The sequence below is a fragment of the Dendropsophus ebraccatus genome, chromosome 5, assembly GCF_027789765.1.
Source record: "Dendropsophus ebraccatus isolate aDenEbr1 chromosome 5, aDenEbr1.pat, whole genome shotgun sequence".
NCBI classification, from domain to species: domain Eukaryota; kingdom Metazoa; phylum Chordata; class Amphibia; order Anura; family Hylidae; genus Dendropsophus; species Dendropsophus ebraccatus.
Window position 1 is genome coordinate 162,536,655 of NC_091458.1, and position 72,089 is coordinate 162,608,743.

Here is a 72,089-nt window from a genome sequence, read left to right on the forward strand (position 1 = left end):
ATGGCGGCGCCTGTGCAGATAGGGGCTGGCTGAGGTGAGGCGCGCTATGGGGGTGCCCACAACTGTCCCATGTGCTGTGTTGGGGTGACACTGGTGCCGCTGCGGCAGTAGGCGTCAGAGGCTGGCAGGAAGCCGACTTACTGTGCCGGATCCGGGTGCAGGGGTTGCCCGTGGGTGCCACCGGGCTGCTGGTCTGATCAGGCGCCGGGATACCAGGCCGTGTCCCTGCGGCCAAGAAGCCGTCCAAACTGCTCTGTCTGGAGGTTGAGCGGAGGCTTCAGGTGACGGGCGGCGGCGGCTTCCTCCTCCTATACATATGGCCGGGTGAGCAGGCCAAATGGTGTGGGTTAAGGCGGCGGTGAGGTGCTTCGCAGCGGGAGCCCAGCAAGGATGCGTCCTCACTCCGCCATCGCTAGGCCACACCCCACTGTCATGATGGAAACCTTTATATATGTTACAGGAGGAAGAAGGGAAAGGGAGGACATGATGGAAACCTTTATATATGTTACAGGAGGAAGAAGGGAAAGGAGGGACATGATGGAAACCTTTATATATGTTACAGGAGGAAGAAGGGAAAGGAGGACATGATGGAAACCTTTATATATGTTACAGGAGGAAGAAGGGAAAGGAGGGACATGATGGAAACCTTTATATATGTTACAGGTGGAGGAAGAAGGGGAAGGGGGGACATGATGGAAACCTTTATATATGTTACAGGAGGAAGAAGGGAAAGGGGAGACATGATGGAAGCCTTTATATATGTTACAGGTGGAAGAAGGGAAAGGGAGGACATGATGGAAACCTTTATATATGTTACAGGAGGAAGAAGGGAAAGGGGGGACATGATGGAAACCTTTATATATGTTACAGGAGGAAGAAGGGAAAGGGGAGACATGATGGAAGCCTTTATATATGTTACAGGTGGAAGAAGGGAAAGGGAGGACATGATGGAAACCTTTATATATGTTACAAGAGGAAGAAGGGAAAGGGGGGACATGATGGAAACCTTTATATATGTTACAGGAGGAAGAAGGGAAAGGGAGGACATGATGGAAACCTTTATATATGTTACAGGTGGAAGAAGGGAAAGGGAGGGCATGATGGAAACCTGTATATATGTTACAGGAGGAAGAAGGGAAAGGAGGGACATGATGGAAACCTTTATATATGTTACAGGAGGAAGAAGTGAAAGGAGGACATGATGGAAAACTTTATATATGTTACAGGTGGAAGAAGGGAAAGGGAGGACATGATGGAAACCTTTATATATGTTACAGGAGGAAGAAGGGAAAGGAGGGACATGATGGAAACCTTTATATATGTTACAGGTGGAAGAAGGGAAAGGGGGGACATGATGGAAACCTTTATATATGTTACAGGAGGAAGAAGGGAAGGGGGACATGATGGAAACCTTTATATATGTTACAGGAGAAAGAAGGGAAAGGGGGGACATGATGGAAACCTTTATATATGTTACAGGAGGAAGAAGGGAAAGGGAGGACACGATGGAAACCTTTATATATGTTACAGGAGGAAGAAGGGAAAGGGAGGGCATGATGGAAACCTTTATATATGTTACAGGAGGAAGAAGGGAAAGGGAGACATGATGGAAACCTTTATATATGTTACAGGTGGAAGAAGGGAAAGGAGAGGCATGATGGAAACCTTTATATATGTTTCAGGAGGAAGAAGGGAAAGGGGAGACATGATGGAACCTTTATATATGTTACAGGTGGAAGAAGGGAAAGGAGGACATGATGGAAACCTTTATATATGTTTCTTCTTCACTCTGTTAAGCCCCCTATGTGTGAAGCAGCACTGTGTCCTATGACTGATGCACACCCACCAATACTGTGTCCTATGACTGATGTACACCCAGCAGCTCTGTGTCCTATGACTGATGTACACCCAGCAGTACTGTCCTATGACTGATGTACACCCACCAATACTGTGTCCTATGACTGATGTACACCCAGCAGTACTGTCCTATGACTGATGTACACCCATCAGTACTGTCCTATGACTGATGTACACCCAGCAGTACTGTGTCCTATGGCTGATGTACACCCAGCAGTACTGTGTCCTATGACTGATGTACACCCAGCAGTACTGTCCTATGACTGATGTACACCCAGCAGTACTGTGTCCTATGACTGATGTACACCCAGCAGCACTGTGTCCTATGACTGATGTACACCCAGCAGCACTGTGTCCTATGACTGATGTACACCCAGCAGTACTGTCCTATGACTGATGTACACCCAGCAGTACTGTCGTATGACTGATGTACACCCAGCAGTACTGTGTCCTATGACTGATGTACACCCATCAGTACTGTGTCCTATGGCTGATGTACACCCAGCAGTACTGTGTCCTATGACTGATGTACACCCAGCAGTACTGTGTCCTATGACTGATGTACACGCAGCAGTACTGTGTCCTATGACTGATGTACACCCAGCAGCACTGTGTCCTATGACTGATGTACACGCAGCAGCACTGTGTCCTATGACTGATGTACACCCAGCAGTACTGTCCTATGACTGATGTACACCCAGCAGTACTGTCGTATGACTGATGTACACCCAGCAGTACTGTGTCCTATGACTGATGTACACCCAGCAGTACTGTCCTATGACTGATGTACACCCAGCAGTACTGTTGTATGACTGATGTACACCCAGCAGTACTGTGTCCTATGGCTGATGTACACCCAGCAGCACTGTGTCCTATGACTGATGTACACCCAGCAGTACTGTGTCCTATGACTGATGTACACCCAGTAGTACTGTGTCCTATGACTGATGTACACCCAGCAGCTCTGTGTCCTATGACTGATGTACACCCAGCAGCACTGTGTCCTATGACTGATGTACACCCATCAGTATTGTGTCCTATGACTGATGTACACCCAGCAGCTCTGTGTCCTATGACTGATGTACACCCATCAGTATTGTGTCCTGACTGATGTACACCCAGCAGCACTGTGTCCTGTGACTGATGTACACCCAGCAGCTCTGTGTCCTATGACTGATGTACGCCCAGCAGCACTGTGTCCTATGACTGATGTACACGCAGCAGCACTGTGTCCTATGACTGATGTACACGCAGCAGCACTGTCCTATGACTGATGTACACCCAGCAGCATTGTGTCCTATGACTGATGTACACCCAGCAGCTCTGTGTCCTATGACTGATGTACACCCAGCAGTACTGTCCTATGACTGATGTACACCCAGCAGCACTGTCCTATGACTGATGTACACCCAGCAGCTCTGTGTCCTATGAGTGATGTACACCCAGCAGCTCTGTGTCCTATGAGTGATGTACACCCAGTAGTACTGTGTCCTATGACTGATGTACACCCAGCAGTACTGTCCTATGACTGATGTACACCCAGCAGTACTGTGTCCTATGACTGATGTACACCCATCAGTATTGTGTCCTGACTGATGTACACCCAGCAGCACTGTGTCCTGTGACTGATGTACACCCAGCAGCTCTGTGTCCTATGACTGATGTACGCCCAGCAGCACTGTGTCCTATGACTGATGTACACGCAGCAGCACTGTGTCCTATGACTGATGTACACGCAGCAGCACTGTCCTATGACTGATGTACACCCAGCAGCATTGTGTCCTATGACTGATGTACACCCAGCAGCTCTGTGTCCTATGACTGATGTACACCCAGCAGTACTGTCCTATGACTGATGTACACCCAGCAGCACTGTTCTATGACTGATGTACACCCAGCAGCTCTGTGTCCTATGAGTGATGTACACCCAGCAGCTCTGTGTCCTATGAGTGATGTACACCCAGTAGTACTGTGTCCTATGACTGATGTACACCCAGCAGTACTGTCCTATGACTGATGTACACCCAGCAGTACTGTGTCCTATGACTGATGTACACCCAGCAGTACTGTGTCCTATGACTGATGTACACCCAGCAGTACTGTGTCCTATGACTGAGGTACACCCAGCAGCTCTCTGTCCTATGACTGATGTACACCCAGCAGCTCTGTGTCCTATGACTGATGTACACCCAGTAGTACTGTGTCTTATGACTGATGTACACCCAGCAGCACTGTCCTATGACTGATGTACACCCAGCAGTACTGTTGTATGATAGATGTACACCCAGCAGCACTGTGTCCTATGACTGATGTACACCCAGTAGTACTGTTGTATGACTGATGTACACCCAGCAGCTCTGTGTTCTATGACTGATGTACACCCAGCAGTACTGTTGTATGACTGATGTACACCCAGCAGCACTGTGTCCTATGACTGATGTACACCCAGCAGTACTGTTGTATGACTGATGTACACCCAGCAGCTCTGTGTCCTATGACTGATGTACACCCAGTAGTACTGTGTCCTATGACTGATGTACACCCAGTAGTACTGTTTCCTATGACTGATGTACACCCAGTAGCACTGTGTCTCATGACTGATGTACACCCAGTAGTACTGTGTCCTATGACTGATGTACACCCAGCAGCACTGTGTCCTATGACTGATGTACACCCAGCAACACTGTGTCCTATGACTCATGTACACCCAGCAGCTGTGTCCTATGACTGATGTACACCCAGTAGTACTGTGTCCTATGACTGATGTACACCCAGCAGTACTGTCCTATGACTGATGTACACCCAGCAGTACTGTCCTATGACTGATGTACACCCAGTAGTACTGTGTCCTATGACTGATGTACACCCAGCAGTACTGTGTCCTGTGACTGATGTACACCCAGCAGTACTGTGTCCTATGACTGATGTACACCCAGTAGTACTGTGTCCTATGACTGAGGTACACCCAGCAGCATTGTGTCCTATGACTGATGTACACCCAGCAGCTCTGTGTCCTATGACTGATGTACACCCAGCAGTACTGTCCTATGACTGATGTACACCCAGCAGCACTGTTCTATGACTGATGTACACCCAGCAGCTCTGTGTCCTATGAGTGATGTACACCCAGCAGCTCTGTGTCCTATGAGTGATGTACACCCAGTAGTAATGTGTCCTATGACTGATGTACACCCAGCAGTACTGTCCTATGACTGATGTACACCCAGCAGTACTGTGTCCTATGACTGATGTACACCCAGCAGTACTGTGTCCTATGACTGATGTACACCCAGCAGTACTGTGTCCTATGACTGAGGTATACCCAGCAGCTCTCTGTCCTATGACTGATGTACACCCAGCAGCTCTGTGTCCTTTGACTGATGTACACCCAGTAGTACTGTGTCCTATGACTGATGTACACCCAGTAGTACTGTTTCCTATGACTGATGTACACCCAGTAGCACTGTGTCTCATGACTGATGTACACCCAGTAGTACTGTGTCCTATGACTGATGTACACCCAGCAGCACTGTGTCCTATGACTGATGTACACCCAGCAACACTGTGTCCTATGACTCATGTACACCCAGCAGCTGTGTCCTATGACTGATGTACACCCAGTAGTACTGTGTCCTATGACTGATGTACACCCAGCAGTACTGTCCTATGACTGATGTACACCCAGTAGTACTGTGTCCTATGACTGATGTACACCCAGCAGTACTGTGTCCTGTGACTGATGTACACCCAGCAGTACTGTGTCCTATGACTGATGTACACCCAGTAGTACTGTGTCCTATGACTGAGGTACACCCAGCAGCATTGTGTCCTATGACTGATGTACACCCAGCAGCTCTGTGTCCTATGACTGATGTACACCCAGCAGTACTGTCCTATGACTGATGTACACCCAGCAGCACTGTTCTATGACTGATGTACACCCAGCAGCTCTGTGTCCTATGAGTGATGTACACCCAGCAGCTCTGTGTCCTATGAGTGATGTACACCCAGTAGTACTGTGTCCTATGACTGATGTACACCCAGCAGTACTGTCCTATGACTGATGTACACCCAGCAGTACTGTGTCCTATGACTGATGTACACCCAGCAGTACTGTGTCCTATGACTGATGTACACCCAGCAGTACTGTGTCCTATGACTGAGGTATACCCAGCAGCTCTCTGTCCTATGACTGATGTACACCCAGCAGCTCTGTGTCCTATGACTGATGTACACCCAGTAGTACTGTGTCTTATGACTGATGTACACCCAGCAGCACTGTCCTATGACTGATGTACACCCAGCAGTACTGTTGTATGATAGATGTACACCCAGCAGCACTGTGTCCTATGACTGATGTACACCCAGTAGTACTGTTGTATGACTGATGTACACCCAGCAGCTCTGTGTTCTATGACTGATGTACACCCAGCAGTACTGTTGTATGACTGATGTACACCCAGCAGCACTGTGTCCTATGACTGATGTACACCCAGCAGTACTGTTGTATGACTGATGTACACCCAGCAGCTCTGTGTCCTATGACTGATGTACACCCAGTAGTACTGTGTCCTATGACTGATGTACACCCAGTAGTACTGTTTCCTATGACTGATGTACACCCAGTAGCACTCTGTCTCATGACTGATGTACACCCAGTAGTACTGTGTCCTATGACTGATGTACACCCAGTAGTACTGTTTCCTATGCCTGATGTACACCCAGCAGCACTGTGTCCTATGACTGATGTACACCCAGCAGCACTGTGTCCTATGACTCATGTACACCCAGCAGCTGTGTCCTATGACTGATGTACACCCAGTAGTACTGTGTCCTATGACTGATGTACACCCAGCAGTACTGTCCTATGACTGATGTACACCCAGCAGTACTGTCCTATGACTGATGTACACCCAGTAGTACTGTGTCCTATGACTGATGTACACCCAGCAGTACTGTGTCCTGTGACTGATGTACACCCAGCAGTACTGTCCTATGACTGATGTACACCCAGCAGTACTGTCCTATGACTGATGTACACCCAGCAGTACTGTGTCCTGTGACTGATGTACACCCAGTAGTACTGTGTCCTATGACTGATGTACACCCAGCAGCTCTGTGTCCTATGACTGATGTACACCCAGCAGCTCTGTGTCCTATGACTGATGTACACCCAGCAGCTATGTGTCCTATGACTGATGTACACCCAGCAGTACTGTCCTATGACTGATGTACACCCACCAATACTGTGTCCTATGACTGATGTACACCCAGCAGTACTGTCCTATGACTGATGTACACCCAGCAGTACTGTCCTATGACTGATGTACACCCAGCAGTATTGTGTCCTATGACTGATGTACACCCAGCAGCACTGTGTCCTGTGACTGATGTACACCCAGTAGTACTGTGTCCTATGACTGATGTACACCCAGCAGCTCTGTGTCCTATGACTGATGTACACCCAGCAGCTCTGTGTCCTATGACTGATGTACACCCAGCAGCTCTGTGTCCTATGACTGATGTACACCCAGCAGTACTGTCCTATGACTGATGTACACCAGCAGTACTGTGTCCTGTGACTGATGTACACCCAGCAGTACTATGTCCTATGACTGATGTACACCCAGTAGTACTGTGTCCTATGACTGATGTACACCCAGCAGCTCTGTGTTCTATGACTGATGTACACCCAGCAGTACTGTGTCCTGTGACTGATGTACACCCAGCAGCTCTGTGTCCTATGACTGATGTACACCCAGCAGTACTGTCCTATGACTGATGTACACCCAGCAGTACTGTGTCCTGTGACTGATGTACACCCAGCAGTACTATGTCCTATGACTGATGTACACCCAGTAGTACTGTGTCCTATGACTGATGTACACCCAGCAGCTCTGTGTCCTATGACTGATGTACACCCAGCAGCTCTGTGTCCTATGACTGATGTACACCCAGCAGTACTGTCCTATGACTGATGTACACCCACCAATACTGTGTCCTATGACTGATGTACACCCAGCAGTACTGTCCTATGACTGATGTACACCCAGCAGTATTGTCCTATGACTGATGTACACCCAGCAGTATTGTGTGCTATGACTGATGTACACCCAGCAGCACTGTCTCCTGTGACTGATGTACACCCAGCAGTACTGTGTCCTATGACTGATGTACACCCAGTAGTACTGTGTCCTATGACTGATGTACACCCAGCAGCTCTGTGTCCTATGACTGATGTACGCCCAGCAGCACTGTGTCCTGTGACTGATGTACACCCAGCAGTACTATGTCCTATGACTGATGTACACCCAGCAGCTCTGTGTCCTATGACTGATGTACACCCAGCAGCTCTGTCCTATGACTGATGTACACCCAGCAGTACTGTCCTATGACTGATGTACACCCAGCAGTACTGTTGTATGATAGATGTACACCCAGCAGCACTGTGTCCTATGACTGATGTACACCCAGTAGTACTGTTGTATGACTGATGTACACCCAGCAGCTCTGTGTTCTATGACTGATGTACACCCAGCAGTACTGTTGTATGACTGATGTACACCCAGCAGCACTGTGTCCTATGACTGATGTACACCCAGCAGTACTGTTGTATGACTGATGTACACCCAGCAGCTCTGTGTCCTATGACTGATGTACACCCAGTAGTACTGTGTCCTATGACTGATGTACACCCAGTAGTACTGTTTCCTATGACTGATGTACACCCAGTAGCACTGTGTCTCATGACTGATGTACACCCAGTAGTACTGTGTCCTATGACTGATGTACACCCAGCAGCACTGTGTCCTATGACTGATGTACACCCAGCAACACTGTGTCCTATGACTCATGTACACCCAGCAGCTGTGTCCTATGACTGATGTACACCCAGTAGTACTGTGTCCTATGACTGATGTACACCCAGCAGTACTGTCCTATGACTGATGTACACCCAGCAGTACTGTCCTATGACTGATGTACACCCAGTAGTACTGTGTCCTATGACTGATGTACACCCAGCAGTACTGTGTCCTGTGACTGATGTACACCCAGCAGCATTGTGTCCTATGACTGATGTACACCCAGCAGCTCTGTGTCCTATGACTGATGTACACCCAGCAGTACTGTCCTATGACTGATGTACACCCAGCAGCACTGTTCTATGACTGATGTACACCCAGCAGCTCTGTGTCCTATGAGTGATGTACACCCAGCAGCTCTGTGTCCTATGAGTGATGTACACCCAGTAGTACTGTGTCCTATGACTGATGTACACCCAGCAGTACTATCCTATGACTGATGTACACCCAGCAGTACTGTGTCCTATGACTGATGTACACCCAGCAGTACTGTGTCCTATGACTGATGTACACCCAGCAGTACTGTGTCCTATGACTGAGGTATACCCAGCAGCTCATCTGTCCTATGACTGATGTACACCCAGCAGCTCTGTGTCCTATGACTGATGTACACCCAGTAGTACTGTGTCTTATGACTGATGTACACCCAGCAGCACTGTCCTATGACTGATGTACACCCAGCAGTACTGTTGTATGATAGATGTACACCCAGCAGCACTGTGTCCTATGACTGATGTACACCCAGTAGTACTGTTGTATGACTGATGTACACCCAGCAGCTCTGTGTTCTATGACTGATGTACACCCAGCAGTACTGTTGTATGACTGATGTACACCCAGCAGCACTGTGTCCTATGACTGATGTACACCCAGCAGTACTGTTGTATGACTGATGTACACCCAGCAGCTCTGTGTCCTATGACTGATGTACACCCAGTAGTACTGTGTCCTATGACTGATGTACACCCAGTAGTACTGTTTCCTATGACTGATGTACACCCAGTAGCACTCTGTCTCATGACTGATGTACACCCAGTAGTACTGTGTCCTATGACTGATGTACACCCAGTAGTACTGTTTCCTATGCCTGATGTACACCCAGCAGCACTGTGTCCTATGACTGATGTACACCCAGCAGCACTGTGTCCTATGACTCATGTACACCCAGCAGCTGTGTCCTATGACTGATGTACACCCAGTAGTACTGTGTCCTATGACTGATGTACACCCAGCAGTACTGTCCTATGACTGATGTACACCCAGCAGTACTGTCCTATGACTGATGTACACCCAGTAGTACTGTGTCCTATGACTGATGTACACCCAGCAGTACTGTGTCCTGTGACTGATGTACACCCAGCAGTACTGTCCTATGACTGATGTACACCCAGCAGTACTGTCCTATGACTGATGTACACCCAGCAGTACTGTGTCCTGTGACTGATGTACACCCAGTAGTACTGTGTCCTATGACTGATGTACACCCAGCAGCTCTGTGTCCTATGACTGATGTACACCCAGCAGCTCTGTGTCCTATGACTGATGTACACCCAGCAGCTCTGTGTCCTATGACTGATGTACACCCAGCAGTACTGTCCTATGACTGATGTACACCCACCAATACTGTGTCCTATGACTGATGTACACCCAGCAGTACTGTCCTATGACTGATGTACACCCAGCAGTACTGTCCTATGACTGATGTACACCCAGCAGTATTGTGTCCTATGACTGATGTACACCCAGCAGCACTGTGTCCTGTGACTGATGTACACCCAGTAGTACTGTGTCCTATGACTGATGTACACCCAGCAGCTCTGTGTCCTATGACTGATGTACACCCAGCAGCTCTGTGTCCTATGACTGATGTACACCCAGCAGCTCTGTGTCCTATGACTGATGTACACCCAGCAGTACTGTCCTATGACTGATGTACACCCAGCAGTACTGTGTCCTGTGACTGATGTACACCCAGCAGTACTATGTCCTATGACTGATGTACACCCAGTAGTACTGTGTCCTATGACTGATGTACACCCAGCAGCTCTGTGTTCTATGACTGATGTACACCCAGCAGTACTGTGTCCTGTGACTGATGTACACCCAGCAGCTCTGTGTCCTATGACTGATGTACACCCAGCAGTACTGTCCTATGACTGATGTACACCCAGCAGTACTGTGTCCTGTGACTGATGTACACCCAGCAGTACTATGTCCTATGACTGATGTACACCCAGTAGTACTGTGTCCTATGACTGATGTACACCCAGCAGCTCTGTGTCCTATGACTGATGTACACCCAGCAGCTCTGTGTCCTATGACTGATGTACACCCAGCAGTACTGTCCTATGACTGATGTACACCCACCAATACTGTGTCCTATGACTGATGTACACCCAGCCAGTACTGTCCTATGACTGATGTACACCCAGCAGTATTGTCCTATGACTGATGTACACCCAGCAGTATTGTGTGCTATGACTGATGTACACCCAGCAGCACTGTCTCCTGTGACTGATGTACACCCAGCAGTACTGTGTCCTATGACTGATGTACACCCAGTAGTACTGTGTCCTATGACTGATGTACACCCAGCAGCTCTGTGTCCTATGACTGATGTACGCCCAGCAGCACTGTGTCCTGTGACTGATGTACACCCAGCAGTACTATGTCCTATGACTGATGTACACCCAGCAGCTCTGTGTCCTATGACTGATGTACACCCAGCAGCTCTGTGTCCTATGACTGATGTAAACCCAGCAGTACTGTCCTATGACTGATGTACACCCAGCAGTACTGTGTCCTGTGACTGATGTACACCCAGCAGTACTATGTCCTATTACTGATGTACACCCAGCAGCTCTGTGTCCTATGACTGATGTACACCCAACAGCTCTGTGTCCTATGACTGATGTACACCCAGCAGCTCTGTGTCCTATGACTGATGTACACCCAGAAGCTCTGTGTCCTATGACTGATGTACACCCAGTTGTACTGTGTCCTATGACTGATGTACACCCAGTTGTACTGTGTCCTATGACTGATGTACACCCAGTTGTACTGTGTCCTATGACTGATGTACACCCAGTAGTACTGTTTCCTGTGACTGATGTACACCCAGTAGCACTGTGTCCCATGACTGATGCGGCTTGGTCCATCTTTTTTAGCTTTGTCAGTACTCCCGCTCCGGCACCTTCATTTTCTGGGTAAAGAACCTACAAAACATGTCTTTTTACGACAACATTCCCTGTTTGTAATAAAATGTGCGCGGTTTGGGCCGTTACTTATTATTGTGACATAACTAGTCAGACAGTCGGGGGGGGGGGGGGCATGAAGAACGCAACGTATCATTCCACTATAGTGAGCGTCAAGCCCAATTACTATAGAATAAAAGAATAAGAATGTGTGTTTGTTTCATAGGTCGGAGTCAGTGAAGAAGATGAGCGCCGCGTCCTTCTGGGTGGGGGCTGTCGCTCTGACCATCTGCTTCAATGTGTGTCTGTCACAAACTAGTAAGTGTCTCATCCATCTGTTTCCGTCTACGTTATAGTGTCCTTTGGAACAACGGATAACAATTCCCAACAGTCACATAGGGGATGGTGGGTGTCAATGATGGGGGTGGTGGGGTGGATGGTCGTTGGGGTAGGTGGTGGGGTAATAGAGGGGAGGATGTCAGTGGGGGTCTGCATTTTAGTGGGGGGGATGGGTGAGGGGGGTCTGCAGGGTGGGGAGGGGGATAATGAATGGGAGGATGTCAGTTGGGGGGGAGGGTGTCGGTGGGGGGGAGGGCGGGTCTGCAGGATGGGGGGCAGGGAATAGATGGGAGGGTGTCAGTGGAGGTCATTGGGGGGGCACGGAATAGATGGGAGGTGTCAGTGGGGGGTCAGCATAGTGGGGGAATAGATGGAAGGGTGTCGGTGGGGGGGAGGGGGGCTGCAGGACAGGGGGCGGGAATAGATAGGATGGTGTCAGCATGGCGGACGCGGGAATAGATGGGAGGGTGTTGGTGAGGGGTCGGTGGGGTGTCGGTGATGGGTCGGCATGGTGGGGGTGGGGCAGGGAATAGATGGGAGGGTGTCAGTGGGGGTCGGCAGGGTGGGGATAAATGGGAGGGTGTCGGTGGGGGGAGAGGGTCTGCAGAGCGGGGGGGCGGGAATAGATAGGATGGTGTCAGCATGGCGGGGGGCGGGAATAGATGGGAGGGTGTTGGTGAGGGGTCTGCGGGGTGTTGGTGAGGGATCGGCGGGGTGGGGGGGCAGGGAATAGATGGGAGGGTGTCAGTGGGGGTCGGCGGGGGGGTGAGGGGTCGGCAGGGCGGGGATAAATGGGAGGGTGTCAGTGGGTGTCGGCGGGGGGGGGGGGTGAGGGGTCGGTGGGGCTGGGGGCGGGAGTAGATGGTAGGGTGTCAGTTGGGGGTTGGCGGGGTGGGGGTATTCCCCAGAGGTTCAGAAACTTTAGCTGGCAGTGTAGGAGTGAGCGCCTCCGCCTGTGTTACTTGGGACTTGTACCCGATGTTACTGAAGACGATGAATAATGTTATTTTAGCCTTAATTACTAGTTGTGTTTTGTATCTCTTGATTGCTGGTTTTGCAGATCGCCCCCCATTATGTTGCCGCTCAGGCTTTGTGTACCCCCCCCCAGCCCTTCCAGCCCCCCCCACCTCTTCCCGCACCAATATCCAGCCCTTCCCGCACTCCTCCCCAGCCCTTTCCGCCCCCCCCAGCTCTTATCCCCCCCCCAGCCCTTCCAGCCCCCCCTCAGCTCTTCCCGCACCCCTCCCCAGCCCTTCCCGCACCCCTCCCTAACCCTTTCCCCCCCCCCCCCCCTTAGCTCTTCCCGCACCCCCCCGGCTCTTACCCACCCCCCCAGCCCTTCCCGCACCCCTCCCCAGCCCTTACAGCCCCCCCTCAGCTCTTCCCGCACCCCTCCCCAGCCCTTTCTGCCCCCCCCAGCTCTTCCCGCACCCCCCCTAGCTCTTACCACCCCCCAGCCCTTCCCGCACCCCTCCCCAGCCCTTACAGCCCCCCCTCAGCTCTTCCCGCACCCCTCCCCAGCCCTTTCCGCCCCCCCCAGCTCTTCCCGCACCCCCTAGCCCTTCCCGCACCCCCCAGCCCCAGCCCTTCCAGCCCCCCCCCTTAGCTCTTCCCGCACCCCTCCCCAGCCCTTCCCACACCCCTCCCCAGGCCTTTCCCGCCCCCCCCCCAGCTCTTCCCGCACCCCCCCTAGCTCTTACCACCCCCCAGCCCTTCCCGCACCCCTCCCCAGCCCTTACAGCCCCCCCTCAGCTCTTCCCGCACCCCTCCCCAGCCCTTTCCGCCCCCCCAGCTCTTCCCGCACCTCCCCAGCCCTTCTTGCACCCCTCCCCAGTCCTTCCCCCACCCCCCCAGCTTTTCCCGCACCCCTCACCTCTTGTTGCTCCCCTGAGTAGTCACCACTGAGGTCCAGAATTCTCACGACATCTATGAACAGGTTTAAAGCTTTGCAGCTTTTGAATCCATCATTTACGGTTCCGCTTAGACTCGTATTATTTATTATGGATTATTGATTATTTATTATTATGGATTATGGATTTTTTGCAGATATCATTTTAGTAACTGTTTTCCATTTGCTTTGTCTTTCAGACTTTACGTCATGTGAGTATCCCGCACGCTTCTACCTGTAGACTAATGGTCACAATCACACATTCTCCCTCCCTATCCAGGACAGTCGCTCTTTATTAGAAAGAGGTGATGGGTCTCTGCACACCGCAACACACTCTGCACACCGCTGCACTCTCTGCACACAGCAGCACTCTCTGCACACAGCAGCACACCGCAGCACTCTCTGCACACCGCAGCACTCTCTGCACACCGCAGCACTCTCTGCACACCGCAGCACTCTCTGCACACCGCAACACTCTCTGCACACCGCAACACTCTCTGCACACCGCTGCACTCTCTGCACACCGCTGCACTCTCTGCACACCGCAGCACTCTCTGCACACCGCAGCACTCTCTGCACACAGCAGCACTCTCTGCACACAGCAGCACACTCTGCACACAGCAGCACTCTCTGCACACAGCAGCACTCTCTGCACACAGCAGCACTCTCTGCACACAGCAGCACTCTCTGCACACAGCAGCACACCGCAGCACTCTCTGCACACCGCAGAACTCTCTGCACACAGCAGCACACCGCAGCACTCTCTGCACACCGCAGCACTCTCTGCACACCGCAGCACTCTCTGCACACCGCAGCACTCTCTGCACACAGCAGCACACCGCAGCACTCTCTGCACACCGCAGCACTCTCTGCACACCGCAGCACTCTCTGCACACCGCAGCACTCTCTGCACACCGCAGCACTCTCTGCACACCGCAGCACTCTCTGCACACCGCAGCACTCTCCGCAGCACTCTCTGCACACCGCAGCACTCTCTGCACACCGCAGCACTCTCTGCACACCGCAGCACTCTCTGCACACCGCAGCACTCTCTGCACACCGCAGCACTCTCCGCAGCACTCTCTGCACACCGCAGCACTCTCCGCAGCACTCTCTGCACACCACAGCACTCTTTGCACACAGCAGCACTCTCTGCACACCGCAGCACTCTCTGCACACCGCAGCACTCTCTGCACACCGCAGCACTCTCCGCAGCACTCTCTGCACACCGCAGCACTCTCTGCACACCGCAGCACTCTCTGCACACCGCAGCACTCTCTGCACACCGCAGCACTCTCTGCACACCGCAGCACTCTCTACAGATGGGTCACCTCTCCTTCTGAACCAGTGTTGACTTGGCTTAAAGGGGTACTCCACTCACACAAAACTTTTGATATGGTGCTGCCCATAGTGCGGGACGGACGGACACACACACACACACACACACACAATAGACCGTCCAATGGAAATCTTTATTTTTATCATAAAACACCACAAAAACATGTAAAAACACTTAAAAATGACCAGGAAGAGCAGGGCCGGCCTGGGAGTGATAATAGCCCTAAAGTACCCCGGCCACTTACCGTATGACTACTCAGGGTGGCCGTTTACCAGATCATCATGGTGGACATAACGGTCGCTCACAATGGATCCGGCCTCTACCAATCCAACAAGCCCCTCTAAGGCCACGCCCCCTGCCAGTCTAGAAGGAGAGTGTTGTAATAACAAAACCCCAGGACTATGTCCGACCCAACCCCATGGATTGGGAACTACAACTCCAATCATGCCCTGGCAGCTAGAGACCTTCAGGGACTCCTGGGTGTTGTAGTTCTCCCAACAAAATACATAACGCTGGGGTAATCATTTTACATTAATAAAACAATATATATTTTGTAGGTAGAACTACGACTCCCAGAAGTTTCATAGGGCCAGAGTTGCCCTGACCCAGTCCTGCCCTGACGAAGGGTCAATGCAAAATCTGGTGACCCCCACAATCATTAGGGTGACCCCATAGTACCAGGAAGCAGCAAGTAGCTGATGCAAGGAACCTATTAATCCTATATACACATAAACAGCACAAACATGTGCCGCGTGCTGTGAAGTAATACCATAAGGTATAACATGCCAGCAAGGGGCGTGGCTAGGATTCATGGGGCCCCTCCCCTATGTACATCACAAAACACTGCGCACCACGCACATATATATATATATATATATATATATATATATATATATATATATAGATATATATATACAGTGTATATATCTCTTGTGGCCAGAGGCAGAATCCTGGCTGCAGCTACAACTGGCAGAGCGGGGAGCCAATGGCTGCTAACTCTGTCACTCCACTGTATTGGGCCCATTATACAGGTGCAGGAGCAGACTACCTTCTGCTTAACCCCTTATGTACTGCAGTATGTAAGTGACCCAAAGCTCAGAAGACAAGGAGATATCTGCTTTACTGCTGCTGCACTGATAACCCCTGACCTCTACACGGAGCTCTGCACATTTTTCTTTCCTACTTGACTGGAGAACAGAGGTCAGAGGTTATCAGAGCAGTAAAGTAGAGATCTGTCTTCTGCTTTTAACCCCAATAACTACAGCCAATAACTACAGCCAATAACTATATCCAATAACTACAGCCAGTGGCGCCGCAATGATGAGGCGACCTGAGCCACCAGCTGTTATCATGGGGGCGGCATTCAGTGGCGTAGCTATCACGGTCGCAGCGGTCGCCGCGACCGGGCCGCTACTGTACTGCCACTGTACTGCTCCCATCCCGCTCCTTCTTGTGACCGCAAGCAATGTTTTGCCTGCGATCACAAGAGGCGGCTGGGATGGGGCCGGCTGACTTGCGGGGCTGGGAGCATCTTGAGGGCAAAAAAAAAACAGGTCCCGCGAAGCTCCGCCCCTCCGCTGGAAGCCCCGCCCCCAGCCGCGGTAAGCCCGCCAGCGCGCGTGACAAGAAGACTAGAGGAACCATTCAGGTGAGTAAAGATTTTTTTGTTTTAAAGGGCATGATGGGGGTTGTAGTGGTATGGTGGTGGAACAAGAGGATGATGGGGGGTGTAGTGGTATGATGGTGGAACAAGAGGATGATGGGGGTTGTAGTGGTATGATGGTGGAACAAGAGGATGATGGGGGGTATAGTGGTATGATGGTGGAACAAGAGGATGATGGTGGTGTAGTGGTATGATGATGGTGGAACAAGAGGATGATGGGGGTGTAGTGGTATGATGATGATGATGGAACAAGAGGATGATGGGGGGTGTAGTGGTATGGTGGTGGAACAAGAGGATGATGGGGGGGTATAGTGGTATGATGGTGGAACAAGAGGATGATGGGGGGTGTAGTGGTATGATGATGGGGGGTGTAGTGGTATGGTGGTGGAACAAGAGGATGATGGGGGGTATAGTGGTATGATGGTGGAACAAGAGGATGATGGGGGGGGTAGTGGTATGATGATGGGGTGTAGTGGTATGGTGGTGGAACAAGAGGATGATGGGGGTGTAATGGTATGATGATGGGGGTGTAGTGGTATGATGGTGGAACAAGAGGATGATGGGGGTGTAGTGGTATGATAAAGGAACAAGAGGATGATAGGGGGTGTAGTGGTATGATGATGGAACAAGAGGATGATGGGGTGTAGTATGGTATGATGATGGAACAAGAGGATGATGGGGGGTTGGAGTGGTATGATGATGATTGAACAAGAGGATGATGTGGGGTGTAGTGGTATGGTGGTGGAACAAGAGGATGATGATGGAACAAGAGGATGATGGGGGGTGTAGTGGTATGGTGGTGGAACAAGAGGATGATGGGGGTGTAGTGGTATGATGGTGGAACAAGAGGATGATGGTGGTGTAGTGGTATGATGGGGGTGTAGTGGTATGGTGGTGGAACAAGAGGACGATGGGGGTGTAGTGGTATGATGATGGGGGTGTAGTGGTATGATGGGGGTGTAGTGGTATGGTGGTGGAACAAGAGGATGATGGGGTGTAGTGGTATGATGATGGGGGTGTAGTGGTATGATGGGGGTGTAGTGGTATGGTGGTGGAACAAGAGGATGATGGAGGGTGTAGTGGTATGATAAAGGAACAAGAGGATGATGGGGGGTGTAGTGGTATGGTGGTGGAACAAGAGGATGATGGGGGTGTAGTGGTATGATGGTGGAACAAGAGGATGATGGGGGTGTAGTGGTATGATGATGATGGAACAAGAGGATGATGGGGGTGTAGTGGTATGGTGGTGGAACAAGAGGATGATGGGGGTGTAATGGTATGATGATGATGGAACAAGAGGATGATGGGGGTGTAGTGGTATGATGGTGGAACAAGAGGATGATGGGGGTGTAGTGGTATGATGGTGGAACAAGAGGATGATGGGGTGTAGTGGTATGATGGTGGAACAAGAGGATGATGGGGGTGTAGTGGTATGATGGTGGAACAAGAGGATGATGGGGGTGTAGTGGTATGATGGTGGAACAAGAGGATGATGGAGGGTGTAGTGGTATGATGATGATAGAACAAGAGGATGATGGGGGGTGTAGTGGTATGGTGGTGGAACAAGAGGATGATGGGGGTGTAGTGGTATGGTGGTGGAACAAGAGGATGATGGGGGTTGTAGTGGTATGGTGGTGGAACAAGAGGATGATGGGGGTTGTAATGGTATGATGGTGAACAAGAGGATGATGGGGGTGTAGTGGTTATGAGGATGGAACAAGAGGATGATGGGGGTGTAGTGGTATGATAAAGAACAAGAGGATGATGGGGGGTGTAGTGGTATGATGATGATGGGGGGTGTAGTGGTATGATGATGGAACAAGAGGATGATGGGGGTGTAGTGGTATGATGATGGGACACAGAGGATGATGGGGGGTGTAGTGTATGATGATGATGATGGAACAAGAGGATGATGGGGGGTGTAGTGGTATGGTGGTGGAACAAGAGGATGATGGGGGGTATAGTGGTTATGGTGGTGGAACAAGAGGATGATGGGGGGTATAGTGGTATGGTGGTGGAACAAGAGGATGATGGGGGGTATAGTGGTATGGTGGTGGAACAAGAGGATGATGGGGGGTATAGTGGTATGGTGGTAGAACAAGAGGATGATGGGGGGTATAGTGGTATGGTGGTGGAACAAGAGGATGATGGGGGGTGTAGTGGTATGGTGGTGGAACAAGAGGATGATGGGGGTGTAGTGGTATGGTGGTGGAACAAGAGGATGATGGGGGGTGTAGTGGTATGATGATGATGATTGAACAAGAGGATGATGGGGGGTGTAGTGGTATGGTGGTGGAACAAGAGGATGATGGGGGGTATAGTGGTATGGTGGTGGAACAAGAGGATGATGGGGGGTATAGTGGTATGGTGGTGGAACAAGAGGATGATGGGGGTGTAGTGGTATGATGATGGAACAAGAGGATTATGGGGGTGTAGTGGTATGATGATGATGATGGAACAAGAGGATGATGGGGGTGTAGTGGTATGATGATGGAACAAGAGGATGATGGGGGTGTAGTGGTATGATGATGGAACAAGAGGATGATGGGGGGTGTAGTGGTATGATGATGGAACAAGAGGATGATGGGGGTGTAGTGGTATGATGATGGAACAAGAGGATGATGGGGGGTGTAGTGGTATGATGATGATGGAACAAGAGGATGATGTGGGGTATAGTGGTATGGTGGTGGAACAAGAGGATGATGGGGGGTGTAGTGGTATGGTGGTGGAACAAGAGGATGATGGGGGGTGTAGTGGTATGATGATGGAACAAGAGGATGATGGGGGTGTAGTGGTATGATGGTGGAACAAGAGGATGATGGGGGTGTAGTGGTATGATGATGATGATGGAACAAGAGGATGATGGGGGGTGTAGTGGTATGATGATGATGAAGGAACAAGAGGATGATGGGGGTGTAGTGGTATGATGATGGAACAAGAGATTGATGGGGGGTGTAGTGGTATGATGATGGAACAAGAGGATGATGGGGGGTGTAGTGGTATGATGGAACAAGAGGATGATGGGGGGTGTAGTGGTATGATGATGGAACAAGAGATTGATGGGGGTGTAGTGGTATGATGAAGGAACAAGAGGATGATGGAGGGTGTAGTGGTATGATGGTGGAACAAGAGGATGATGGGGGTGTAGTGGTATGATGATGATTAAGGAACAAGAGGATGATGAAGGGTGTAGTGGTATGATGATTAAGTAACAAGAGGATGATGAAGGGTGTAGTGGTATGATGATGAAAGGGCAGGAGGATGAAGGGGGTGGTAGTATTATGATGGAGGTGTTTGTAGTATGATTATGAAAGGGCAGGAGGATGAAAGGGGTAGTAGTATGGTGATAAAGGGGCAGGAGGAGGGGACAACATGGGGGGCATCTGTAAGGGGGATAAAATGGGGGGCCATCTATATGGGGGATAACATGGGGGGCATCTATAAGAGGGACAACACAGGGGGCCATCTATAAGGGGGAAACATTGGGGGCCATCTATAAGGTGGACTACATGGGGGTGTATACAATAGGGCATGCACAGAGGGGGGCATGTACTTTAAGGGGGGTCACATAGTGTCCGGGCTACCTACTAAATGAGGGTTGTAAAGGGGACAGTACAGATGTGCAGTTTTTAGAGAGATGATGGTGTCAGTGTGAGGAGCCTAATATGTCTGTCTGGCAGATTCTGTGGATTCGTGGCCCAGAGAAGTTCTCAAAATCGCCCACAACAGATGGAGAAGATGAAAAGGGAAGAACTCCGATCAGAGAAGACGTCCCCTGTGAATCACTTGATATAACTGCACTGTAATGTATATGGTGTATAGATCCTGTGTACAGTGCGTCCACCTCTATATGACTGTATGAAGTGATATTGGTCTATGTACAGAGGATTATATTCAGTAGCAGCGGTGGTGTTAGTCACTATGAGGTGGTATTAGTCAGTATGTGGTGGTATTAGTCAGTAGCAGCGGTGATGTTAGTCAGTATGTGGTGGTGTTAGTCACTATGTGGTGGTATTATTTGTTACTTGTTATCTGGTACTGTGTTTTATTGGATTTAGTATACTGGATTTGGTCAGTAACAATATGGTGGTGATGGTTGTGGTGTGGCGGTAATATTTCCCCTTGTGTACTGGTAATATTGGCAATATTGGTCTCAGTAAACAGGATTTGTTTAGTAACAGTATGGCGGTGATAATATTTCCTGTATACTGGTATTATTGGTAATATCAGTCTTGAGATATATATATATACCAATAGCATCGAGAAAGGGGGGGCCCAAGTTGACCTCTTGCACCAGGGCCCAAGAGACATTAGCTACGCCCCTAGGGGCGGCATTCAGTGGCAGATTATAATATGGGCGGTTCGGGCGGCCGCCCACATTATAGTCCGCCACTGATTGTACCATGTACCAGAGACCCCCGCGCCCGGACAGCATCTGTAATTAGATGCTGGGAGCGGGGGAGACTGTATTCATAAGCGCCGCGGTGTAATGAATCAGCCGTGCGGTGCTGTTACTACAGCGCGGCGCTTATGAATACAGTCTCCCCCGCTCCCAGCATCTAATTACAGATGCTGCCCGGGCGCGGGGGTCTCCGGTACCGGCATTCCACGGAACGTGGGAATGCAGCCTTTAGTCCCCCGGCTGATGTGCGGCTCCCCGGGGTGTCCCGTCCTGTCTCCGGCAGCGCGCGCATCAGAGAGCTCCCTGTGCACTGGAAGTCACAGCCACAGGCGCACGGGGAGCTCTCTGATGCGCTCGCTGCCGGGGACAGGACGGGACACCCCGGGCAGCCGCACATCAGCCGGGACCAGACCAGAGAGGCTCGACGGGGGAAAACGGATGGCAGGTGAGTTGTGTGCTGTTTTTTGTTTTTGTTTTATCTGCTGTGCAGGGGGGGGACCATCTATAAGGGAGAGGGAAGAGGGGGACCATCTATAAGGGGGGGGGGGGGGGGAGAGGGGGACGATCTATAAGGGAGGGGGAGAGGGGGACCATCTATAAGGGGGGGGGGAGGGGGGACCATCTATAAGGGGGGGGAGGGGGACCATCTATAAGGGGGGGGGGGGGGGAGAGGGGGACCATCTATAAGGGAGGGGGAGAGGGGGGGCCGTCTATAAGGGGGGGAGAGGGGGACCATCTATAAGGGAGGGGGGGGAGAGGGGGACCATCTATAAGGGAGGGGGAAGAGGGGGACCATCTATAAGGGAGGGGGAGAGGGGGACCATCTATAAGGGAGGGGGGGGGGAGAGGGGGACCATCTATAAGGGAGGGGGGGGGAGAGGGGGACCATCTATAAGGGAGGGGGGGGAGAGGGGGACCATCTATAAGGGAGGGGGGGGGGAAGAGGGGGACCATCTATAAGGGAGGGGAAAGAGGGGGACCATCTATAAGGGAGGGGAAAGAGGGGGGGGGGCCGTCTATAAGGGAGGGGGAGAGGGGGACCATCTATAAGGGAGAGGGGAAAGAGGGGGGACCATCTATAAGGGAGGGGGGGAGAGGGGGACCATCTATAAGGGAGGGGAAAGAGGGGGGACCATCTATAAGGGAGGGGGGAGAGAGGGACCATCTATAAGGGAGAGGGGACCATCTATAAGGGGAGGGAGAGGGGGACCATCTATAAGGGAGGGGGGAGAGGGGGACCATCTATAAGGGAGGGGGAGAGGGGGACCATCTATAAGGGAGGGGGGAGAGGGGGACCATCTATAAGGGAGGGGAAAGAGGGGGACCATCTATAAGGGAGGGGGGGGGAAGAGGGGGACCATCTATAAGGGAGGGGAAAGAGGGGGACCATCTATAAGGGAGGGGAAAGAGGGGGACCATCTATAAGGGAGAGGGGACCATCTATAAGGGGGGGGGGGAGAGGGGGACCATCTATAAGGGAGAGGGGACCATCTATAAGGGGGGGGGGAGAGGGGGACCATCTATAAGGGAGGGGGGAGAGGGGGACCATCTATAAGGGAGGGGAAAGAGGGGGACCATCTATAAGGGAGGGGAAAGAGAGGGACCATCTATAAGGGAGGGGGAGAGGGGGACCATCTATAAGGGAGGGGAAAGAGGGGGGCCATCTATAAGGGAGGGGAAAGAGGGACCATCTATAAGGGAGGGGGAGAGGGGACCATCTATAAGGGAGGGGGAGAGGGGGACCATCTATAAGGGAGGGGAAAGAGGGGGACCATCTATAAGGGAGGGGAAAGAGGGGGACCATCTATAAGGGAGGGGGAGAGGGGGACCATCTATAAGGGAGGGGGAGAGGGGGACCATCTATAAGGGGGGGGGGAGAGGGGGACCATCTATAAGGGAGGGGGGGGGAAGAGGGGGACCATCTATAAGGGAGGGGAAAGAGGGGGACCATCTATAAGGGAGGGGGGGAGGAAGAGGGGGACCATCTATAAGGGAGGGGAAAGAGGGGGACCATCTATAAGGGAGGGGGGAGAGGGGGGACCATCTATAAGGGAGGGGGGGAGAGGGACCATCTATAAGGGAGGGGGGAGAGGGGGACCATCTATAAGGGGGGGGGAGAGGGGGACCATCTATAAGGGAGGGGAAAGAGGGGGACCATCTATAAGGGAGGGGAAAGAGGGGGACCATCTATAAGGGAGGGGAAAGAGGGGGACCATCTATAAGGGAGGGGGAGAGGGGGGCCATCTATAAGGGAGAGGGGGAAGAGGGGGACCATCTATAAGGAGGGGGGGAAAGAGGGGGACCATCTATAAGGGAGGGAGGGAGAGGGGGACCATCTATAAGGGAGTGGGGGGGGAGAGGGGGACCATATATAAGGGAGAGGGGGAAGAGGGGGACCATCTATAAGGGAGGGGGGAGAGGGGGACCATCTATAAGGGGGGGGAGAGGGGGACCATCTATAAGGGAGGGAGGGAGAGGGGGACCATCTATAAGGGAGGGGGGGAGAGGGGGACCATCTATAAGGGAGGGGGGGGGAGAGGGGGACCATCTATAAGGGAGGGGGGAGAGGGGGACCATCTATAAGGGGGGGGGGAGAGGGGGACCATCTATAAGGGAGAGGGGACCATCTATAAGGGGGGGGGAGAGGGGGACCATCTATAAGGGAGAGGGGACCATCTATAGGGGGGGGAAGAGGGGGACCATCTCCTAAAAGATCAGCACCCTCCTCTCCTGACATCCTCTGTGCAGCAAGGGACCAAACATTATGTTTATTGGGGACAGCAGTTGGGGGGGGGGGGGCAGTAGTGGATTATAATGTTGGCGGATTGACCGGGGGGGGGGGGGGGGGGGGGGGTCGTCATCCTATAGTTCGCCTCGGGCAGCAGAGAGGCTAGAATCACCCCTGACTACAGCCAATAACTACAGCCAATGACTATATCCAATAACTACAGCCAATGACTATATCCATGTTTTCCACATAGCCTTAGGGCTTTATCCACCTTCAGCAGCCACCGCTAATCAAATGCCGAACGCTCGGGTTCGGATGGACTCCAGCATGCTCATCTCTACATGTGACACAATAATACAGCCATATCCTGCCATGCGCAGAGTCTGGTCACATGATGAGCATGATAGATGGTGTGGTAATCAGTCACATGTGCATCACGTGACACAAATATTAACCCAATCATGTAATATAACAGAAAAGAAGGAGAACGTCCCTGCATATATACTATAACACATATATATATATATATATATATATATATATATATATACATATATATATTTGTGGGGAATAGCTCTGGTCGATCCTAGGTAGCGGTGCAGTAAGCAGGGACACAGACAGGGTAACGTCCAATTTAAGTGTTTTTATTTCACACTTAGCGTCAAAACACAAAGCAAACCTTATCAAAGGCTTAAACACAAATAAACCCTGCTCGGCTGAGCACTTACTAGTACATAACCAATCCCTGACTATACGTGGGACCAGCACTCCAGCCCACGGGCACAAATAACAGAGTATGGTGCGGCCCATGCAATCCCTTCAGTATTCCAGCAGACAGTTCTCCAGGTCTGGCCACACTCAGCACTGCAGTGAGCTGCGTTTTAAGGCCCTGATGACCCCCAGCTGTGGGCTATGGAAGCCCAGGACCGAAGCCCGGGTGGAGTGAGCGTCCCACTGCCAACCTCACTCACTCCAGAAAAAGCAGGTCCCAGTACGTATTTTTACAACCTGTCTATAGGCCCTATTCCACGGAAGGATTATCGTCCGTATTCGGCTGATATCGGCCGCTACGGACCATAATTGTCCCGTGGAATAGAGTGCAACGATCAGCCGACATCGTTCATGTCGGCTGATCGTTGCAGTCGCTTGTTTTTCAACATGTTGAAAAACAAGCGACTGATATAGCAGCGATCTGCTGTCGTCGCTCCGTTGAATGGGAGCATCGGCAGCAGACGCTGCTGTATCCTATGGGCTGCCCGGACGATCAGCGATCACCCGGGCAGCCCACCCGCAGCTCCCCGACACCCCTCCCGCACTCACCCGCTCGCTGCAGCCGTGTGGAGTAGCGGCGGCAGCGAGCGGGGAACAAGGAGCAAATGAGCGCTGAGAGCGCTCGTTTGCTGCTCTTAACGACCCGTGTAATAGGCCCTTATGTTAGCTATGGCCAACACAGGCAACCAGGCTATCAATCCTGCTTTACCTGGTCTGGGTTAACCCCTTGGTTACCAGAGACACACCCAGGGCTTATCAGACACAGTTTAACCACTTCAGTGGCAGATATCTGTGCTCCCAAACCATGCCCCTCTTACAACCAGTAGTGGATTATAATAGGGGCATTTCGGGCGGCAGCCTGGGGCCCAGAGCTCCTGGGGGGCCCATGACCACCCAAAAAGACTTATACTTTTAGTGGTGTACTGTCTCCTGGCTACACTTCTGCCATGATTGGCAAAAAAATCACTCTTTTTTATGGCAATTTTGCACAAATCAGGACATCATGAGATTATCTGTCCTGTACTATGAACGCCAGGCTAGTGCTGCCATAGTTACAGTGGGGGGGGGGGCAGGCTTGGTGAACAGCCCGAGGCCTATGGTAAAGTTTAATCTGCCCCTGCTTACAACATATATATATACTCCGCACAGACTGATCACATCACATTATATATATATATATATATATATATATATATATATATACTCCCCACAGTCTCCTGACCTCTATATAACAGTGTCTGCAGTCTGGAAGCACAGACAGATATGTGACAGGTATCATGTGTCTCCTAACCTCTATATAACAGTGTCAGCAGTCTGGAAGCACAGACAGATATATGACAGGTCCCATGTGTCTCCTGACCTCTATATAACAGTGTCAGCAGTCTGGAAGCACAGACAGATATATGACAGGTCCCAGTGGCCTGACCTCTATATAACATTGTCAGCAGTCTGGAAGCACAGACAGATATATGACGGGTCCCATGTGTCTCCTGACCTCTATATAACAGTGTCAGCAGTCTGGAAGCACAGACAGATATATGACAGGTCCCATGTGTCTCCTGACCTCTATATAACAGTGTCAGCAGTCTGGAAGCACAGACAGATATATGACAGGTCCCAGTGGCCTGACCTCTATATAACATTGTCAGCAGTCTGGAAGCACAGACAGATATATGACGGGTCCCATGTGTCTCCTGACCTCTATATAACAGTGTCAGCAGTCTGGAAGCACAGACAGATATATGACAGGTCCCATGTGTCTCCTGACCTCTATATAACAGTGTCAGCAGTCTGGAAGCACAGACAGATATGTGACAGGTATCATGTGTCTCCTGACCTCTATATAACAGTGTCTGCAGTCTGGAAGCACAGACAGATATATGACAGGTATCATGTGTCTCCTGACCTCTATATGACAGTGTCTGCAGTCTGGAAGCACAGACAGATATATGATAGGTCCCATGTCTCCTGACCTCTATATAACATTGTCAGCAGTCTGGAAGCACAGACAGATATATGAGGGGTCCCATGTGTCTCCTGACCTCTATATAACAGTGTCAGCAGTCTGGAAGCACAGACAGATATATGAGGGGTCCCATGTGTCTCCTGACCTCTATATAACAGTGTCAGCAGTCTGGAAGCACAGACAGATATATGACAGGTCCCATGTGTCTCCTGACCTCTATATAACAGTGTCTGCAGTCTGGAAGCACAGACAGATATGTGACAGGTATCATGTGTCTCCTGACCTCTATATAACAGTGTCTGCAGTCTGGAAGCACAGACAGATATATGACAGGTATCATGTGTCTCCTGACCTCTATATGACAGTGTCTGCAGTCTGGAAGCACAGACAGATATATGATAGGTCCCATGTCTCCTGACCTCTATATAACATTGTCAGCAGTCTGGAAGCACAGACAGATATATGAGGGGTCCCATGTGTCTCCTGACCTCTATATAACAGTGTCAGCAGTCTGGAAGCACAGACAGATATATGAGGGGTCCCATGTGTCTCCTGACCTCTATATAACAGTGTCAGCAGTCTGGAAGCACAGACAGATATATGACAGGTCCCATGTGTCTCCTGACCTCTATATAACAGTGTCAGCAGTCTGGAAGCACAGACAGATATATGACAGGTCCCATGTGTCTCCTGACCTCTATATAACAGTGTCAGCAGTCTGGAAGCACAGACAGATATATGACAGGTCCCATGTGTCTCCTGACCTCTATATAACAGTGTCTGCAGTCTGGAAGCACAGACAGATATATGACAGGTATCATGTGTCTCCTGACCTCTATATAACAGTGTCTGCAGTCTGGAAGCACAGACAGATATGTGACAGGTATCATGTGTCTCCTGACCTCTATATAACAGTGTCTGCAGTCTGGAAGCACAGACAGATATATGATAGGTCCCATGTCTCCTGACCTCTATATAACAGTGTCAGCAGTCTGGAAGTACAGACTATATAAATATGATCTGTTGTTATAAAGTATAAAGTCGGCTCTTAGTATAGACTGACCTCTATGTGTTATTAGTGTATTATACCCTCCTACATAACCGTTACAATGTACAGTGTTCTATACAGCCCTTATATTATATACCGCCCCCATATTATATACATCCCCCATGCTCTATACCGCCCCACATTACATACGGCCCCCAAATTATATACAGCACCCATATTATATACGGCCCCCATATTATATACGGCCCCCATATTATATACATCCCATATTATATACAGCCCCCATGCTCTATACCGCCCCCACATTACATACGGCCCCCAAATTATATACAGCACCCATATTATATACGGCCCCTATATTATATACAGCCCCCATATTATATACAGCCCCTATATTACATACCGCCCCCACATTACATACGGCCCCCAAATTATATACAGCACCCATATTATATACGGCCCCCATATTATATACATCCCCCATATTATATACAGCCCCTATATTATATACAGCCCCTATATTATATACAGCCCCCATATTATATACGGCCCCCATATTATATACGGCCCCCATATTATATACAGCCCCTATATTACATACGGCCCCCATATTATATACGGCCCCCATATTATATACAGCCCCCATATTATATACGGCCCCTATATTATATACAGCCCCTATATTATATACAGCCCCCATATTATATACAGCCCCTATATTATATACAGCCCCTATATTATATACAGCCCCTATATTATATACAGCCCCCATATTATATACAGCCCCTATATTATATACAGCCCCTATATTATATACAGCCCCTATATTATATACGGCCCCCATATTATATACATCCCCCATATTATATACAGCCCCTATATTATATACAGCCCCTATATTATATACGGCCCCTATATTATATACGGCCCCCATATTATATACGGCCCCCATATTATATACGGCCCCCATATTATATACAGCCCCCATATTATATACGGCCCCCATATTATATACGGCCCCCATATTATATACAGCCCCCATATTATATACGGCCCCCATATTATATACATCCCCCATATTATATACGGCCCCCCATATTATATACATCCCCCATGCTCTATACCGCCCCCACATTACATACGGCCCCCAAATTATATACAGCCCCCATATTATATACGGCCCCTATATTATATACAGCCCCTATATTATATACAGCCCCTATATTATATACAGCCCCCATATTATATACAGCCCCCATATTATATACAGCCCCTATATTATATACAGCCCCTATATTATATACATCCCCCATATTATATACAGCCCCTATATTATATACATCCCCCATATTATATACGGCCCCCATATTATATACAGCCCCCATATTATATACAGCCCCCATATTATATACGGCCCCCATATTATATACGGCCCCCATATTATATACATCCCCCATATTATATACATCCCCCATATTATATACATCCCCCATATTATATACGGCCCCCATATTATATACGGCCCCCATATTATATACATCCCCCATATTATATACATCCCCGATATTATATACGGCCCCCATATTATATACATCCCCCATATTATATACATCCCCGATATTATATACGGCCCCCATATTATATACATCCCCCATATTATATACGGCCCCCATATTATATACATCCCCCATATTATATACATCCCCCATATTATATACATCCCCGATATTATATACGGCCCCCATATTATATACAGCCCCTATATTATATACAGCCCCTATATTATATACAGCCCCTATATTATAAACGGCCCCCATATTATATACAGCCCCTATATTATATACAGCCCCTATATTATATACAGCCCCTATATTATATACGGCCCCCATATTATATACATCCCCCATATTATATACGGCCCCCATATTATATACAGTCCCTATATTATATACAGCCCCTATATTATATACAGCCCCCATATTATATACGGCCCCCATATTATATACGGCCCCCATATTATATACAGCCCCCATATTATATACGGCCCCCATATTATATACAGTCCCTATATTATATACGGCCCCTATATTATATACAGCCCCTATATTATATACGGCCCCCATATTATATACAGCCCCCATATTATATACGGCCCCCATATTATATACAGCCCCCATATTATATATGGCCCCCATATTATATACATCCCCCATATTATATACAGCCCCTATATTATATACGGCCCCCATATTATATACAGCCCCTATATTATATACAGCCTCTATATTATATACGGCCCCCATATTATATACGGCCCCCATATTATATACGGCCCCCATATTATATACGGCCCCCATATTATATACATCCCCCATATTATATACAGCCCCCATATTATATACATCCCCCATATTATATACAGCCCCCATATTATATACAGCCCCCATATTATATACAGCCCCCATATTATATACATCCCCCATATTATATACAGCCCCCATATTATATACGGCCCCCATATTATATACAGCCCCCATATTATATACATCCCCCATATTATATACAGACCCCATATTATATACGGCCCCCATATTATATACGGCCCCCATATTATATACGGCCCCCATATTATATACGGCCCCCCATATTATATACATCCCCCATATTATATACGGCCCCCATATTATATACGGCCCCCATATTATATACGGCCCCCATATTATATACATCCCCCATATTATATACGGCCCCCATATTATATACGGCCCCCCATATTATATACGGCCCCCATATTATATACGGCCCCCATATTATATACGGCCTCCATATTATATACAGCCCCATATTATATACAGCCCCCATATTATATACGGCCCCCATATTATATACGGCCCCCATATTATATACAGCCCCCATATTATATACGGCCCCCATATTATATACGAGCCCCATATTATATACGGCCCCCATATTATATACGGCCCCCATATTATATACGGCCCAAGCCCCCATATTATATACGGCCTCCATATTATATATGGCCCCCATGCTCTATATAGCACCCATATTATATACAGCCCCCATATTATATACGGCCCCCATATTATATACGGCCCCCATATTATATACAGCCCCTATATTATATACGGCCCCCATATTATATACAGCCCCTATATTATATACGGCCTCCATAATATATACAGCCCCTATATTATATACGGCCCCCATATTATATACGGCCCCCATATTATATACGGCCCCCATATTATATACGGCCCCCATATTATATACAGCCCCCATATTATATACGGCCCCCATATTATATACAGCCCCTATATTATATACGGCCCCCATATTATATACAGCCCCCATATTATATACGGCCCCCATATTATATACGGCCCCCATATTATATACAGCCCCCATATTATATACAGCCTCCATAATATATACGGCCCCCATATTATATACAACACCCATATTATATACGGCCCCCATATTATATACGGCCCCCATAATATATACGGCCCCCATATTATATACAGCCCCCATATTATATACGGCCCTCATATTATATACAACACCCATATTATATACGGCCCCCAAATTATATACGGCCCCCATATTATATACAGCCCCCATATTATATACGGCCCCCATATTATATACGGCCCCCATATTATATACATCCCCCATAATATATACGGCCCCCATATTATATACAGCCCCCATAATATATACGGCCCCCATATTATATACAACACCCATATTATATACATCCCCCATATTATATACATCCCCCATATTATATACAGCCCCTATATTACATACGGCCCCCATATTATATACGGCCCCCATATCATATACATCCTCCATATTATATACGGCCCCCATATTATATACAGCCCCCATATTATATACAGCCCCCATATTATATACGGCCCCCATATTATATACGGCCCCCAAATTATATACGGCCCCCATATTATATACAGCCCCCATATTATATACGGCCCCCATATTATATACATCCCCCATAATATATACGGCCCCCATATTATATACAGCCCCCATATTATATACGGCCCCCATATTATATACGGCCCCCATATTATATACAGCCCCCATATTATATACAGCCCCCATAATATATACAGCCCCCATATTATATACAGCCCCCATATTATATACGGCCCCCATATCATATACAACACCCATATTATATACAGCCCCCATATTATATACGGCCCCCATATTATATACAACACCCATATTACATACGGCCCCCATATTATATACAGCACCCATATTATATACGGCCCCCATATTATATACAGCCCCCATATTATATACAGCCCCCATATTATATACATCCCCCATATTACATACGGCCCCCATATTATATACAGCCCCCATATTATATACATCCCCCATATTACATACGGCCCCCATATTATATACGGCCCCCATATTATATACGGCCCCCATATTATATACATCCCCCATATTACATACGGCCCCCATATTATATACGGCCCCCATATTATATACGGCCCCCATATTATATACGGCCCCCATATTATATACGACCCCCATATTATATACGGCCCCCATATTATATACATCCCCCATATTACATACGGCCCCCATATTATATACGGCCCCCATATTATATACGGCCCCCATATTATATACGGCCTCCATATTATATACGGCCCCCATATTATATACATCCCCCATATTACATACGGCCCCCATATTACATACATCCCCCATATTATATACATCCCCCATGCTCTATACAGCACCCATATTACATATGGCCCCCATATTATATACGGCCCCCATATTATATACGGCCCCCATATTATATACGGCCCCCCATATTATATACGGCCTCCATATTATATACGGCCCCCATATTACATACATCCCCCATATTATATACATCCCCCATGCTCTATACAGCACCCATATTAAATACGGCCCCCATATTATATACGGCCCCCATATTATATACGGCCCCCATATTATATACAGCCCCCATATTACATACGGCCCCCATATTATATACGGCCCCCATATTATATACGGCCCCCATATTATATACGGCCCCCATATTATATACAGCCCCCATATTATATACGGCCCCCATATTATATACAGCCCCCATATTACATACGGCCCCCATATTACATACAGCCCCCATATTATATACATCCCCCATATTATATACGGCCCCCATATTATATACGGCCCCCATATTATATACATCCCCCATATTACATACGGCCCCCATATTATATACGGCCCCCATATTACATACGGCCCCCATATTATATACAGCCCCCATATTATATACATCCCCCATATTATATACAGCCCCCATATTACATACGGCCCCCATATTATATACAGCCCCCATATTATATACATCCCCCATATTATATACGGCCCCCATATTATATACGGCCCCCATATTATATACGGCCCCCATATTATATACGGCCCCCATATTATATACATCCCCCATATTATATACGGCCCCCATATTATATACGGCCCCCATATTATATACGGCCCCCATATTATATACATCCCCCATATTATATACGGCCCCCATATTATATACAGCACCCATATTATATACAGCCCCCATATTACATACGGCCCCCATATTATATACAGCCCCTATATTATATACAGCCCCCATATTATATACGGCCCCCATATTATATACATCCCCCATATTACATACGGCCCCCATATTATATACGGCCCCCATATTACATACGGCCCCCATATTATATACGGCCCCCATATTATATACGGCCCCCATATTATATACGGCCCCTAGGCTCTTTCGTCTCATTTACCTTGTGATCCTTTTGTTCTCAGATGCAAAGTCTTGCAGCGACTGTAACTCCACGGCTTCGGCAGATTGCTTCCCGAAACAGAACTACGTCATGTGCGCCTGTAAGAGCGGCTATGTGGGAAATGGTCTGAACTGCACCAAGCTGGTGTTCTGCGACGTTTCGTGTTGTCCTCCGGGATACTCCTGGGACACTAGCACTAAAAAGTGTGTGGATATTAACGAATGCCAATCTGCCTCCCTGTACTCGTGTCTCAGCCAATCCCAGTGTATAAACATGAACGGCATCTATATCTGCAACCCACCGGCCAACCCAATATGTCCTACCGAGGCCTGCGCAGCCGGCTTGGATTGTGTAAGAAGCGGTAGTGGAGTCGATGTCACTTGCATCGATCCTTGTGTAGATTACAAAGAGATTGATGGATCACAGAGACTTTACACCATCAACTCTGCCGGACGATTCCTCACCGATAGATACCTGTTTGGCTGGTACCGCTACGCCAATGGCCTAAGGCTAAGAGAAGGCTACGTTGGTGCTCTGAAGTGCGGCTCCTTCCAGCCCTATTCTTTGAGCAGCCATCCAACTGTGGAGCAAGGCGTGAAATCCGTCTCTCTTCTAGCTAACACGCTGACGACAAACGGGACCGGACCATTTATCCTAGTCAAAGCCTGTCCTGCCGGGTTCTATGTGTACAAGTTCTCTGGGCTGCTGCCATTTGATGTCTATTGCACAGGTGAGTCCATAGTGTTACATCAGGCTCTAACCTTCTATGTAGCATCAGGGGGCAGCTTAGCGGGTCTCTCAGGCCCTCACTGTCTATGTAGCATCAGGGGGCAGCTTAGCGGGTCTCTCAGGCCCTCACTGTCTATGTAGCATCAGGGGGCAGCTTAGCGGGTCTCTCAAGCCCTCACTGTCTATGTAGCATCAGGGGGCAGCTTAGCTGGTCTCTCAGGCCCTCACCGTCTATGTAGCATCAGGGGGCAGCTTAGCTGGTCTCTCAGGCCCTCACTGTCTATGTAGCATCAGGGGGCAGCTTAGCGGGTCTCTCAAGCCCTCACTGTCTATGTAGCATCAGGGGGCAGCTTAGCGGGTCTCTCAGGCCCTCACTGTCTATGTAGCATCAGGGGGCAGCTTAGCGGGTCTCTCAGGTTACATCAGGCCCTGACCGTCTATGTAGCATCAGGGGGCAGCTTAGCGGGTCTCTCAGGTTACATCAGGCCCTGACCGTCTATGTAGCATCAGGGGGCAGCTTAGCGGGTCTCTCAGGCCCTGACTGTCTATGTAGCATCAGGGGGCAGCTTAGCGGGTCTCTCAGGCCCTCACTGTCTATGTAGCATCAGGGGGCAGCTTAGCGGGTCTCTCAGGCCCTCACTGTCTATGTAGCATCAGGGGGAAGCTTAGCGGGTCTCTCAGGCCCTCACTGTCTATGTAGCATCAGGGGGCAGCTTAGCGGGTCTCTCAGGCCCTCACTGTCTATGTAGCATCAGGGGGCAGCTTAGCTGGTCTCTCAGGCCCTCACCGTCTATGTAGCATCAGGGGGCAGCTTAGCGGGTCTCTCAGGCCCTCACTGTCTATGTAGCATCAGGGGGCAGCTTAGCTGGTCTCTCAGGCCCTCACCGTCTATGTAGCATCAGGGGGCAGCTTAGCGGGTCTCTCAGGCCCTGACCGTCTATGTAGCATCAGGAGGCAGCTTAGCGGGTCTCTCAGGTTACATCAGGCCCTGACCGTCTATGTAGCATCAGGGGGCAGCTTAGCGGGTCTCTCAGGCCCTCACTGTCTATGTAGCATCAGGGGGCAGCTTAGCGGGTCTCTCAGGCCCTGACCGTCTAAATAGCATCAGGGGGCAGCTTAGCAGGTCTCTCAGGCCCTGACCGTCTATGTAGCATCAGGGGGCAGCTTAGCAGGTCTCTCAGGCCCTCACTGTCTATGTAGCATCAGGGGGCAGCTTAGCGAGTCTGTCAGGCCCTCACTTTCTATGTAGCATCAGGGGGCAGCTTAGCGGGTCTCTCAGGCCCTGACCATCTAAATAGCATCAGGGGGCAGCTTAGCAGGTCTCTCAGGCCCTGACCGTCTATGTAGCATCAGGGGGCAGCTTAGCGGGTCTCTCAGGTTACATCAGGCCCTGACCGTCTATGTAGCATCAGGGGGCAGCTTAGCAGGTCTCTCAGGCCCTGACCGTCTATGTAGCATCAGGGGGCAGCTTAGTGGGTCTCTCAGGTTACATCAGGCCCTGACCGTCTATGTAGCATCAGGGGGCAGCTTAGCGGGTCTCTCAGGCCCTGACCGTCTATGTAGCATCAGGGGGCAGCTTAGTGGGTCTCTCAGGTTACATCAGGCCCTGACCGTCTATGTAGCATCAGGGGGCAGCTTAGCGGGTCTCTCAGGCCCTGACCGTCTATGTAGCATCAGGGGGCAGCTTAGTGGGTCTCTCAGGTTACATCAGGCCTGACCATCTATGTAGTATGAGGCAGTAGATTAGCAGGTCATGTTACATTAGAAATAACATTGCCGCTTTCTTCCAAAATCAGCAGCCGTTCTCAACTACAACCCAACCCCCTTAAGTTTTATGGAACTCAACTGACGTACACCAGTCCCCCACCACCACCATGTAACGTACACCAGACCCCCACCATGTGACATACACCAGACACTACCACTAAAAGGTGTGTGGATATTAACGAATGCCAATCTGCCTCCCTGTAATCGTGTTTCAGCTGATCCCAGTGTATAAACAAGAACAGCATCTATATCTGCTACCCACCGGTCAACCCAACATGTCCTACCGAGGCCTGCGGAGCCGGCTTGGATTGTGTAAGCAGCCATCCAACTGTGGAGCAAGGCGTGAAATACGTCTCTCTTCTAGCTAACACACTCCTCAGCATTTTGCTTGTCCCAGGTAACAAGGTCTGGGGCTTGTGTCACCCTCTAGGACGGGTCCCCTGACACTGGTAGGGCAATAGGTGGCTCATTCCGACAAGAGTCGATACACGGGCACAAGTATTCTCTCTCAAGTATTCATCTATTTCTACCTCATCCTCCAACATCCCGGCAGAGCACAGTACTACTAGGGTTGGGACTCTTATGATATCCTCCTCCCTGCTCCTCTGATTCTTCTTTATACCGCTCAACACGCAACCCAGTCAGCAGGACTGTACCACTCTTTGCACTCTCATCTGGATTCTGAACTATTAAGTGTCCTATCAAGTATAAAGTATTCTGTCACGGTGAAGCTGTATGTTCTGCTGCACACAAGTATCTCCAGAGTAAACAAGCTTTTGTGGTGACCCCCCGGATGGTGTTATAGCGGTGGGACGGCCGGTCACTTGCTAGATGGAAGTGTGATGCCACTCCTGTGGTGGATGGCCGAGATACAGCCAGACCTTAGGGTTTTGTCACGTGACGCCAGTGCCAGGTGGGCACACGGGTGTGATGGCACGCCTGCTGTTATAGTGTAAGGCCGGTTGTACCCTTTTCCCCTGTGGTTGGTATCCTGTCGGGTTGCTGCCGGGTACTTCAACATATAATACAGCAACATATAGATGTCATCTATAAATAATACTTTGGCTACAATAAGACCACAACAAAGTACAGACTTTTGCGAAGGGTGTGAACATCAGTAACACCCCTAGTGGGACACCACACTTTTATTTATGGTAAAGAGACTCTGTGATTCTTCTTATACACTCATTCCTTGGGACATCTCCCCTTTCTGTGGGTGGCAGTGCGGATAGTCCGGGAGGGTCACTACTCCACTCTGGACCACCGTGACAACTACACAAGGTACCTCGTAGCAGCCTGGCAGGTCACTGACCACAGGGAAACAAGGTGTAACCGGCCCTTTAAATAAAAACAGGTGTGCCACCATACCTGTGTGCCCAACCGGAACTGGCGCCACGTCTTAACACCCTAGGGTCCAGCTACATCTTGGCCAACCACCATAGAGCTGGTGTAACACTCCACCACCTAGCAAGTGACCAGCCGCACCACCTCCACATCAACGCAGGGTTTGCACACCACAGTATAATATAGTATATACCTGTAGGGATCAGGAAAAAGGGGTAACCCCATCATATATAATATAGTATATACCTGTAGGGATCAGGATACAGGGGGATTCCCATCATATATAATATAGTATATACCTGTAGGGATCAGGATACAGGGGGTAACCCCATCATATATAATATAGTATATACCTGTAGGGATCAGGATACAGGGGGTAACCCCATCATATATAATATAGTATATACCTGTAGGGATCAGGATACAGGGGGATTCCCATCATATATAATATAGTATATACCTGTAGGGATCAGGATACAGGGGGATCCCTATCATATATAATATAGTATATACCTGTAGGGATCAGGATACAGGGGTAACCCCATCATATATAATATAGTATATACCTGTAGGGATCAGGATACAGGGGGATTCCCATCATATATAATATAGTATATACCTGTAGGGATCAGGATACAGGGGTAACCCCATCATATATAATATAGTATATACCTGTAGGGATCAGAATAGAGGGGTAACCCCATCATATATAATATAGTATATACCTGTAGGGATCAGGATACAGGGGGTAACCCCATCATATATAATATAGTATATACCTGTAGGGATCAGGATAGAGGGGTAACCCCATCATATATAATATAGTATATACCTGTAGGGATCAGGATACAGGGGTAACCCCATCATATATAATATAGTATATACCTGTAGGGATCAGGAAAAAGGGGTAACCCCATCATATATAATATAGTATATACCTGTAGGGATCAGGATACAGGGGTAACCCCATCATATATAATATAGTATATACCTGTAGGGATCAGGATACAGGGGTAACCCCATCATATATAATATAGTATATAGCTGTAGGGATCAGGATACAGGGGGATTCCCATCATATATAATATAGTATATACCTGTAGGGATCAGGATACAGGGGTAACCTCATATATAATATAGTATATACCTGTAGGGATCAGGATAGAGGGGTAACCCCATCATATATAATATAGTATATACCTGTAGGGATCAGGATACAGGGGTAACCCCATCATATATAATATAGTATATACCTGTAGGGATCAGGATACAGGGGTAACCCCATCATATATAATATAGTATATACCTGTAGGGATCAGGATACAGGGGGTTACCCCATCATATATAATATAGTATATACCTGTAGGGATCAGGATACAGGGGGTTACCCCATCATATATAATATAGTATATACCTGTAGGGATCAGTATGGTGGGATGCAGAATATCTTTGGATACCTTTCTACCTTTGTGATATCCAACAAATTGTAGAAACAAATGCTCCTCAAGACGGAATCTCCTGTGTGTAGAGAATCCTCCTTATCATTAGCCGGAAGGAATCTGGGAAGAAGAATTTCTCTTTTGATATTCACGGCTGAAGGGAGGACCTGATGTGATGAGCCCCCCCCCTCCCTCAGGTGACGTGATGAGCCCCCCCCTCCCTCAGGTGACGTGATGAGCCCCCCCCTCCCTCAGGTGATGTGATGAGCCCCCCCCTCCCTCAGGTGATGTGATGAGCCCCCCCCTCCCTCAGGTGATGTGATGAGCCCCCCCTCCCTCAGGTGATGTGATGAGCCCCCCCCCTCCCTCAGGTGATGTGATGAGCCCCCCCCTCCCTCAGGTGTTGTGATGAGCCCCCCCCTCCCTCAGGTGATGTGATGAGCCCCCCCCCCCTCCCTCAGGTGATGTGATGAGCCCCCCCCTCCCTCAGGTGATGTGATTATCCCTCCCCCTCAGGTGATGTGATGATCCCCCCCCCCTCAGGTGATGTGATGATCCCCCCCCTCCCTCAGGTGATGTGATTAGCCCTCCCCCCTCAGGTGATGTGATGAGCCCCCCCCCACCCTCAGGTGATGTGATGAGCCCCCCCCTCCCTCAGGTGATGTGATGAGCCCCCCCCTCCCTCAGGTGATGTGATTAGCCCTCCCCCTCAGGTGATGTGATTAGCCCCCCCCCCCCCAGGTGATGTGATGATCCCCCCCCTCCCTCAGGTGATGTGATTAGCCCTCCCCCCTCAGGTGATGTGATGAGCCCCCCCCTCCCTCAGGTGATGTGATGAGCCCCCCCCTCCCTCAGGTGATGTGATGAGCCCCCCCCCCTCCCTCAGGTGATGTGATTAGCCCCCCCCCCTCAGGTGATGTGATGAGCCCCCCCTCCCTCAGGTGATATGATGAGCCCCCCCTCCCTCAGGTGATGTGATTAGCCCCCCCTCCCTCAGGTGATGTGATTAGCGCCCCCCCCCCCTCCCTCAGGTGATGTGATGAGCCCCCCCCCCTCCCTCAGGTGATGTGATTAGCCCCCCCCCTCAGGTGATGTGATGAGCCCCCCCTCCCTCAGGTGATGTGATGAGCCCCCCCTCCCTCAGGTGATGTGATTAGCCCCCCCTCCCTCAGGTGATGTGATGAGCCCCCCCTCCCTCAGGTGATGTGATTAGCCCCCCCCTCCCTCAGGTGATGTGATTAGCCCCCCCCCCCCCCCTCAGGTGATGTGATGAGCCCCCCCCCCCCCCGCCCTCAGGTGATGTGATGAGCCCCCCCGCCCTCAGGTGATGTGATGAGCCCTCCCCCCTCCCTCAGGTGATGTCATGAGCCCCCCCCCCTCCCTCAGGTGATGTGATTAGCCCCCCCCTCCCTCAGGTGATGTGATGAGCCCCCCCCTCCCTCAGGTGATGTGATGACCCCCCCCCCCCCTCCCTCAGGTGATGTGATGAGCCCCCCCTCCCTCAGGTGATGTGATGAGCCCCCCCCTCCCTCAGGTGATGTGATGACCCCCCCCCCTCCCTCAGGTGATGTGATGAGCCCCCCCTCCCTCAGGTGATGTGATGAGCCCCCCCCCTCCCTCAGGTGATGTGATTAGCCCCCCCCCTCCCTCAGGTGATGTGATGAGCCCCCCCCCTCCCTCAGGTGATGTGATGACCCCCCCCCCCTCCCTCAGGTGATGTGATGAGCCCCCCCCAGGTGATGTGATGACCCCCCCCCCTCAGGTGATGTGATGAGCCCCCCCACCTCCCTCAGGTGATATGATGAGCCCTCCCTCAGGTGATGTGATTAGCCCCCCCTCCCTCAAGTGATGTGATGAGCCCCCCCCTCCCTCAGGTGATGTGATGAGCCCCCCCCTCAGGTGATGTGATTAGCCCCCCCCCTCAGGTGATGTGATTAGCCCCCCCCCTCAGGTGATGTGATGACCCCCCCCCCCTCTGGTGATGTGATTCGCCCCCCCCTCAGGTGATGTGATGACCCCCCCCCCCCTCAGGTGATGTGATGACCCCCCCCCCTCAGGTGATGTGATGAGCCCTCCCTCAGGTGATGTGATGAGCCCCCCCCCCCCAGGTGATGTGATGAGCCCTCCCTCAGGTGATGTGATGAGCCCCCTCAGGTGATGTGATTAGCCCCCCCCTCAGGTGATGTGATTAGCCCCCCCTCCCTCAGGTGATGTGATGAGCCCCCCCCCCCTCAGGTGATGTGATTAGCCCCCTCCTCCCTCAGGTGATGTGATGAGCCTTCCCTCAGGTGATGTGATGAGCCCCCCCTCAGGTGATGTGATGAGCCCCCCCTCAGGTGATGTGATGAGCCCCCCCTCAGGTGATGTGATTACCCCCCCCCCCTCAGGTGATGTGATTAGCCCCCTCCTCCCTCAGGTGATGTGATGAGCCTTCCCCTCCCTCAGGTGATGTGATAAGCCCCCCCCCCTCAGGTGATGTGATGAGCCCCCCTCAGGTGATGTGATGAGCCCCCCCTCAGGTGATGTGATGAGCCCCCCCTCCCTCAGGTGATGTGATGAGCCCTCCCCTCCCTCAGGTGATGTGATGAGCCCCCCTCCCCCTCCCTCAGGTGATGTGATGAGCCCCCCCCCCCTCCCTCAGGTGATGTGATGACCCCCCCCCCCCTCAGGTGATGTGATGAGCCCCCCCCCTTCCCTCAGGTGATGTGATGACCCCCCCTCAGGTGATGTGATGAGCCCCCCCCCCTCCTTCAGGTGATGTGATAAGCCCCCCCCCCCTCAGGTGATGTGATGAGCCCCCCTCAGGTGATGTGATGACCCCCCCCCCTCCCTCAGGTGATGTGATGAGCCCCCCCTCCCTCAGGTGATGTGATGAGCCCTCCCCTCCCTCAGGTGATGTGATTAGCCCCCTCCCTCAGGTGATGTGATGAGCCCTCCCCTCCCTCAGGTGATGTGATGAGCCCTCCCCCTCCCTCAGGTGATATGATTAGCCCCCCCTCCCTCAGGTGATGTGATTAGCCCCCCTCAGGTGATGTGATGAGCCCCCCCCCTCAGGTGATGTGATGAGCCCCCTCAGGTGATATGATTAGCCCCCCCTTCCTCAGGTGATGTGATGAGCCCCTCCCCCTTCAGGTGATGTGATTAGCCCCCCCTCCCTCAGGTGATGTGATTAGCCCCCCTCCCTCAGGTGATGTGATGAGCCCCCCCTCCCTCAGGTGATGTGATGAGCCCCCTCATGTGATGTGATGAGCCCCCCTCCCTCAGGTGATGTGATGAGCCCCCTCATGTGATGTGATGAACCCCCCCCCCTCCCTCAGGTGATGTGATGAGCCCCCTCAGGTGATGTGATGAGCCCCCTCAGGTGATGTGATGAGCCCCCTCAGGTGATGTGATGAACCCCCCCTCCCTCAGGTGATGTGATGAGCCCTCCCTCAGGGACGGAGGTAGGGAAAGGGTTGATGACAGGGCCTGAATCTCCCCACTAGGATGGCCACCTTGTACCAGAGCCTCTTCAACTCTGCTTGATCTAAAGGCTCTAATAGAGGATTACTTTCAAACACCCAACTTCGTATCGTATAACAATCCAACTCCACACAGTTCGGACTCCACGAATCCGCAACATCAGCAGTCCATAACCAAAGAAATTGCGTCATGTGCATGAGGACAGAGGAGTCCCGTCCTCCGAAACGTTTGGCGGGAGGCCATAGTGTTTGGCGTGTGTAACTGAATTCCTCAGCCTGTGAGCATTTCCTGCGATATACCCTGCAAGATAAAGCCAAGAAAAATACAAAGCAACAAGAGTGCCCACTGTGAGTGTGTGAGGGTATGTGTGAGGGTATGTGTGAGTATGTGTGAGTATGTGTGAGTGTGTGAGTATGTGTGAGTGTGTGAGGGTATGTGTGAGTATGTGTGAGTATGTGTGAGTATGTGTGAGTGTGTGAGGGTATGTGTGAGTGTGTGAGGGTATGTGTGAGTATGTGTGAGTATGTGTGAGTATGTGTGAGTATGTGTGAGTATGTGTGAGTGTGTGTGAGTATGTGAGGGTATGTGTGAGTGTGTGTGAGTGTGTGTGAGTGTGTGTGAGTGTGTGTGAGTGTGTGTGGGTATGTGTGAGGGTATGTGTGAGTATGTGTGAGTGTGTGTGACTATGTGTGAGTGTGTGTGAGTGTGTGTGAGTGTGTGGGTATGTGTGAGTATGTGTGAGTATGTGTGAGTATGTGTGAGTATGTGTGGGTATGTGTGAGTGTGTGTGTGTGAGTGTGTGTGAGTGTGTGTGTATGTGTGAGTGTGTGTGAGTGTGTGTGAGAGTATGTGTGAGTATGTGAGGGACACCGGACTAACGTGGACCTACGGGAAGACAAGGTAATATCGCCTGGTAGATGATACTACTATTTTGTACCACACAATTTCTTTGGTTATGGACTCTAATAGAGGATTAGTCAGAGTAAGATCCCAGGTGGATACTGCCGGAGTGATGACTCAGCTTATGTAGGTTTTCCCACGATCGTCCCATTAGTGAAGGCGTTAATGGCCATCATATGAACCCTGAGGGCCACATGTATCATCCTGCGAACGGATGATTTTCGGCGGAAAGTGACGATTTGCGTATTTTTTTATACGCAAATGGCCGATCTGCGAATAAAATATTCGCAAATCGGCACTTTCCGCCGAGTGCGCCAGGGGGGCGGAAAGGGGGCGTGTAGTGGGTGGAACGGAGGGCGCAGACTCAGAGTCCGCGCGATTTACCATCCGTTCCGCCCAAATGTACACCGAAAACCTACTCCAGTCCTCAGCTGACGTAGGTTTTCGGCTGTGCGCACCGGCGCGCACTGGATTTATGTAGAGGCAGTCAGCCTCTACATAAATCTCCGTAGCGCCGGAGCTGCGGGGGCATTTTTAAGTCTGGCGTAAAAAACGCCGGACTTAATAAATGCCCCCCTAAGAGTATTAGACTTTAGACCTTTATGGAACCCATCATGAAGAAACTGAAGAATGGATGGCATTGGACAGGCGCCAAGAAGAAAATTTGTTCAAACAGAGGATCCTTTTGTGCGGACAGTTTCTGGTATACGCCCTTCAAATACCGCAACAAGAGCGGGAAGCATGCAGGGCCAGAATGGTGCAATCCAAATTACTTGGATAATCTTTCTCAGGACTCTGCTCACTAAAACTGGAGGAGGAAAGATGGAAACCCATAGGTTCTTCCATATAATCAAAAAGACATCTAGAACGTCTGGATTGTCCCTTGGATTGAGGGAACAAACTGTTTCCGCTTTGGCGTTCTGCGTGGTTGCCATCAAGTGCCAATCTAGGATTCCCCACTGAGATGTTATCTGATTGAAGCAGGCTGGATTCAGAGACCACTTGTTGGGATCTAACGTCTTCCTGCTCCAATCTTCTATTCAAGGATCAGATATTCAAGCGTCAGATGTCTGCACTCTCTATGTAGTGCAGGGCTCCTGGTTTCACCCAGTTTGTTGACACCGCTACTGCATTGTCGAACTGTACTAGAACCAACTTCAGGATAGGAGAGAAGTGCTGTAGGGCCAACCGAACTGCTTTCAGCTCCCTGACATTTGATGATTCTGTTGGAGTCCATAGACCTTGAACGCAGAGGTCATTGATGTGCACTGTCTTTTGAGGCATCTGTGGTCACTAGGATGGTTCCCTCTAGCTGAGACTTTTGCCTTTTGTAAGATTCTGAGCATCCAACCACCAATGGAAATCTTTCCTTGTCTGTGGAGAAATTCTCAATGGAACCCAAATAGTCTCAGAGTTCCTTTCCCAAGTGGTTAGAATTTCCTCCTGCAACTGTGTGAGATGGAACAGCTTCTATAGATGCTGTCATAATTCCAAGGATCCTCATCCCCAGCTGATTGGTCACCTGAGGAGCCGTCATGAGCCGCCGGGAAACAATAGAAAGTCTCTTGTCTTGTGGAAGATTAAAGTTTCTGTTGTACAGAGTCTATTTGGAACCCCAGAAATCTTTTCTGATGAGATGGTAGAAGGTCGGACTTCGGAAGGTTGATCATTAAACCCACTTCTTGGTTTCCTTGGATAAAGTCTCTGAGACACCTGACAAAGTTCCAATAAACACTTAATAAGAGAACGACCAGATCTTTGGTAGAAGTGCGGTGTAGGAGATAGTCGTGTTGGTTGAGTTGTGCTGAGTAATCCGATAGGTAGAGTAGCAGAGAGGAGGGTGCCGTGAGAGTCTTAACCCATGTAGTGTTGTGCTCTCCCGGGAAGTTGGAGGATGAGGTAGAATACTTGTAAAGAGAAGAAGAAGAAAAAGAACACCTGTGCCCGTGTATTGACCTTTGACTTCCGTCTTCACACTACCTTATGCCCACTAGACTCAGATGAACCTTCCTAATGGGTGACACAAGCCCCAAACCTTGTTACCTGGGATGAGCGGAATGCTGCGGGTTCCCTGCTGACACCCAGGGCTACTGCAACTTTGCTCAGTTCCTGGCTCTTTGGCTCTGTAGTGGACACTGTCCTGCTCTGTGACTTCTCCTTGTCCCCGGTGTGGGTTGAGGTGATCTCTGGCTAGTCCTCTCTTAAGAGGAGTTTAACAGTGCACAGTGCTCTGGATAGTCACTGATAAAGAAGTGGGTAACAGTGAGCTGTCTTGCGTCCTTTCCATGTGGGGTAGTGACTAAGATTGCCTTTTGGAGTACGGGGACCTGGCAGAGGGCCAGGGCCCAGATAGGACCACTGTGGGGGCTATCTGGCTCGTGTCCTTCCTCCACAACATCCAGAATGAAAAGCTCATGCTCCTCCTCCACCCATGTGACTAGCTTCCTCTCTAGCGTGTACCGTGCACTGTGAGTGGGTGAAAGAGAGCAACAGATGAAGAGAGGAGGGAGATGATAGGAGAGAAGAATAGACTCTTACTGGTCTACAGATTGTGGTGACACACAAACACAATAACCCTCTGTGATCCTTCAGCTGTGCAGCTTCCACATATATGTATACATAATACAGCGACATCTAGTGGCTAACTTTTAGTATTACTTTTACCTCAATAATAATACAAGAAGTACAGCCTTTTGCGAAGTGTGTATATAACTGCAACACTCCTAGTGGGAAACAACACGAAGGGAGAAGAGAGAACGCGGCCCACAGCAGAGGAGACAGCTCAAACGTTCTATGCAAGCATGGGCATAAAAATAGGGACAATACAGGAAGGTAACTTGGCCAGGAAGTACAACGGCCGCTACTGATAAGAGTCAGGTCACACACCTTATGAGACCAACGCTGTGGCCAGGGTTTCCCTCATTGGCCAATCTGCAAAAGAAGAAACATCTTAAAAGAATAATATGTGGGCGGAGCTGAGTATCCCGTCCATGCTGCCTGTAGATAATATATATAGGGAGATAGGTGGTCGGTAAGCTGTCACACAGGCAGCACAGCTGGAGGAGACAAGTTTGCTTAATGAAGATATTTGCAAAAATCTTTAAAGGGGTCGTCCTGGAAATATTAATTTATGTCATATGCCTTTCTGCGCATTAACATAATGAGTGGTGTCAGCCCAGCCGCCACTCAGCATAGACTCCATGAGATACCGATACTGATCTTATAGGAGAGGACACAGCAGCACAGAGGATGTCAGGAAAGGAGGGGGCTGATCTTATAGGAGAGGACACAGCAGCACAGAGGATGTCAGGAAAGGAGGGGGCTGATCTTATAGGAGAGGACACACAGCAGCACAGAGGATGTCAGGAGAGGAGGGGGCTGATACTATAGGAGAGGTCCCAGCAGCACAGAGGGTGTCAGGAGAGGAGGGTGCTGATCTTATAGGAGAAGTCACAGCAGCACAGAGGGTGTCAGGAGAGGAGGGGGCTGATCCTATAGGAGAGGACACAGCAGCACAGAGGATGTCAGGAGAGGAGGGGGCTGATCTTATAGGGGAGGTCACAGCAGCACAGAGGATGTCAGGAGAGGAGGGGGCTGGTCTTATAGGAGAGGACACAGCAGCACAGAGGATGTCAGGAGAGGAGGGGGCTGATCCTATAGGAGAGGACACAGCAGCGCAGAGGATTTCAGGAGAGGAGGGGGCTGATCTTATATGGGAGGACACAGCAGCACAGAGGATGTCAGGAGAGGAGGGGGCTGATCTTATAGGAGAGGACACAGCAGCACAGAGGATGTCAGGAAAGGAGGGGGCTGATCCTATAGGAGAGGACACACAGCAGCACAGAGGATGTCAGGAGAGGAGGGGGCTGATACTATAGGAGAGGTCCCAGCAGCACAGAGGATGTCAGGAGAGGAGGGGGCTGATCTATAGGGGAGGTCCCAGCAGCACAGAGGATGTCAGGAGAGGAGGGGGCTGATCTATAGGAGAGGTCACAGCAGCACAGAGGGTGTCAGGAGAGGAGGGGGCTGATCTTATAGGAGATGGTCCCCCTCTCCCCCCCCCCTTATAGATGGTCCCCCTCTTCCCTCTGCCCCCCCTTATAGATGGTCCCCCTCTTCCCTCTGCCCCCCCTTATAGATGGTCCCCCTCTTCCCCCCCTTATAGATGGTCCCCCTCCTCCCCCCCTTTATAGATGGTCCCCTTCTCCCCCCCCCTTATAAATGGTCCCCCTCTGCCCCCCCCTTATAAATGGTCCCCCTCCTCCCCCTTTATAGATGGTCCCCCCTCTTCCCTCTGCCCCCCCCTTATAGATGGTCCCCCTCCTCCCCCTTTATAGATGGTCCCCCTCTTCCCTCTGCCCCCCCCCCCCCTTATAGATGGTCCCCCTCCTTTCCCCCCTTATAGATGGCCCCCTCTTCCCTTTGCCCCCCTTATAGATGATCCTCCTCTTCCCTCCTCCCTTAAAGATGGTCCCCCTCTTCCCCCCCCCTTATAGATGGTCCCCCTCTTCCCCCCCCCTTATAGATGGTCCCCCTCTTCCTTCTCCCTTATAGATGGTTTCCCTCTTCACCCCCCCCCCCTTATAGATGGTCGTCCTCCTCCCCCCTCCTTTATAGATGCCCCCCCTTAAAGATGGCCCCCCTCTTCCCTATGTGCCCCTTATAGATGGTCCCCTCTTCCCCCCTCCCTTAAAGATGGTCCCCCGTCTTCCCCCCCCTTATAGATGGCCCCCTCTTCCCTCTTCCCCCCCTTATAGATCATCCCCCTTCTTCCCCCCCCTTATAGATGGTCCCCCTCCTCCCCCCTCCTTTACAGATGGTCCCCCTCGTTCCCCCCTTTATAGATGGTCCCCCTCGTTCCCCCCCTTATAGATGGTCCCCCTCTCCCCCCCCCCTTATAGATGGTACCCCTCCCCCCTTATAGATGGTCCCCCTCTTCCCCCCCTTATAGATGGTCCCCCTCTTCCCCTCCCCCTATAGATGGTACCCCTTCCCCCCCTTATAGATGGTCCCCCTCTTCCCCCCCTTATAGATAGTCCCCCTCTCCCCCCCTTATAGATGGTCCCCATCTCCCCCCCTTATAGATGGTCCCCCTCTCCCCCTCCCTTATAGATAGTCCCCCTCTCCCCCCCTTATAGATGGTACCCCTCCCCCCCTTATAGATGGTCCCCCTCTCCCCTCTGCCCCCCATTATAGATGGTCCCCCTCTTCCTTCTCCCCCTCCCTTATAGCTGGTCTTCCTCTGCCCCCCCATTATAGATGGTCCCCCTCTTCCTTCCCCCCCTTATAGATGGTCCCCCTCCTTCCCCCCCTTATAGATGGCCCCCTCTTCCCTTTGCCCCCCTTATAGATGGTCCCCCTCTTCCCCCCCCTTATAGATGGTCCCCCTCTTCCCCCCCTTATAGATGGTACCCCTTCCCCCCCTTTATAGATGGTCCCCCTCTTCCTTCTCCCTTATAGATGGTCCACCTCTTCCTCCCCCCCCCTTATAGATGGTCGTCCTCCTCCCCCCTCCTTTATAGATGCCCCCCCTTAAAGGTGGTCCCCCTCTTCCCTCTGTGCCCCTTATAGATGGTCCCCTCTTCCCCCCTCCCTTAAAGATGGTCCCCCGTCTTCCCCCCCTTATAGATGGCCCCCTCTTCCCTCTTCCCCCCCTTATAGATGGTCCCCCTTCTTCCCCCCCTTATAGATGGCCCCCTCTTCCCTCTTCCCCCCCTTATAGATGGTCCCCCTTCTTCCCCCCCTTAAAGATGGTCCCCCTCCTCCCCCCTCCTTTACAGATGGTCCCCCTCGTTCCCCCCTTTATAGATGGTCCCCCTCTTCCCCCCCCTTATAGATGGTCCCCCTCTTCCCCCCCCTTATAGATCGTCCCCATCCTCCCCTCCTTATAGATGGTCCCCCTCTTCACCCCCTTATAGATGGTCCCCATCCTCCCCTCCTTATAGATGGTCCCCCTCTTCACCCCCTTATAGATGGTCCCCATCCTCCCCTCCTTATAGATGGTCCCCCTCTTCACCCCCTTATAGATGGTCCCCCTCTCCCCCCCCTTATAGATGGTACCCCTCCCCCTTATAGATGGTCCCCCTCTTCCCCCCCTTATAGATGGTCCCCCACTTCCCCTCCTCCTATAGATGGTACCCCTCCCCCCCTTATAGATGGTCCCCCTCTCCCCCCCTTATAGATGGTACCCCTCCCCCCATTATAGATGGTCCCCCTCTTCGTTCTCCCCCTCCCTTATAGCTGGTCTTCCTCTGCCCCCCCATTATAGATGGTCCCCCTCTTCCCTTTGCCCCCCTTATAGATGGTCCTCCTCTTCCCCCCTCCCTTAAAGATGGTCCCCCGTCTTCCCCCCCTTATAGATAGCCCCCTCTTCCCTCTTCCCCCCCTTATAGATGGTCCCCCTCCTCTCCCCTCCTTTACAGATGGTCCCCCTCGTTCCCCCCTTTATAGATGGTCCCCCTCGTTCCCCCCCCCCTTATAGATGGTCCCCCTCTTCCCCCCCTTATAGATGGTCCCCCTCTTCCCCCCCCCTTATAGATGGTCCCCCTCTTCCCCCCCATTTATAGCTGGTCCCCCTCTCCCCCCCTTATAGCTGGTCCCCCTCCTCCCCCCCTTATAGATGGTCCCCCCTCTTCCCCTCCCCCTATAGATGGTACCCCTCCCCCCCTTATAGATGGTCCCCCTCTTCCCCCCCTTATAGATGGTCCCCCTCTCCCCCCCTTATAGATGGTACCCCTCCCCCCCTTATAGATGCCCCCCTCTTCCTTCTCCCCCTCTCTTATAGATGGTCCCCCTCTTCCTTCTCCCCCTCCCTTATAGATGGTCCCCCTCTTCCTTCTTCCTCTCCCTTATAGATGGTCCCCCTCTCCCCCCCCCCCTTATAGATGGTACCCCTCCCCCCGTTATAGATGGTCCCCCTCTCCCCCCCCCTTATAGATGGTCCCCCTCTCCCCCCCTTATAGATGGTCCCTCTCTTATAGCTGGTCCCCCTCTTCCCCCCCTTATAGATGGTCCCCCTCTGCCCCCCCTTATAGCTGGTCCCCCTCTGCCCCCCCTTATAGCTGGTCCCCCTCTGCCCCCCCTTATAGCTGGTCCCTCTCTTATAGCTGGTCCCCCTCTTCCCCCCCCTTATAGCTGGTCCCCCTCCCCCCCCTAACCCTCTTCCCCCTCCCTTATAGATGGTCCCCCTCTGCCCCCCCTTATAGATGGTCCCCCTCTCCCCCCCCTTATAGATGGTCCCTCTCTTATAGCTGGTCCCCCTCTTCCCCCCCTTATAGATGGTCCCCCTCTGCCCCCCCCTTATAGCTGGTCCCCCTCTGCCCCCCCTTATAGCTGGTCCCCCTCTGCCCCCCCTTATAGCTGGTCCCCCTCTGCCCCCCCCTTATAGCTGGTCCCCCTCTACCCCCCCTTATAGCTGGTCCCCCTCTGCCCCCCCTTATAGCTGGTCCCTCTCTTATAGCTGGTCCCCCTCTTCCCCCCCCTTATAGCTGGTCCCCCTCCCCCCCCCCTAACCCTCTTCCCCCTCCCTTATAGATGGTCCCCCTCTCCCCCCCTTATAGCTGGTCCCCCTCTCCCCCCCTTATAGCTGGTCCCCCTCTGCCCCCTCTTATAGCTGGTCCCCCTCTGCCCCCCCTTATAGCTGGTCCCCCTCTGCCCCCCCTTATAGCTGGTCCCCCTCTGCCCCCCCATTATAGATGGTCCCCCCCCCCCCCCCGTGCAGATAACACAAAAAAAACAGAACACAACTCACCTGCCGTCCGTTCTCCCGTCGAGCCTCTCGCCTCCTGGTCTGGTCCCGGCTGATGCGCGGCTGCCGGGGGAGTCCCTATCCCCGGCAGCGCACGCATCAGAAAGCAGGTAGTCACAGCCACAGGCTCACAGGGAGCTCTCTGATGCGCGCGCTGCAAGGGATAGGACAGGACACCCCCGGCAGCTGCGCATCAGCCAGGGGACAGTACAAGAGAGACTCAGTGGCGGATTATAATGTGGGCGGCGTGGCATGAGCCCCCCCCCGGAGCCTCGGGCCCCGGGCGGCCGCCCAAACTGCCCACGTGCTCTCCCGGCTCTATCTCCCAATCGGTACTTGTCTGAGCGCTGCAGCACGTGCTCTCCCGGCTCTATCTCCCAATCGGTACTTGTCTGAGCGCTGCAGCACGTGCTCTCCCGGCTCTATCTCCCAATCGGTACTTGTCTGAGCGCTGCAGCACGTGCTCTCCCGGCTCTATCTCCCAATCGGTACTTGTCTGAGCGCTGCAGCACGTGCTCTCCCGGCTCTATCTCCCAATCGGTACTTGTCTGAGCGCTGCAGCACGTGCTCTCCCGGCTCTATCTCCCAATCGGTACTTGTCTGAGCGCTGCAGCACGTGCTCTCCCGGCTCTATCTCCCAATCGGTACGTGTCTGAGCGCTGCAGCACGTGCTCTCCCGACTCTATCTCTCAATCGGTACTTGTCTGAGCGCTGCAGCACGTGCTCTCCCGGCTCTATCTCCCAATCGGTACTTGTCTGAGCGCTGCAGCACGTGCTCTCCCGGCTCTATCTCCCAATCGGTACTTGTCTGATTGCTGCAGCACGTGCTCTCCCGGCTCTATCTCCCAATCGGTACTTGTCTGAGTGCTGCAGCACGTGCTCTCCCGGCTCTATCTCCCAATCGGTACTTGTCTGAGCGCTGCAGCACGTGCTCTCCCGGCTCTATCTCCCAATCGGTACTTGTCTGATTGCTGCAGCACGTGCTCTCCCGGCTCTATCTCCCAATCGGTACTTGTCTGAGTGCTGCAGCACGTGCTCTCCTGGCTCTATCTCCCAATCGGTACTTGTCTGAGCGCTGCAGCACGTGCTCTCCCGGCTCTATCTCCCAATCGGTACTTGTCTGAGCGCTGCAGCACGTGCTCTCCCGGCTCTATCTCCCAATCGGTACTTGTCTGATTGCTGCAGCACGTGCTCTCCCGGCTCTATCTCCCAATCGGTACTTGTCTGAGCGCTGCAGCACGTGCTCTCCCGGCTCTATCTCCTAATCGGTACTTGTCTGAGCGCTGCAGCACGTGCTCTCCCGGCTCTATCTCCCAATCGGTACTTGTCTGAGCGCTGCAGCACGTGCTCTCCCGGCTCTATCTCCCAATCGGTACTTGTCTGATTGCTGCAGCACGTGCTCTCCCGGCTCTATCTCCCAATCGGTACTTGTCTGATTGCTGCAGCACGTGCTCTCCCGGCTCTATCTCCCAATCGGTACTTGTCTGATTGCTGCAGCACGTGCTCTCCCGGCTCTATCTCCCAATCGGTACTTGTCTGAGCGCTGCAGCACGTGCTCTCCCGGCTCTATCTCCCAATCGGTACTTGTCTGAGCGCTGCAGCACGTGCTCTCCCGGCTCTATCTCCCAATCGGTACTTGTCTGAGCGCTGCAGCACGTGCTCTAATACTCATCTCTAGTTAAAATATAACATTTTCAATATAATAATGTTCTCCATTGAAGTCCATGGAAAACTGGCCGTCAGAGTATATACTGTATAGAATGCTGATTGGAACTGTTTGAATGATGAACAGTCTCATTATTTATGTCCTGTGTCGCAGAATACCCCTCCACACATTGTTTCATCCAATTATGAGCGTATTTTGACAATTGTTTACTGTATGAACCTAGCCTTACTATCATACAGGAAACCTATTAATAGGTTTAAAGTAATGAAAGTAATAGGCATATTTTTTTTTCTTTTATAGATTTGCCTCCAACTACTACTTCAACAACTACAACTACCACCACAACAACACCAACAACCTCCACTACTACAACACCAACAACAACCTCCACTACCACAACACCAACAACCACAGAAGCAACCACTACTACCACAACATCCACCCCTACCACAACACCAACAACTACAGAAGCAACCACTAGTACCACAACATCCACCCCTACCACAACACCAACAACCACAGAAGCAACCACTAGTACCACAACATCCACCCCTACCACAACACCAACAACTACAGAAGCAACCACTACTACCACAACATCCACCCCTACCACAACACCAACAACTACCACCCCTACCACCACTGAACCTCCTACCACCTCTACCACCACTGAACCTCCTACCACCTCTACCACTACTGAACCTCCTACCACCGCTAGCACTACTGAACCTTCTACCACCGCTACCACCACTGAACCTCCTACCACCCCTACCACCACTGAACCTCCTACCACCCCTACCACCACTGAACCTCCTACCACTACTGAACCTTCTACCATTACTATCACTACTGAACCTCCTACCACCCCTACCACCACTGAACCTCCTACCACCGCTACCACTACTGAACCTCCTACCACTACTGAACCTTCTACCACCGCTACCACTACTGAACCTCCTACCACCCCTACCACCACTGAACCTCCTACCACTACTGAACCTTCTACCACCGCTACCACTACTGAACCTCCTACCACCCCTACCACCACTGAACCTCCTACCACTACTGAACCTTCTACCACCGCTACCACTACTGAACCTCCTACCACTACTGAACCTTCTACCAACGCTACCACCACTGAACCTCCTACCACTACTGAACCTTCTACCATTGCTATCACTACTGAACCTCCTACCACCCCTACCACTACTGAACCTCCTACCACTACTGAACCTTCTACCACCGCTAGCACCACTGAACCTCCTACCACCCCTACCACTACTGAACCTCCTACCACCGCTAGCACTACTGAACCTCCTACCACCCCTACCACTACTGAACTTCCTACCACCACTACAACTACTGAACCTCCTACCACGTCTACCACTACTGAACCATCTACCACCGCTAGCACTACTGAACCTCCTACCACCGCTAGCACTACTGAACCTCCTACCACCGCTAGCACTACTGAACCTCCTACCACCGCTACCACTACTGAACCTCCTACCACCGCTAGCACTACTGAACCTCCTACCACCGCTAGCACTACTGAACCTCCTACCACCGCTAGCACTACTGAACCTCCTACCACCGCTAGCACTACTGAACCTCCTACCACCGCTAGCACTACTGAACCTCCTACCACCGCTGGCAATACTGAACCTCCTACCACCGCTAGCACTACTGAACTTCCTACCACCGCTAGCACTACTGAACCTCCTACCACCGCTAGCACTACTGAAGCTCCTACCACCGCTAGCACTACTGAAGCTCCTACCACCGCTACCACTACTGAACCTCCTACCACATCTAGCACTACTGAACCTCCTACCACCGCTAGCACTACTGAACCTCCTACCACCGCTAGCACTACTGAACCTCCTACCACCGCTGGCAATACTGAACCTCCTACCACCGCTAGCACTACTGAACCTCCTACCACCGCTAGCACTACTGAAGCTCCTACCACCGCTAGCACTACTGAACCTCCTACCACCGCTAGCACTACTGAACCTTCTACCACCGCTAGCACTACTGAACCTCCTACCACCGCTGGCAATACTGAACCTCCTACCACCGCTAGCACTACTGAACTTCCTACCACAGCTAGCACTACTGAACTTCCTACCACAGCTAGCACTACTGAACTTCCTACCACAGCTAGCACTACTGAAGCTCCTACCACTACTGAAGCTCCTACCACCACAGAGCCTACAACTACAAATCCACTGCCTAGTACCTCAACAATAGGAACTACAGCTCTAACAACTGCACAAATTACAAAAACTACACCATGTATAAACACAACTGCAGAATCACCTGTGATACCAACAACACAACATTTTGAAGAGGAGAACATAACTGTAACGGCGATGCAGAGTAGAAGCACATTAACTGTCCGCATTTTAACACAATTAATAAACAATAAAGAAGTAAAAAGCTTGGAAATAAATGAAACCACAACTGTTAATATTGATATGAAGACAATAAGTTCTAGCACAATCTACACTAAGACAACAACATCTGTTTCCCCCACCTCCATATTAATTCTGGTTGGTAGTGACAGTCCCCAAACACTTAACAATGTTACTGACACGGTGATCACCACGACTGAAAGCACAATCCCCAATACTTTCAGTCCATCTGCATACTGTAGTAAGCCAGCAGAGACCAGAACGACTACAGAGACATCGGCGATAGCTGGAACCACCTGCTCCAAGGTGACATCGGCCACGGCCACCACCACAATTACCACCACCGAGGAGGTCATTGTGCTAGGCCCTGATGGATTTGTCAAAAGCTGCACCTACCTCTAACCTCTCTGAATCTTTATTCTTTTCTTCCCTTTATAACAAGTTAAATCCTCCATCTCACTCTTTCTTCCTAACATTTTATTGACCTCATGTAACGATATAGCATTTATTGTGTACAGAAGTATTAGAAGAAGTGAGTGTATTAGAATAGATCTGTCCTTGGAGATCATTGATGAGAACCTTATCATAATTCTTCCCATTTATTACTGTGTTACAGAAGCCGCAGAGTTTGGCATTTTTGTGCCTCATTGTCCGGACCCCCCCCCCCCCCCCCCCACACACACACCAAAATCAGAAGTTCAATGAACACAGAGAAAACTAAAAAACTATATAAAGAATTGCACATTTTTGAGCTTTTAAACTCTGTCCCCCGTATAGCTAAAAATAATTACCAAAAGTCTATGTAAAAAAAGAAATACTGACCAAGATGTGGATAAAAAACTGATAAAATATTGAGTAGGTCCGTAGCCTTAATACCGCACATATTATACTGTTTTATATATCTATACATGATGATTTCTCAGACATTGGAGCCATCGCTTTGTTCATCTTTAGAAATGACAGCGAGAATGGATTACTCTTCTGTTCTCTTGCACAAGGTTGATAATTCTACCACCGATAATTCCACAATTCTTCACTATTTTACCCCTAATAAATAATGATACATTAAAGCCACTAATGTTTACACCAGCCTTAGATAAGCCCTGCCTCCTCCCTGCCTTGCTCAATGCCAGGAAGAAGGTGCCACCCCTGCCTCACATCAGGCGTATACCAGAAGGAAGGCATACGTGTGCACCAGCCCTAGATAAGCCCCGTCACCTTTCCCCCGGCCAGATTCACCAAGAGGTGCACGCTTCCTCCCCACCCTCCACACTGCCCTGCCCACTCATCAGGTGTATGCCAGGAGGAAGGCACCAACCCGGCTTTACGCACCGCCCCTGCCCACCCATCAGATGTATGCCAGGAGGAAGGCACCAGCCCGGCCTTAGGCACTGCCCCTGCCCACCCATCAGGTGTATGCCAGGAGGAAGGCACCAACCCGGCTTTACGCACCGCCCCTGCCCACCCATCAGATGTATGCCAGGAGGAAGGCACCAGCCCGGCCTTAGGCACTGCCCCTGCCCACCCATCAGGTGTATGCCAGGAGGAAGGCACCAACCCGGCTTTACGCACCACCCCTGCTCACACATCAGGCATATGCCAGGAGGAAGGCACCACCCGGCCTTCCGCACCGCCCCTGCTCACACATCAGGCATATGCCAGGCAGAAGACCTTAAAGGGGTTATCCAGCACTACAAAAAACATGGCCACTTTCCCCCTACTGTTGTCTCCAGTTTGGGGGGGTTTTGAAACTCAATTCCATTGAAGAAAATAGAACTTAATTGCAAACTGCACCTGAACTGGAGACAACAGTAGGGGGAAAAGTGGCCATGTTTTTGTAGCACTGGATAACCCCTTTAATCTGTTCCTACGCCCGGGGCGCATTGTTATGAAATCTCCCCATAGTGTCTTTATTATAGGGCTCCAGTGCACCATTTTTATAAAACAGTATTTTATTATTATGATAATGATATTGGGTGCACGTGAGCTGTACTTTACCCTGTGGTGCCCCCATATGGTCGCCTGCCCACTCCTATTAAGCTAAGCTCACGGGCAGTGATATCAGTGCACCAAGGGGTATAGTACCACCCCCAGTGCACCTAATGGTCTCCCTGACCAATCAGTTTAGACTTTTGTATAAATAGGGGGCACTGGCACCCTGAAAGGGGCGCCTTGACCTGTCGATGGATTCCCTTTAATATTTTCTGCTTGTGCTGTAATGATCTATTCCCTGTAGCCGACATTCGATCTGTATTGCTCTTCTGATCTATGTTAATAATCTTATTGGGTGTAAATAAAGGTTTATTTCTTGCACAGTTTGTCTTTATTTCCTTGCACATCGCGGATACGGAAGCGCAGAGAATCCGCACAGCTTCACACTCCATTGGAAAGCATGTACATGGAGATTACAATTACAGAGCTTCAGAGGTTCCATAATGACCCCCACAAGCATGCGGAGACTCAGCCATACTGCTAGTGCGATATAAGGTCTACAGAAAGCGCTTGTCTCCCATCCACAGTAATATCCCAACATCCCTAATATCCCAATATCTCAACATCCCTGTGGATATCCCTACCTCCTCTCAGGCCTCGCTCCTTATCCTCCTCCTTCGGCCTCTCTCAGCTAACATACTCTCCTACACACAAGGGTGGGAATTCCCTGGACCTGATCTTCTTCTGCCACTGTTCCGTCTCCAACTTTACAAATGATCCCTCAGAGTTATCCGACCACAACCTCCTCTCTTTCACAATTACTAACAATCGCCCCCCTCCTGACACTCCTACCCCCCCCCCCATATACAGAAATCTGTGTGGCATCAACACTCACCAACTCATAGACTCCCTACAATCCTCACTGTCCCCAATCTCATCCCTCACCTGCCCAAACACGGCCGCACAACACTACCACAACAGCCTGAAAACGACCCTAGACTCTGTAGCCCCCCCTACTCTCCGCACACCCCGCCACAGATGCCAGCAGCCCTGGCACACCCCGGAAACTCGCTTTCTTCGGCGGTGCTCCAGGACGGCTGAACGTCTGTGGAGGAAATCGAGAACCTCAGCAGATTTCATTTATTACAAATTCACCCTCAAATCTTATTACTCTGCCCTTCACCTTGCCAAACAATATTACTTCACCTCCCTCATCTCTTCCCTCTCAAACAATCCAAAACGCCTTTTCAACACCTTTAATTCTCTTCTCAAGACCAAAGCTCAGTCACCCATCACTGACCTCTGCGCTGAAGACCTGGCCTCCTACGTCAGATCCAACATTGACACCATCCGTTCTGACATCACCTCCCAGCCCCATAGATCCCATCCCCTCTCCCATAGATCCCATCCCCTCTCATAGATCCCAGCCCCAAAGCCCCATAGATCCCATCCCCTCTCCCATAGATCCCATCCCCTCTCCCATAGATCCCATCCCCTGTCCCATAGATCCCATCCCCTCTCATAGATCCCAGTCCCTCTCCTATAGATCCCATCCCCTCTCCCATAGATCCCATCCCCTCTCCCATAGATCCCATCCCCTGTCCCATAGATCCCATCCCCTCACCCATAGATCCCATCCCCTGTCCCATATATCCCATCCCCTCTCCCATAGATCCCATCCCCTCTCCCATAGATCCCATCCCCTGTCCCATATATCCCATCCCCTCTCCCATAGATCACATTCCCTCTCCCATAGATCCCATCCCCTCTCCCATAGATCACATCCCCTCTCCCATAGATCCTATCCCCTCTTCCATAGATCCCATCCCCTCTCCCATAGATCACACCCCCTCTCCCATAGATCACATCCCCTCTCGCATAGATCCCATCCCCTCTTCCATAGATCCTATCCCCTCTCCTATAGATCCCAGCCCCACTTCCATATATCCCATCCCCTCTCCCATAGATCCCATCCCCTGTCCCATAGATCCCATCCCCTCTCCCATAGATCACATCCCCTCTCCCATAGATCCCATCCCCTCTCCCATAGATCACATCCTCTCTCCTATAGATCCCATACCCTCTCCCATAGATCACATCCCCTCTCCCATAGATCCCATCCCCTCTCCCATAGATCCCATACCCTCTCCCATAGATCCCATTACCTTTCCCATAGATCCTATACCCTCTCCCATAGATCCCATCCCCTCTCCCATAGATCACACCCCCTCTCCCATAGATCACATCCCCTCTCGCATAGATCCCATCCCCTCTTCCATAGATCCCATCCCCTCTCCCATAGATCCCATCCCCTCTCATAGATCCCAGCCCCAAAGCCCCATAGATCCCATCCCCTCTCCCATAGATCCCATCCCCTCTCCCATAGATCCCATCCCCTGTCCCATAGATCCCATCCCCTCTCATAGATCCCAGTCCCTCTCCTATAGATCCCATCCCCTCTCCCATAGATCCCATCCCCTCTCCCATAGATCCCATCCCCTGTCCCATAGATCCCATCCCCTCTCCCATAGATCCCATCCCCTGTCCCATATATCCCATCCCCTCTCCCATAGATCCCATCCCCTCTCCCATAGATCCCATCCCCTGTCCCATATATCCCATCCCCTCTCCCATAGATCACATTCCCTCTCCCATAGATCCCATCCCCTCTCCCATAGATCACATCCCCTCTCCCATAGATCCTATCCCCTCTTCCATAGATCCCATCCCCTCTCCCATAGATCACACCCCCTCTCCCATAGATCCCATCCCCTCTCGCATAGATCCCATCCCCTCTTCCATAGATCCTATCCCCTCTCCTATAGATCCCAGCCCCACTTCCATATATCCCATCCCCTCTCCCATAGATCCCATCCCCTGTCCCATAGATCCCATCCCCTCTCCCATAGATCACATCCCCTCTCCCATAGATCCCATCCCCTCTCCCATAGATCACATCCTCTCTCCTATAGATCCCATACCCTCTCCCATAGATCACATCCCCTCTCCCATAGATCCCATACCCTCTCCCATAGATCCCATCCCCTGTCCCATAGATCCCATCCCCTCTCCCATAGATCACATCCCCTCTCCCATAGATCCCATCCCCTCTCCCATAGATCCCATCCCCTCTCGCATAGATCCCATCCCCTCTTCCATAGATCCTATCCCCTCTCCTATAGATCCCAGCCCCACTTCCATATATCCCATCCCCTCTCCCATAGATCCCATCCCCTGTCCCATAGATCCCATCCCCTCTCCCATAGATCACATCCCCTCTCCCATAGATCCCATCCCCTCTCCCATAGATCACATCCTCTCTCCTATAGATCCCATACCCTCTCCCATAGATCACATCCCCTCTCCCATAGATCCCATACCCTCTCCCATAGATCCCATCCCCTGTCCCATAGATCCCATCCCCTCTCCCATAGATCACATCCCCTCTCCCATAGATCCCATCCCCTCTCCCATAGATCACATCCCCTCTCGCATAGATCCCATCCCCAGCTCCTCCTCTCCATGCTCCGCTCTATCTGTAGTATGTGACACTGTAGCCCCCCAGCTCCTCCTCTCCATGCTCCGCTCTATCTGTATGTGACACTGTAGCCCCCCAGCTCCCCCTCTCCATGCTCCGCTCTATCTGTAGTATGTGACACTGTAGCCCCCCAGCTCCTCCTCTCCATGCTCCGCTCTATCTGTATGTGACACTGTAGCCCCCCAGCTCCTCCTCTCCATGCTCCGCTCTATCTGTAGTATGTGACACTGTAGCCCCCCAGCTCCTCCTCTCCATGCTCCGCTCTATCTGTATGTGACACTGTAGCCCCCCAGCTCCTCCTCTCCATGCTCCGCTCTATCTGTAGTATGTGACACTGTAGCCCCCCAGCTCCTCCTCTCCATGCTCCGCTCTATCTGTAGTATGTGACACTGTATCCCCCCAGCTCCCCCTCTCCATGCTCCGCTCTATCTGTATGTGACACTGTAGCCCCCCAGCTCCTCCTCTCCATGCTCCGCTCTATCTGTAGTATGTGACACTGTAGCCCCCAGCTCCTCCTCTCCATGCTCCGCTCTATCTGTAGTATGTGACACTGTAGCCCCCCAGCTCCTCCTCTCCATGCTCCGCTCTATCTGTAGTATGTGACACTGTAGCCCCCCAGCTCCTCCTCTCCATGCTCCGCTCTATCTGTAGTATGTGACACTGTAGCCCCCCAGCTCCTCCTCTCCATGCTCCGCTCTATCTGTAGTATGTGACACAGTAGCCCCCCAGCTCCTCCTCTCCATGCTCCGCTCTATCTGTATGTGACACTGTAGCCCCCCAGCTCCTCCTCTCCATGCTCCGCTCTATCTGTAGTATGTGACACTGTAGCCCCCCAGCTCCTCCTCTCCATGCTCCGCTCTATCTGTAGTATGTGACACAGTAGCCCCCCAGCTCCTCCTCTCCATGCTCCGCACTATCTGTATGTGACACTGTAGCCCCCCAGCTCCTCCTCTCCATGCTCCGCTCTCTGTATGTGACACTGTAGCCCCCCAGCTCCTCCTCTCCATGCTCCGCTCTATCTGTATGTGACACTGTAGCCCCCCAGCTCCTCCTCTCCATGCTCCGCTCTATCTGTAGTATGTGACACTGTAGCCCCCCAGCTCCTCCTCTCCATGCTCCGCTCTATCTGTTGTATGTGACACTGTAGCCCCCCAGCTCCTCCTCTCCATGCTCCGCTCTATCTGTAGTATGTGACACTGTAGCCCCCCAGCTCCTTTTCTCCATGCTCCGCTCTATCTGTATGTGACACTGTAGCCCCCCAGCTCCTCCTCTCCATGCTCCGCTCTATCTGTAGTATGTGACACTGTAGCCCCCCAGCTCCTCCTCTCCATGCTCCTGCTCTATCTGTATGTGACACTGTAGCCCCCCAGCTCCTCCTCTCCATGCTCCTCTGTATCTGTATGTGACACTGTAGCCCCCCAGCTCCTCCTCTCCATGCTCCGCTCTATCTGTAGTATGTGACACTGTAGCCCCCCAGCTCCTCCTCTCCATGCTCCGCTCTATCTGTATGTGACACTGTAGCCCCCCAGCTCCTCCTCTCCATGCTCCGCTCTATCTGTAGTATGTGACACTGTAGCCCCCCAGCTCCTCCTCTCCATGCTCCGCTCTATCTGTAGTATGGGACACAGGAGCCCCCCAGCTCCTCCTCTCCATGCTCCGCTCTATCTGTATGTGACACTGTAGCCCCCCAGCTCCTCCTCTCCATGCTCCGCTCTATCTGTAGTATGTGACACTGTAGCCCCCCAGCTCCTCCTCTCCATGCTCCGCTCTATCTGTAGTATGTGACACTGTAGCCCCCCAGCTCCTCCTCTCCATGCTCCGCTCTATCTGTAGTATGTGACACAGTAGCCCCCCAGCTCCTCCTCTCCATGCTCCGCTCTATCTGTATGTGACACTGTAGCCCCCCAGCTCCTCCTCTCCATGCTCCGCTCTCTGTATGTGACACTGTAGCCCCCCAGCTCCTCCTCTCCATGCTCCGCTCTATCTGTATGTGACACTGTAGCCCCCCAGCTCCTCCTCTCCATGCTCCGCTCTATCTGTAGTATGTGACACTGTAGCCCCCCAGCTCCTCCTCTCCATGCTCCGCTCTATCTGTTGTATGTGACACTGTAGCCCCCCAGCTCCTCCTCTCCATGCTCAGCTCTATCTGTAGTATGTGACACTGTAGCCCCCCAGCTCCTTTTCTCCATGCTCCGCTCTATCTGTATGTGACACTGTAGCCCCCCAGCTCCTCCTCTCCATGCTCCGCTCTATCTGTAGTATGTGACACTGTAGCCCCCCAGCTCCTCCTCTCCATGCTCTGCTCTATCTGTATGTGACACTGTAGCCCCCCAGCTCCTCCTCTCCATGCTCCTCTCTATCTGTATGTGACACTGTAGCCCCCCAGCTCCTCCTCTCCATGCTCCGCTCTATCTGTAGTATGTGACACTGTAGCCCCCCAGCTCCTCCTCTCCATGCTCCGCTCTATCTGTATGTGACACTGTAGCCCCCCAGCTCCTCCTCTCCATGCTCCGCTCTATCTGTAGTATGTGACACTGTAGCCCCCCAGCTCCTCCTCTCCATGCTCCGCTCTATCTGTAGTATGTGAAAAAGTAGCCCCCCAGCTCCTCCTCTCCATGCTCCGCTCTATCTGTATGTGACACTGTAGCCCCCCAGCTCCTCCTCTCCATGCTCCGCTCTATCTGTAGTATGAGACACTGTAGCCCCCCAGCTCCTCCTCTCCATGCTCCGCTCTATCTGTAGTATGTGACACTGTAGCCCCCCAGCTCCTCCTCTCCATGCTCCGCTCTATCTGTAGTATGTGACACAGAAGCCCCCCAGCTCCTCCTCTCCATGCTCCGCTCTATCTGTATGTGACACTGTAGCCCCCCAGCTCCTCCTCTCCATGCTCCGCTCTCTGTATGTGACACTGTAGCCCCCCAGCTCCTCCTCTCCATGCTCCGCTCTATCTGTATGTGACACTGTAGCCCCCCAGCTCCTCCTCTCCATGCTCCGCTCTATCTGTAGTATGTGACACTGTAGCCCCCCAGCTCCTCCTCTCCATGCTCCGCTCTATCTGTTGTATGTGACACTGTAGCCCCCCAGCTCCTCCTCTCCATGCTCCGCTCTATCTGTAGTATGTGACACTGTAGCCCCCCAGCTCCTTTTCTCCATGCTCCGCTCTATCTGTATGTGACACTGTAGCCCCCCAGCTCCTCCTCTCCATGCTCCGCTCTATCTGTAGTATGTGACACTGTAGCCCCCCAGCTCCTCCTCTCCATGCTCCGCTCTATCTGTATGTGACACTGTAGCCCCCCAGCTCCTCCTCTCCATGCTCCTCTCTATCTGTATGTGACACTGTAGCCCCCCAGCTCCTCCTCTCCATGCTCCGCTCTATCTGTATGTGACACTGTAGCCCCCCAGCTCCTCCTCTCCATGCTCCGCTCTATCTGTAGTATGTGACACTGTAGCCCCCCAGCTCCTCCTCTCCATGCTCCGCTCTATCTGTAGTATGTGACACTGTAGCCCCCCAGCTCCTCCTCTCCATGCTCCGCTCTATCTGTATGTGACACTGTAGCCCCCAGCTCCTCCTCTCCATGCTCCGCTCTATCTGTAGTATGTGACACTGTAGCCCCCCAGCTCCTCCTCTCCATGCTCCGCTCTATCTGTAGTATGTGACACAGTAGCCCCCCAGCTCCTCCTCTCCATGCTCCGCTCTATCAGTATGTGACACTGTAGCCCCCCAGCTCCTCCTCTCCATGCTCCGCTCTATCTGTAGTATGTGACACTGTAGCCCCCCAGCTCCTCCTCTCCATGCTCCGCTCTATCTGTAGTATGTGACACTGTAGCCCCCCAGCTCCTCCTCTCCATGCTCCGCTCTATCTGTAGTATGTGACACAGTAGCCCCCCAGCTCCTCCTCTCCATGCTCCGCTCTATCTGTATGTGACACTGTAGCCCCCCAGCTCCTCCTCTCCATGCTCCGCTCTCTGTATGTGACACTGTAGCCCCCCAGCTCCTCCTCTCCATGCTCCGCTCTATCTGTATGTGACACTGTAGCCCCCCAGCTCCTCCTCTCCATGCTCCGCTCTATCTGTAGTATGTGACACTGTAGCCCCCCAGCTCCTCCTCTCCATGCTCCGCTCTATCTGTATGTGACACTGTAGCCCCCCAGCTCCTCCTCTCCATGCTCCGCTCTATCTGTATGTGACACTGTAGCCCCCCAGCTCCTCCTCTCCATGCTCCGCTCTATCTGTATGTGACAATGTAGCCCCCCAGCTCCTCCTCTCCATGCTCCGCTCTATCTGTATGTGACACTGTAGCCCCCCAGCTCCTCCTCTCCATGCTCCGCTCTATCTGTATGTGACACTGTAGCCCCCCAGCTCCTCCTCTCCATGCTCCGCTCTATCTGTATGTGACACTGTAGCCCCCCAGCTCCCCCTCTCCATGCTCCGCTCTATCTGTATGTGACACTGTAGCCCCCCCGCTCCTCCTCTCCATGCTCCGCTCTATCTGTAGTATGTGACACTGTAGCCCCCCAGCTCCTCCTCTCCATGCTCCGCTCTATCTGTAGTATGTGACACTGTAGCCCCCCAGCTCCCCCTCTCCATGCTCCGCTCTATCTGTATGTGACACTGTAGCCCCCCAGCTCCTCCTCTCCATGCTCCGCTCTATCTGTATGTGACACTGTAGCCCCCCAGCTCCTCCTCTCCATGCTCCGCTCTATCTGTATGTGACACTGTAGCCCCCCAGCTCCCCCTCTCCATGCTCCGCTCTATCTGTATGTGACACTGTAGCCCCCCAGCTCCTCCTCTCCATGCTCCGCTCTATCTGTATGTGACACTGTAGCCCCCCAGCTCCTCCTCTCCATGCTCCGCTCTATCTGTAGTATGTGACACTGTAGCCCCCCAGCTCCTCCTCTCCATGCTCCGCTCTATCTGTAGTATGTGACACTGTAGCCCCCCAGCGCCTCCTCTCCATGCTCCGCTCTATCTGTAGTATGTGACACTGTAGCCCCCCAGCTCCTCCTCTCCATGCTCCGCTCTATCTGTAGTATGTGACACTGTAGCCCCCCAGCTCCTCCTCTCCATGCTCAGCTCTATCTGTAGTATGTGACACTGTAGCCCCCCAGCTCCTCCTCTCCATGCTCCGCTCTATCTGTATGTGACACAGTAGCCCCCCCAGCTCCTCCTCTCCATGCTCCGCTCTATCTGTAGTATGTGACACTGTAGCCCCCCAGCTCCTCCTCTCCATGCTCCGCTCTATCTGTAGTATGTGACACTGTAGCCCCCCAGCTCCCCCTCTCCATGCTCCGCTCTATCTGTAGTATGTGACACTGTAGCCCCCCAGCTCCTCCTCTCCATGCTCCGCTCTATCTGTATGTGACACTGTAGCCCCCCAGCTCCTCCTCTCCATGCTCCGCTCTATCTGTAGTATGTGACACTGTAGCCCCCCAGCTCCTCCTCTCCATGCTCCGCTCTATCTGTATGTGACACTGTAGCCCCCCAGCTCCCCCTCTCCATGCTCCGCTCTATCTGTATGTGACACTGTAGCCCCCCCAGCTCCCCCTCTCCATGCTCCGCTCTATCTGTATGTGACACTGTAGCCCCCCAGCTCCCCCTCTCCATGCTCCGCTCTATCTGTATGTGACACTGTAGCCCCCCAGCTCCTCCTCTCCATGCTCCGCTCTATCTGTAGTATGTGACACTGTAGCCCCCCAGCTCCTCCTCTCCATGCTCCGCTCTATCTGTAGTATGTGACACTGTAGCCCCCCAGCTCCTCCTCTCCATGCTCCGCTCTATCTGTAGTATGTGACACTGTAGCCCCCCAGCTCCTCCTCTCCATGCTCCGCTCTATCTGTATGTGACACTGTAGCCCCCCAGCTCCCCCTCTCCATGCTCCGCTCTATCTGTATGTGACACTGTAGCCCCCCAGCTCCCCTCTCCATGCTCCGCTCTATCTGTATGTGACACTGTAGCCCCCCAGCTCCCCCTCTCCATGCTCCGCTCTATCTGTATGTGACACTGTAGCCCCCAGCTCCCCCTCTCCATGCTCCGCTCTATCTGTATGTGACACTGTAGCCCCCCGGCTCCTCCTCTCCATGCTCCGCTCTCTGTATGTGACACTGTAGCCCCCCAGCTCCTCCTCTCCATGCTCCGCTCTATCTGTAGTATGTGACACTGTAGCCCCCCAGCTCCTCCTCTCCATGCTCCGCTCTATCTGTATGTGACACTGTAGCCCCCCAGCTCCTCCTCTCCATGCTCCGATCTATCTGTAGTATGTGACACTGTAGCCCCCCAGCTCCCCCTCTCCATGCTCCGCTCTATCTGTATGTGACACTGTAGCCCCCCAGCTCCTCCTCTCCATGCTCCGCTCTATCTGTAGTATGTGACACTGTAGCCCCCAGCTCCTCCTCTCCATGCTCCGCTCTATCTGTAGTATGTGACACTGTAGCCCCCCAGCTCCTCCTCTCCATGCTCCGCTCTATCTGTAGTATGTGACACTGTAGCCCCCCAGCTCCTCCTCTCCATGCTCCGCTCTATCTGTAGTATGTGACACTGTAGCCCCCCAGCTCCTCCTCTCCATGCTCCGCTCTATCTGTAGTATGTGACACTGTAGCCCCCCAGCTCCTCCTCTCCATGCTCCGCTCTATCTGTAGTATGTGACACTGTAGCCCCCCAGCTCCTCCTCTCCATGCTCCGCTCTATCTGTATGTGACACTGTAGCCCCCCAGCTCCCCCTCTCCCTGCTCCGCTCTATCTGTATGTGACACTGTAGCCCCCCAGCTCCCCCTCTCCATGCTCCGCTCTATCTGTATGTGACACTGTAGCCCCCCAGCTCCCCCTCTCCATGCTCCGCTCTATCTGTATGTGACACTGTAGCCCCCCGGCTCCTCCTCTCCATGCTCCGCTCTCTGTATGTGACACTGTAGCCCCCCAGCTCCTCCTCTCCATGCTCCGCTCTATCTGTAGTATGTGACACTGTAGCCCCCCAGCTCCTCCTCTCCATGCTCCGCTCTATCTGTATGTGACACTGTAGCCCCCCAGCTCCTCCTCTCCATGCTCCGATCTATCTGTAGTATGTGACACTGTAGCCCCCAGCTCCCCCTCTCCATGCTCCGCTCTATCTGTATGTGACACTGTAGCCCCCCAGCTCCTCTTCTCCATGCTCCGCTCTATCTGTAGTATGTGACACTGTAGCCCCCCAGCTCCTCCTCTCCATGCTCCGCTCTATCTGTAGTATGTGACACTGTAGCCCCCCAGCTCCTCCTCTCCATGCTCCGCTCTATCTGTAGTATGTGACACTGTAGCCCCCCAGCTCCTCCTCTCCATGCTCCGCTCTATCTGTAGTATGTGACACTGTAGCCCCCCAGCTCCTCCTCTCCATGCTCCGCTCTATCTGTAGTATGTGACACTGTAGCCCCCCGGCTCCTCCTCTCCATGCTCCGCTCTATCTGTATGTGACACTGTAGCCCCCCGGCTCCTCCTCTCCATGCTCCGCTCTATCTGTATGTGACACTGTAGCCCCCCGGCTCCTCCTCTCCATGCTCCGCTCTATCTGTATGTGACACTGTAGCCCCCCAGCTCCTCCTCTCCATGCTCCGCTCTATCTGTATGTGACACTGTAGCCCCCCAGCTCCTCCTCTCCATGCTCCGCTCTATCTGTATGTGACACTGTAGCCCCCCAGCTCCTCCTCTCCATGCTCCGCTCTATCTGTATGTGACACTGTAGCCCCCCAGCTCCTCCTCTCCATGCTCCGCTCTATCTGTAGTATGTGACACTGTAGCCCCCCAGCTCCTCCTCTCCATGCTCCGCTCTATCTGTAGTATGTGACACTGTAGCCCCCCAGCTCCTCCTCTCCATGCTCCGCTCTATCTGTAGTATGTGACACTGTAGCCCCCCAGCTCCTCCTCTCCATGCTCCGCTCTATCTGTAGTATGTGACACTGTAGCCCCCCAGCTCCTCCTCTCCATGCTCCGCTCTATCTGTAGTATGTGACACTGTAGCCCCCCAGCTCCTCCTCTACATGCTCCGCTCTATCTGTAGTATGTGACACTGTAGCCCCCCAGCTCCCCCTCTCCATGCTCCGCTCTATCTGTATGTGACACTGTAGCCCCCCAGCTCCTCCTCTCCAAGCTCCGCTCTATCTGTAGTATGTGACACTGTAGCCCCCAGCTCCTCTCCATGCTCCGCTCTATCTGTAGTATGTGACACTGTAGCCCCCCAGCTCCCCCTCTCCATGCTCCGCTCTATCTGTATGTGACACTGTAGCCCCCCAGCTCCTCCTCTCCATGCTCCACTCTATCTGTAGTATGTGACACTGTTGCCCCCCAGCTCCTCCTCTCCATGCTCCGCTCTATGTGTATGTGACACTGTAGCCCCCCAGCTCCTCCTCTCCATGCTCCGCTCTATCTGTATGTGACACTGTAGCCCCCCAGCTCCTCCTCTCCATGCTCCGCTCTATCTGTAGTATGTGACACTGTAGCCCCCCAGCTCCTCCTCTCCATGCTCCGCTCTATCTGTAGTATGTGACACTGTAGCCCCCCAGCTCCTCCTCTCCATGCTCCGCTCTATCTGTATGTGACACTGTAGCCCCCCAGCTCCTTTTCTCCATGCTCCGCTCTATCTGTATGTGACACTGTAGCCCCCCAGCTCCTCCTCTCCATGCTCCGCTCTATCTGTATGTGACACTGTAGCCCCCCAGCTCCCCCTCTCCATGCTCCGCTCTATCTGTATGTGACACTGTAGCCCCCCAGCTCCTCCTCTCCATGCTCCACTCTATCTGTAGTATGTGACACTGTAGCCCCCCAGCTCCTCCTCTCCATGCTCCGCTCTGTCTGTATGTGACACTGTAGCCCCCCAGCTCCTCCTCTCCATACTCCGCTCTATCTGTATGTGACACTGTAGCCCCCAGCTCCTCCTCTCCATGCTCCGCTCTATCTGTATGTGACACTGTAGCCCCCCAGCTCCTCCTCTCCATGCTCCGCTCTATCTGTATGTGACACTGTAGCCCCCCAGCTCCTCCTCTCCATGCTCCGCTCTATGTGTATGTGACACTGTAGCCCCCCAGCTCCCCCTCTCCATGCTCCGCTCTATCTGTAGTATGTGACACTGTAGCCCCCCAGCTCCTCCTCTCCATGCTCCGCTCTATCTGTATGTGACACTGTAGCCCCCCAGCTCCCCCTCTCCATGCTCTGCTCTATCTGTAGTATGTGACACTGTAGCCCCCCAGCTCCTCCTCTCCATGCTCCGCTCTATCTGTAGTATGTGACACTGTAGCCCCCCAGCTCCTTCTCTACATGCTCCGCTCTATCTGTAGTATGTGACACTGTAGCCCCCCAGCTCCCCCTCTCCATGCTCCGCTCTATCTGTATGTGACACTGTAGCCCCCCAGCTCCTCCTCTCCATGCTCCGCTCTATCTGTATGTGACACTGTAGCCCCCCAGCTCCCCCTCTCCATGCTCCGCTCTATCTGTATGTGACACTGTAGCCCCCCAGCTTCTCCTCTCCATGCTCCGCTCTATCTGTAGTATGTGACACTGTAGCCCCCCAGCTCCTCCTCTCCATGCTCCGCTCTATCTGTAGTATGTGACACTGTAGCCCCCCAGCTCCTCCTCTCCATGCTCCGCTCTATCTGTATGTGACACTGTAGCCCCCAGCTCCTCCTCTCCATGCTCCGCTCTATCTGTATGTGACACTGTAGCCCCCCAGCTCCTCCTCTCCATGCTCCGCTCTATCTGTATGTGACACTGTAGCCCCCCAGCTCCTCCTCTCCATGCTCCGCTCTATCTGTATGTGACACTGTAGCCCCCCAGCTCCTCCTCTCCATGCTCCGCTCTATCTGTATGTGACACTGTAGCCCCCCAGCTCCTCCTCTCCATGCTCCGCTGTATCTGTATGTGACACTGTAGCCCCCCAGCTTCTCCTCTCCATGCTCCGCTCTATCTGTAGTATGTGACACTGTAGCCCCCCAGCTCCTCCTCTCCATGCTCCGCTCTATCTGTATGTGACACTGTAGCCCCCCAGCTCCTCCTCTCCATGCTCCGCTCTATCTGTAGTATGTGACACTGTAGCCCCCCAGCTCCTCCTCTCCATGCTCCGCTCTATCTGTATGTGACACTGTAGCCCCCCAGCTCCCCCTCTCCATGCTCCGCTCTATCTGTATGTGACAATGTAGCCCCCCAGCTCCCCCTCTCCATGCTCCGCTCTATCTGTAGTATGTGACACTGTAGCCCCCCAGCTCCCCCTCTCCATGCTCCGCTCTATCTGTATGTGACACTGTAGCCCCCCAGCTCCTCCTCTCCATGCTCCGCTCTATCTGTATGTGACAATGTAGCCCCCCAGCTCCCCCTCTCCATGCTCCGCTCTATCTGTAGTATGTGACACTGTAGCCCCCCAGCTCCCCCTCTCCATGCTCCGCTCTATCTGTATGTGACACTGTAGCCCCCCAGCTCCTCCTCTCCATGCTCCGCTCTATCTGTAGTATGTGACACTGTAGCCCCCCAGCTCCCCCTCTCCATGCTCCGCTCTATCTGTAGTATGTGACACTGTAGCCCCCCAGCTCCTCCTCTCCATGCTCCGCTCTATCTGTAGTATGTGACACTGTAGCCCCCAGCTCCTCCTCTCCATGCTCCGCTCTATCTGTAGTATGTGACACTGTAGCCCCCAGCTCCTCCTCTCCATGCTCCGCTCTATCTGTAGTATGTGACACTGTAGCCCCCCAGCTCTTCCTCTCCATGCTCCGCTCTATCTGTATGTGACACTGTAGCCCCCCAGCTCCTCCTCTCCATGCTCCGCTCTATCTGTATGTGACACTGTAGCCCCCCAGCTCCTCCTCTCCATGCTCCGCTCTATCTGTATGTGACACTGTAGCCCCCAGCTCCTCCTCTCCATGCTCCGCTCTATCTGTATGTGACACTGTAGCCCCCCAGCTCCTCCTCTCCATGCTCTGCTCTATCTGTATGTGACACTGTAGCCCCCCAGCTCCTCCTCTCCATGCTCCGCTCTATCTGTATGTGACACTGTAGCCCCCCAGCTCCTCCTCTCCATGCTCCGCTCTATCGGTAGGATGTGACACTGTAGCCCCCCAGCTCCTCCTCTCCATGCTCCGCTCTATCTGTATGTGACACTGTAGCCCCCCAGCTCCTCCTCTCCATGCTCCGCTCTATCTGTAGTATGTGACACTGTAGCCCCCCAGCTCCCCCTCTCCATGCTCCGCTCTATCTGTATGTGACACTGTAGCCCCCCAGCTCCTCCTCTCCATGCTCCGCTCTATC

The 72,089-nt window shown here is 51.9% G+C and overlaps 1 protein-coding gene across 1 annotated transcript; it reads left to right on the plus strand.

Moving 5' to 3' along the window:
- The first annotated feature begins 11,855 nt into the window (after nt 1–11,855).
- Nucleotides 11,856–55,768, plus strand: LOC138793310 (mucin-2-like). Its single transcript, XM_069971834.1, has 5 exons — nt 11,856–11,926; nt 12,141–12,232; nt 14,342–14,353; nt 33,918–34,625; nt 53,250–55,768. The coding sequence occupies exons 1-5, from the start codon at nt 11,856–11,858 to the stop codon at nt 55,766–55,768; spliced, it is 3,402 nt and encodes a 1,133-aa protein (XP_069827935.1).
- Nucleotides 55,769–72,089: the final 16,321 nt, after the last annotated feature.

What these genes read in the sequence shown, in the direction of transcription:
- LOC138793310 (XM_069971834.1), top strand. Translation starts at nt 11,856, where the DNA reads ATGACTGATGCGGCTTGGTCCATCTTTTTTAGCTTTGTCAGTACTCCC. An exon ending in CCGGCACCTTCATTTTCTGG is followed by an intron (nt 11,927 to 12,140) that starts GTAAAGAACCTA and finishes TTTGTTTCATAG; the next exon opens with GTCGGAGTCAGTGAAGAAGA. An exon ending in ATTTGATGTCTATTGCACAG is followed by an intron (nt 34,626 to 53,249) that starts GTGAGTCCATAG and finishes TTTCTTTTATAG; the next exon opens with ATTTGCCTCCAACTACTACT.